This window comes from Physcomitrium patens, chromosome 21, assembly GCF_059467195.1.
Source record: "Physcomitrium patens ecotype Gransden chromosome 21, ASM5946719v1, whole genome shotgun sequence".
Lineage (NCBI taxonomy): Eukaryota > Viridiplantae > Streptophyta > Bryopsida > Funariales > Funariaceae > Physcomitrium > Physcomitrium patens.
In genome coordinates, this window is record NC_143430.1 from 2,260,248 (window position 1) to 2,332,336 (window position 72,089).

Genomic DNA, 72,089 nt, shown 5'->3' on the forward strand with positions numbered 1-72,089 from the left:
GAAGAAGGCCATAGAGTTGAAAACTATCCCAAGAAGCAGAATTGACGCATTGTCAGGACTAGAGGTACATTTATTCAAGAAAACGAGGATGCCCAGCCACAATAGGGACCGTGCGGCTAGACAATTCAATACCACAACAACAATCAAGTTCCTCTCTTTCCGCTCAATCTGCCCATTGTTTTACCATTCTTCTAACTTTTGGCCTTCAGAAACTAAAAATCTTAGTGTTATTAGATTCAAGAGCATCTGCTTGTTTTTTAAGCAAAGAATTTGCTAAGTGTCATGAGATTCCTCTAGTACAAAAACCTAAATCCGTTCATGTAGAAGTAATAGATGGACGACCTTTATTATTTGGTAGTGTCATCCATGAATCAGAACCTATGGAGGTGATGTTTAAAAACCATAGTAGTTATATTATTTATAATATTATTAGAATCCCGTCAAACCCTATTATTCTTGGTCTTTCTTGGTTAAAAATGCATAATCCATCCATAGATTGGAGGTTAGGAAGGATGACATTTCTTATAAAACATTCCGAGAGTAAGCCTGTTAGAAGATCGCAAATCAAAAAACCCTTATTTATTGAAACAAGAGCGTTTGTAACATCGTCCAAGGAAGGTACACCATTTATCATTTATGCGACTCTAACTAGCAGAGAGAAGATTTTGACAACAAATATATCAAAGCAATATAAGGATTTTGAAGACGTGTTTCAGAAGAAAAATACTGACATGCTACTGGAGCATTGACTATACAATTGTGCCATAGACTTGCAAGAAGGAGCACAACCACCTTTTGGCCTAATCTATGATTTGTCGCAGACAGAGTTAGCGGAGTTGCGGAAGTACATTGACAAAAATCTAGCCAAGAACTTCATTCGTCATTCAAAGTTACCAACAAGGACACCAATCTTATTTGTGAAGAAGAAAGATGGTTTGCTGCAGATGTGTGTGGATTATCGAGGTCTCAACAAGGTGACAAAGAAGAATTGTTATCCATTATCCTTGATATTAGGTCTTCTAGAGCAACTTGGACATGCAAGGATCTTTACAAAGATTAATTTAAGGGCAGCTTACAACCTCATACAAATCAAAGAAAGAGACGAATAGAAGACAACTTTCCATACAAGGTATGGCCATTTTGAATATAATATCATGCCTTTCAATCTTACCAATGCTTCGGCAGTCTTTCAACACATGATGAATGACATCTTTTGGGAGCACCTTGACAATTTTGTTGTCATCTATCTAGATGATATTTTGATATTTTCCAAGAATGTAGAAGAGTATGAGAAATATGTTCATCTGGTCCTTGAAAAACTCCACAAGCAAGGACTTTATGCCAAGTTGGAGAAGTGCTTATTTAACCAAACTGAGATGGAATTTTTGAGATTCATTGCAACTACAAAAGGCTTGAAGATAGACCCTAAGAAGGTGGAAGTAATTGTATCATGAGAAGTTCCAAAGTTGATTAGAGATGTACAATGCTTTCATGGCTTTGTTAACTTCTATTGGATCTTCATCAAGAATTATTTTCAAGTTGCTACTCCGCTCACTCAGTTGACATGTAAAGACAAGCTCAAATGGGGACCTCTAGTGGAAAAAAAATTTCAAGATCTTAAGACGACATTTATTATGGCTCCAATCTTAGTACATCCTGACTTTGCAAAGGCCTTTAATTTGGAGACCGATGCTTTAGATTTTGCTATGGGAGTTGTACTTTTGCAGATAGGCATAGACAAGAAGCTTCATCCGGTTGCGTTCTACTTTCGAAAGTTTTCTGCTGCCGAGATCAACTATGAGATCCACGATAAAGAATTTCTTGCGATAGTGGATTCTTTACAAAAGTGGCATTACTTTCTCGAAGGAACTATGCATCTGGTGACCGTATACTTGGATCACAAGAATTTGGAGTATTTCATGTCGGCTCAGGTTCTGAATTGTCATCAAGCTGAATGGAATATGTTGCTATCCAAGTTTGACTTTGTTATTACTTATCAGCTTGAGAAGCAACAAGGACTATCTGTCAAGGACAAAGACTCGATGAGGAAAAATATACACCAAAAGGCTATCTCGATATAATAAGTCAAAATATAAACAAGTAGGTATATTAAAAGGAAACTCGAATGGCTATTGCCACAAGACAAGAAACTAAAGACTCTTGAACCTGGAGTAGAAGCAAGAAAGGAGTTGACAAGAGTGAAGAAGCCTTCACTCTTGTCTCTATATATACTATCTAACTAGGGGCTACGTGGCGACGTTCTATAGGACCTCCAATATGTGTTGACTTTGTAGGACACATGCCTTGACTTACAAGGCAAGTTTTTCTACGTGTGGGCCACATAGTTAGCTTGATCTTCAAGCTAACAACATGTGTGGCACATGGCCAACTTGTTGACCACGTTTCTAATCCAAAAAGTCAATTAAAGATACCTATGAAGTCAAAGCAGCGTCTAGGAAGTTTCTAAGAAGCTTCTATATTAAATATTATACAATTAACTTACTTTTATCTACTTTTACTTACTTCTACCTATTTCTATATGTAATTATTAGCTTACATGATTATGGCCGTGACATTACCCCCCCTTCTAGAGACGAGTTCCACGAGGAGCGGTCATCATATGTTGAGGAAATCTATGATGCGACGAATTGTATTCGCCACATACTCTGATCTCTGTTCTCTTCGAAGATGATTGATAGGGCCTCTCAACCATCGGTAGTGTCCCATACCAGGGCGGGAAGACCACCCAGTTATTTGATCATTATTGAGGCCTTCATAACTTCCTTCGAATAGAATATTCGGAACACCATCAGGAGTTGTTCCTACCTCTAGCAAAGTCACCAAACATCGGGAGTCCCTTCCCAAATCGTGATACCAAACGCGTTGTATCTCACCATCTGTTCGAGGAAGAACATGTCGTTCTTGAAGATCTTCATCTCGATTGCGTCGTCTTAAAGGTTGTGACAATCGTAATGTCTCGTTCGGCAGGTCAGCAAACGAAGGTTCTTGAGTTGAATCTGCTGGTTGTTGGCTCTTCATCTAATTAGCGTCACAAATGCAAAGAAGTTACAAACAAGGATAGGAAATTGAATGTTGTCTTGCCTCAATCTTGTCTCTTTTATAAGAGAGATTTTCATCTTGGTTTTGATGGATGTCGTTGATGAAAAACTTTGACTTTAGTTGATGCATTTGCTAGATTCCTGGATGGCTCCCATGTGCGTTCACTAACATCATATCCGCGCCAATGAACAAGATATTCCAGCTTATTTCGGCGCCGCCTTGAGTCTAATATCTCTTCCACCTCAAATTCTTCATTATTATCTACTTCTATAGGAGGCGGTGGCATTTGTCTTCTTCCTTGTATATCCACTGTCTTATATGGTTCAAGAAGAGATACGTGGAATACAGGATGGATCTTCATTGACTCTGGTAGATGTAACCGATATGCAACTGGATTGATCTGTTCAGAAACAGAAAAGGGGCCAAGCCTACGATAGTCCAACTTGTCACAAGGTCGAGTAGTCTTGATATTGCGACGAAGTAGCCATACCTTATCACCGACGTTGATCTGTGGTTGTTCCTTACGATATAGATCTGCGTTTATCTTTTGCCGTTCTTGAGCTTCCTTCAATTGTGTCTTCATTATTGCATGTAACTCTGACAACCGATTTGCCATATCTTCTGCTGCAGGATTATCAACTTTTGAAAAATCAAAAGTATCAAGTCGTGGATGATAGCCATAATTGGCAAAGAAAGGTGTTTGTTGCGTGGAAGAATGTACTGTATTATTATAAGCAAACTCTGCCAATGGCAGAAGGGTTGTCCAATCATCTTGTTGGTAGTTGATAGTACACCTTAAATATTGCTCCAAGACTTGGTTTACGCGCTCTGTTTGTCCATCAGTTTGAGGATGAAAAGCCGAAGATAGCTTTATGTCCACTTTTAAAATCTTGAAAAGGGTCCTCCAAAATCTTGACACAAATTGAGTTCCCCTATCCGATATGATATCTTTAGGTAATCCATGATAGCGATAGATATTATCAATGAAAAGCTTAGCTCTTTCTTCACCTGTGATAGATTTTATACATGGCACAAAATGTGCCATCTTGGTGAAACGATCTACTATCACAAATATAGAATCATAAGATCTTGAGCTTGGAAGATCTGTGATGAAATCCATAGAAACAGAAGACCATGGTTGTTCTGGTATAGGTAATGGCTGAAGAAGTCCGTAAGGTCGATGTCGAGGAATTTTTGATCTTGAACAAATATCACATGATTGTACAAAGTCTTTGACTCACTTCCACATTTGTGGCCACCAAAAATCTCTTGATATGAGTTCCAAAGTCTTATTATATCCAAAGTGCCCTGCTGCTGGAAAGTCATGACGTGCTTGAAGAACACGTAAACGTGCTTCTCCTTCTGGAACATATAGGCGTCCTTCAAAATATAATAGATTATTCTTGAACTCAAACTTAGAAGGATCATGAGACTTGGAAGAATTATTCTCGATATCATAAACAAGAGGGTCTGAGGACATACTGGACTGGATTTGCTTGAGAAAAGTTGAATCAACAGTCAATGTTGATTTCATTGCTCGGAGATGAAATTGCTCCGGTTTCAAGAGGACCGTTCTTTGTTGCTCAAAAGCTGCATCTCCTTCTTTTGGTGCAAAATAAGAACGTCTAGATAGGGCATCGGATAAACCTTGTTGTTTTTCTGGCCGATAAGTGATAATGAACTCGAATCTTGACAAAGACATACTCCAATGAGCTTGACGACGATTCAACACGCGTGCTGACATGAAATACTCGAGGTTCTTGTGATCTGTATACACAGTGACTGGACTAGAAGCGCCTTCTAGATAATGACGCCATTCTTGAAAGGAATCCACGATCGCAAGAAGTTCTTTATCGTGGATCTCATAATTGATCTCGACTGCTGAGAATTTTCTTGAATGAAAAGCTATCGGATGGAGTTTGTCATCTGTTCCCATTTGTGATAAAACTGCACCCAAGGCAAAATCTGATGCATCTGTTTCCATAAAAAATGCCTTGGAAAAATCAACACGATATAAGACTGGTGCAGAGACAAACGATGTCTTCAAGGCTTCAAATGCTGCTTCCACTTCTTGATTCCATTGAAATTTATCTTTACTAGTCAAGCGTGTAAGTGGAGCTGCAACTCGTGAGAAATCTTTGATGAAGATCCGATAGTAATTGGCAAATCCCAAGAAACATTGAACATCTCTTACTGTCCTTGGAATCTTCCAATCCACGATTGTTTGGACTTTCTTAGAATCCATCATGAGACCATCATTTGAAATGATGTATCCTAAAAAGTCAACTTGAGTAGTGTGAAATACACACTTTTCCATCTTGGCGTACAATCCTGCATCTCTAAGTTTTTGTAATACTTGACGAACATGTATTTCATGTTCTTCGACGTTCTTGGAATAGATCAGGATATCGTCTAGATAGCAGACGACAAAATTGTCTAAGAATTCACGAAATACATCATTCATGAGATGTTGAAAAGCAGCTGGTGCATTCGTGAGTCCAAAGGGCATGACATTATATTCGAAATGTCCATACCTGGTTCGAAACGCAGTCTTCCATTCATCTCCTTCTTTGATCCGTACTAGATTATATACTCCTCTTAGATCTATTTTTGTATAGATCTTAGCTTGATTCAACTGGTCAAGGAGTCCTGATATCAAAGGTAATGGATACCTGTTCTTGATTGTGATCTTGTTGAGTCCTCGATAATCAACACACATTCGTAAAGATCCATCTTTTTTCTTTACGAATAGAATTGGAGCTCCTGCTGGAGATTTTGAATGGCATATGAAATTCTTCGCTAAATTCTCGTCAATATATGTCTTGAGTTCAGCCATCTCATCTTGCGATAAACTGTAAATTGGTCCAAATGGTGGCTGAGTTCCTTCCTTGAGGTCGATTGAACAATCATATGGACGATGCTCAGGAAGAATATCTGCATTCTTTTTCTCAAAAACGTCTTGATACTCCTGATATTGACTTGGAATGCCACTTAAAGTCTTTACGTTTTCAGAAATAGGTGCAGCATAAATAGCAAAAGTTGATCCTTCTTTTGCTGCGTGTATAAATGCTTTTGCACCTATCAGTATGGGTTTTACTGTACTAGACTTATAATTTTTTACTTGGTTCGTAGAACTATTAATAACGCTTTTGGAAAAGTCAAGTTTACGCGAATTCCAATCTATTCGAGGGTTATATTTTTCTAGCCAGGATAAACCTAAAATAACTGGATTGGACAGGGATTTAATTATGTTAAAAGCTATGTAGCTATCATGACCGTCTATTGTTACTTTTATAGGATGAGTTTCATGAGTGACATCTCCAGAAGACAAGGGATGACCATCTATGACTTCTACATGTACTGGTTTAGGTTTCTGTACATAGGGTATTTTACGACTTTTAACAAATTGTTCATCTAAAAAACATGCTGAGGCTCCCGAATCTAATAAAGCAGAGGCTTTGTAATTCTTAGGTCCTAAATATAAGTCTATTATAAAACAAGGAGAGGGTTCTGAGGAGAGGATAGGACCTTCATTAGGAATTGTACAAGGTTCCAGCTGCACGGTCCCTATTGTAGCTGGACGAATCCGTTTTCTGACATGTTGTCTTCTTTGACCGTCGTACCCCTCATTTTATAGTTGCGTCGTTTCTTTGGACAATGTTGAGCAGTGTGCTTAGGTTCTCCGCAATATAAACATAATCCTTCTTGACGATGACGAATCTTTTCTTGCTCAGTTAGAGGTTTAAAACGTACCGCGTCAATTTGCATGTCTTCTACTTCCGAATGTACGTTTGGCAAAGATGTTGATGTTGCCATTGAGTAATAACGTTGAGGTTCCCGTGAATGATTCTCAGATCGAAATTCAAAAAGTTGATTATCACATTTTACCGCAAAATCGATTGCTTGACTCAAAGTTTGAGGATCAGGTAAGTTGAGCATCAATTTCTTTACTTTGTATTGCAATCCATAAAGAAATTGACTGATGAGTGCAGCATCATCCCACTTGATGTCAATTACAAGTTGTCGAAATTGTGAAGCATATACTGTTACTGAGCGATTTTCTTGTCGCAGAATTCGGATCTTATTTGTTGCAACACGAGTTGCATCGTGTTCACCATACATAGATCGAAACTCTGCCAAAAAAGCTTCCAAATTGTCCAATATTGGATTTTGTTGTTCAAGAAAAGACGAAAACCACGATAATGCAGAACTAGAAAGTAGAGTGCCAATAAACCTGACTTATGATCCTGGAGTTGGATAGCTTTGCGGTTGAAGTTCAATTGCCAATTGTACTTGATTGATGAACCCTCGAAACTTTGATCTCGTACCATCAAATTTCTCAGGTAAGGCAATTCTTAGTTCTCTAGTGCTTATAGGGTGTTGTACAATTGGAGAAGGAACGTGATTTGTTGTAGATGTTGAAGCAGCTCCGATCATCTCTATATCTCCACTTTCTGCTATTCTTGTTCTTTCCTATGTCGGTGAATTGAGTTGATGCATCGCAAGCATTAACTCCCTCATTTGCTCTTGCATTTGTGCCATTGCACTCTTCATTTCAACAAGCTCTGCCATAATGACACTAAGAAGAAAAATTTGTTTGATATTGCTCAAGATAAAAGAAAAGAAAGACTTGATAACAAAGAAGATACTAAGAACAATATCAGTTTAGAAGTGGGTAATCCGCAAACTTCTAATACGCTTATGTCTTGTCAAGAGAAAGGGGTAATCCACTCTTACTCAAGAAAAAACAAAGCTCTGATAATGTAAGTGCACTCTTGTCAATCTGTCAAGGACAAAGACTCGATGAGGAAAAATATACACCAAAAGGCTATCTCGATATAATAAGTCAAAATATAAACAAGTAGGTATATTAAAAGGAAACTGAAATGGCTATTGCCACAAGACAAGAAACTAAAGACTCTTGAACCTGGACTAGAAGCAAGAAAAGAGTTGACAAGAGTGAAGAAGCCTTCACTCTTGTCTCTATATATACTATCTAACTAGGGGCTACGTGGCGACGTTCTATAGGACCTCCAATATGTGTTGACTTTGTAGGACACATGCCTTGACTTACAAGGCAAGTTTTTCTACGTGTGGGCCACATAGTTAGCTTGATCTTCAAGCTAACAACATGTGTGGCACATGGCCAACTTGTTGACCACGTTTCTAATCCAAAAAGTCAATTAAAGACACCTATGAAGTCAAAGCAGCGTCTAGGAAGTTTCTAGGAAGCTTCTATATTAAATATTATACAATTAACTTACTTTTATCTACTTTTACTTACTTCTACCTATTTCTATATGTAATTATTAGCTTACATGATTATGGCCGTGACACTATCCAATGCATTATCAAGGAGATCGTATCTAGCACCAAAGGCTAGAGAAGCAACATTTGATCAACAGTGTACAATATTGTTGAAGTCGAAATAATTCAGGCTTTGCTTCACTATAGTACCAATTGATGCTGACTTCCTCAACCAGGTACATACTATGACTATTGGGGATTTTGTAGCCCTCAATATCATACAATGTATCAGTGATGATAAGTTCAAGGTGGAAGGAGATCTTTTATACTTTGAGGAGCGGTTGTATATTCTAAAAGGACCAGCACTACTCCAATTCCCTAATCTTGATACAACTTTGCAACTGCGGAACATTTTGGATTCAATAAGACCTTAGAACTTATTTCTCAAGATTTTTGGTGGCTCCAAATGTGGATGGATGTCAAGGATTTTGTCCTCTCTTGTGACATTTGTTCAAGATCCAAGAATCCTCGACATCATCTTTATAGTCTTCTTCAGCCATTGCCTATTCTATATCGGCCATGATCTTCAGTTTCCATGGACTTCATTATAGACCTACCGCCATCAAATTCATTTGACATCATCTTTATTGTGGTAGATTGGCTTACAAAGATAGCACACTTTATCTTTTGCAAGAAAACATGGTCAAACAAAGACACAACAAGGCTCTTCCTTGATAGTACGTATCGATATCATGGTTTACTAGATGATATCATATCAGATCGAGGAATCCAATTTGTATAAAAGTTTTGGAGATCTTTGTTTGAGATATTAAAGGTGGATATCAAGCTTTCTTCGACTTTCGATCTTCAAACTGACGGCCAAATGGAATAGGTGAATCAAACTTTGGAGCAGTATTTATGATGCAGCATCAACTATCAACAAGATGATTGGACTACATATCTATCATTGGCCGAGTTTGCATATAACAACACCCTTCATGCGTCGACTCAACAAACACCATTCTTTTCTAACTATGGATATCATCCGAAGCTTGATTTGTTGAGTCCATCAACCAATAACAACTTGACAGTTGAAGGATTTGTGAAACAACTATCGGAGCTTCAAACTACGTTGAAGCTTCAATTACAAATCGCCCAAAAAGCTTACAAAGCGTCCGCAAATAAATTTCAAAATCAAGCACCTACTTTCAAAATTAGAGATAAAGTATGGCAGCTTTGACGGAATATCAAAACCAAGTGGCCATGTGATAAGTTGGACTACCGGAGATTGGGACTATTTATCATCGAGAAGCAAATCAATCCAATGGCGTACCATTTGGAGTTACCGGTTGCTATGAAGGTACATCCAATCTTTCATGTTTCTTTGTTGGAGCCTTATCGAGAGTCATCTTTTTCTAGAAGAGTGCAATGTCTGCCACCTAGTATTAAAATTGAGAACCACGAGAAATACGAGGTGGAAAAGGTACTAAATTTGTGACGTAAGTAAGGAAAATTGGAGTACTTAGTGCATTAGAGCGGCTATGATATCAATGAGCGCACATAGGAACTAGTAGAAAATCTTATCAATGCGTGGCAAAAGGTACAAGAGTTTCATCGATGCCATCCTCAAAAATCTAAGCCCCTTCGATGAAAGTTTTTTAGTGAAGTTCCTTCTCCTTGAAGCCTCTTAATCCTCGGCCTTACAAAGAAGAGAAAAAAGGAACCTCTAAAAGTCATAATTAGAGACTATAAATCTGTAACCTAAGCCCATTCTTTCATGTTTAGTGCTTATTTTTTCGGTCTGATATGGATAGCCAAGAGATAGATACTATACTAGTCATGTCTTCTCAACCAAGTATCTCACAAAGATGACCCCGAGATGAAGAACCGCTTGTACCATAAAGATGATGGAGGATACCTAATAACAGGTCGCTAGTGATTATGTTTGAGGTAGAACCTGCCTATGGTGATCTTCTCGAAGGAGTGTTTGCAGGGCATTTTCACAATGAAGACACAGAAGTTCATGCTTGGTCAGAAATCAAAGGCATAGGATACTATCGTTGGTTACAAGGACCAATGAACTACTTGTCATCCAAATAATAATTAGAATATATTACAAACACTGTATGACAAATTTTCAACTTCTTATGTTGATATTCACTTGCAATAGGAGTGCTTCTCGGAGACCTCGAAGCTAAAGAGGGGGATGATATCAAGGACATATACTAGGAAGTCATAGAAGATTCTAGAAGGTTTTAGAGAAGCTTTATAGTTTGTAGAAGCTACTTGAGAAGTTTTCAAGCTCGTGGAAGTTGCTTGAGAAGCTCCCCGCTTGTGGAAGCTGCTTGAGAAGCTTCCTAGCTTGTAGTATATATAGGAACCGAGATTGAGGGGATCCTCAGTCTCAATAACAGACCTCTTGGAGCTCGAGCTCACCTCTCTAGTATTGTTCTTGTACTCATCTAATTAATCTAGTTTTTGTTGATTCTTTTTAAGCTTCTTGTTTAGATTTTTAGCTAGTATTCTAAATTTGTGATACTTAGAAGTATTATGAAACTTTCAAGGAATTTTTTTAATATCATAAATAAAAAGAATAAAAGACATGCTTAATTGAACTTGCTTTATAAAAATTAAATCAACAATTAATGTTGATTTCATTGTTCAAAGATAAAGATGCTCTAGCTTCAAGAAAATTGTCCATTCTTAATTAAATGTAACATCTTTTTCTTTTGGTATAAGATAAAATCATCTAGAGAGTGCATTTGATAAACCTTGTTGTTTTCTTAGTTAATAAGTGATATTGGATTTGAATCTTGACAAAGTCATATTCTAATGGATTTGATAGCAATTTAAAATACGTATTGATATAAAATATTTAAAATTCTTGTCATTTTTATACATAATAATTAGAGTAAGAGAACTTTCTAGATAATGGTACCATTCTTAAAATAAATCCACAATTGTATAAAACTCTTTGTTGTAGATCTTGTAGTAGATCTCTACTCCTAAAAAGTTTTTGAAATGAAAAGTTACTAAGTGAAGTTTATCATTTGTTTTCATTTGTGACAATACAATATCAGAAAGAAAGTCTAATGCATTTGTTTCTATAAAAAAAAAAAGCTTAGAGAAGTCAATGCAATACAAGGTTGGTGCAAAAACAAAAGATATCTTCAAAGCTTCAAATGTTGCTTCTGTTTTTTGATTCTATTGAAGTTTGTCTTTATAAGTTAAATGTATAATTGGAGCTATAACTTGAAAAAAGTCCTTGATGAAGATCTAATAGTAGTAGACAAATTTTAAAAAGCATTTGATATCTCTTACTATTTTTGAGATCTTCCAATTCATAATAGTTTGAACTTTCTTAGGATCCATCATAAGTCTATCATTGAAAATGATATATTCCAAAAAGTCAACTTGAATAGTATGAAATATACATTTTTTTTTTTTTTTTTAATCTTAGTATAGAGTCTTGCATCTCTTTGTTTTTGTAACACATGACAAACATAAAGTTCATATTTTTTTGTATTCTTAGAATACATTAAGATATCGTCTAAATAACACAAAAATAAAATCATCCAAAAATTCTCAAAAGACATCATTTATTAGATGTTAAAAAGCTATTGGTGCATTTATAAGTCTAAAAGGTATGACATTATATTCAAAATATTTGTACTTGGTTCAAAATGTAGTCTTTTATTCTTTTCTTTCTTTGATGTATATGAGATTGTATGTCCTTTGTAGATCTATTTTTGTATAGATCTTAGCTTGATTTAACTAATCAAAAAGTCCAAAAATCAAAAGTAGTGGATATATGTTCTTGATGGTGATCTTGTTGAGTCATTGATAATTGACACACATCCGCAATGACCCATCTTTTTTCTTCACAAATAAAATTGAAGCTCATGTTAGAAATTTAGAATGGTGTATGAAGTTTTTAGTCAAATTTTCTTCGATATACTCCTTGAATTCAGCCAATTCATTTTATAATAAACTATAGATTGGTTCAAATTGTAATTGAGTTCCTTCTTCAAGGTCAATTGAACAATCAAAAGGACAATGGTCTAAAAGAGTATTTACATTCTTCTTCTCAAATACATCTTTAAAATCTTAATATTAACTAAGAATGCCATTTGAAGTCTTTTCTCTATTAAAAACAAGTATGGCATAAATAATATAAGGTGATCATTTTTTTGCAACATGCAAAAAATCTCTTATATCTACAAATATTCATTTGGTTGTACTAGACTTATAAATTTTTATTTAATTAACTACACTCTTAGTTATACTTTCAAAAAAATCAAGATTATAAGAATTTCAATCTATTCAAGTATTATACTTTTTTAACTATGATAAATCTAAAATGATTGGATTAGAAAGAAATCTAATGATATTAAATATCACAAAGCTATTATGACCATTAATTACTACTTTTAGAGGAAATATTTTATGAATAATTTTTTCTAAAGAACAACAAATGATTATCTATGACTTCTACATAAATAAGTTTTACTTTCTTTACTAAGAATATGTTATGTCTTTTAACAAACCCTTTATTAAAAAAAAGGATAAAAAGAGCTAAGGCTCTCAAATTTAGCAAGGCAGAGCCTTTGTGATATTTAGGTTTTAAACTAATATCTATTATAAAACAAAGAGAAGGTTTTGAGGGGAGAATAGGACCTTCATTAGGTATTTTATAAGGTTCTAATTGCACGGTCCCTATTATAGCTGAACAAACTCTTTTCTTAACATATTATCTTTTTTGATAATCATACTTCTCATGTTATCATTGTGTTGCTTCTTTGGACAATGTTGAGTAGTGTGCTTTGATTCTCTATAATATAAACATAATTCTTTTTAGTAATGACAAGTCTTTTTTTACTCAATAAGAGGTTTGAAATGTATTAAATCAATTTATATATCCTCTACTTTCAAAGGTATATGTTGAGAAGACATTGGTATTGCCATTGAATTATAATAATATTGTAGCTTATTTATGCAATTCTTAGATTGAAATTCAAAAAATTGATCATTACACTTTACAACAAAATCAATTGTTTGATTCAATGTTTGAGGATCAAATAAATTGAGCATCAATTTCTTTACTTCATATTATAATTTATAAAAAAAATTGGCTAAAAAATGCAGTATCATTTTACTTAATATTAATTATAAGTTATCAAAATTATAAAGCATATAATGATAAAAATTGATTTTCTTGTTGCAAAATATAGATCTTATTTGTTACAACATAAATTGTATCATATTCTTCATACATAGATTGAAACTTTGCCAAGAAATCTTCTAAATTATCTAATATTAGATCATGTTGTTTAAGAAAAGATAAAAACCATTACAAAAAAAAACTAAAAAGTAGTGTTTTAATAAACTTGACTTATGATCATGGAGTTAGATAGCTTTAGAGTTGAAGTTCAATTGTTAGTTGTACTTGATTAATGAATCCTCAAAACCTTGATCTTGTACCATCAAACTTCTCAAAGAAGGTAATTCTTGGTTCTCTAATACTTGAATAGTATTCCACCATAAGAAAAGAGACATGATTTGGTGTAGATGTTGAAGCAACTTCAATCATCTTTATATCTTCACTTTTTGCCATTTTTGTTCTTTTTTGTGGTGGTAAATTGAGTTGATGCATTGTAAGTATTAACTTCTTCAATTATTCTTGCATTTGTACTCTTGCACTCTTCATTTTGACAAGCTCCATTATAATAATACTTAGAGAAAAATAAATGTCTAATATCACTCAAGACAAGTAAAAGAAAGAATTTGAGAAGAAAGAAAATCTTAAAAAAATATCAATTTATAAGAGGATAATCCACAACTTTTAATATGCTTATATCTTATGAAGAAAAAAGAATAACTACTTTTAATCTAAAAAAGACAAAGCTTTGATATTGTAAGTATACTCTGATTAATTTGTCAAGTCAAAAACTTGATGAAAACAAATAAATAAGTGAGACTTTCTCAAAGAAATATGAAAAAAAAAAACATATATATATATATATATATATATATATGTTAAAAAATACTAAAATCAGTATTATTAAAAGATAAAAAAAAACTAAAAACTCTTGAAATTAAATCAAAAACAAGAAAAAAATTAATGAGAGTGAAAAAGACTTCACTCTTGTTTTTATATACACTATCCACCTATGAGCTACGTGGTAACGTTCTATAGAATCTCCAAAACCTATTGACTTTGTACAATATATATTTTAACTTGTAAGATAAGTTTTTCTATATGGGCACCACATAATTAGCTTGTTTTACAAGCTACAAATACATGTGGTACGTGGTTAATTTGTTGATTAAGTTTCTATCCTACCAATCAACTAAAAACACATGTAAAGTCAAAGTACCATCTATAAACCTTTTAAGAAACTTCTTTAGAAGATATTATGTAGTTAATCTAATTTTACTTACTTTTATATATTTATATTATTTATGTAATAATTCCAATAAATAGATGTTCATAATAATAAGTTAATGATATAATTTTTATTTATATAAATATATATATATATATATATATATATATAGATGTATTTTTTCATCAAAGTAGATTTTTTTGGATTCATAAGTATTTATGATTTGCTTTGTGATATGGCTCAAAGAATTTTTAGAATTATTTTTGATGGAATTCGGAGATGGAATGAAAGTGATTAATTATCAAATACAAATAGTATGATGCCAAAACCATTAAATTATCTAATGTTATTGTGTATATGTTACAATAGAATTCTATTCATACAAATTATGTTGGTAAAATATGCTAATATATATTTGCACAAATTTATTCATAAATAATAACAAATTGTGTATTTTGTGCTATAAGATGATTTTGACATAAAGAATCTTTATTTTACAAGTTGTAAAAATAATTGAAGCCATGTAATAATATAAAATTTAAGTTTAGAAATTTTTAAATTTTAAGTTTTACTAAATGATATGCTTATATATAAAATCTACTCATAAACTAAGGTAGCTAAGAATTCAATTTTTTGCAGCCAACACTATAACAATATTACATAAAAATATAAAACTAATTTCTAACATTACATGTTGTAAAAACATTCAAAATATTATTGTTCTATAACTAATTAATTTAATACTTTTAAACAAATTTTCTATTAACATGTCTAATATGATGTACCTAAAAATTTAAGCTTAAAATTTTTTACTATGCTAAAAAAATTAAATATTTATGGAGAATAAATATTTCATTAAAGATTTTTAAGCTTGAAGGTTACAAAATTTTAAAAGACATTACAAATCTACTTGCTAATACATAATCCTTAAAATAATTGTTTGTAAAAAATTGTACAAAATTAATAAATAGTAATAAAAATATATATATAATATATATATATATATATATATATATATATATATATATATCTCATGTCTTCAATAACAATAATAAACCTACAAGAATGTTGGAATTTAAATAAAATTCACAATGCTTGTCAAAACTTAAAATATCTTCATCTATCAAATTACAAAAAATATTAAAAAAATAAATGCTAACTTCATTGGCATGACAAATTTGAAGAAGTTATAGCTTAATGGATAAAAGAACTTTAAAGACACGTCTTTGGATTTGAAGATATTATCATCATTAGAGTATTTAGATTTGCAACATTATAAGAAAGTGAAGTTTGATAGTGATGCATTTAATGCATTCTTGTCTTTACAAATATTGCTCTTAGATAGTTGCTTGCACTTAGAGGAGGTGTCAAAAGGATATGGAAACCTCACATCTCTTCAACAACTTAGTTTTGCAAATTGTAAGAACTTGAAAACCATCCATGCTAGATTTAAAGGCATGACAAATTTGAAGAAGTTATGGCTTGATGGATGTGAGAACTTGAAAACATGCCTTTGGATTTAAAGACACTATCATCATGAAAGTATTTAAATTTGCAATATTATAAGAAAATGTAGTTTCATAATAATGCATTTTATGCATTCTTAACTATTCTTAAAATGTTACTAGATGGCTGCAAGCTCTAAGAAGAGATACCTAAAAGATTTTGCAATTTCACACCTATTCAAGAACTTGAAAGCTATCCATGCTAGGGTAGTAGACATGACAAAATTGATTATTTTTTTTTATTTTATATATTAAATTGATAAATATTTGTGTATGTGAAAGGGAAGAAGATATCCACACAATAAAAAGACTCCCATTTGATAGTTTTTTTCCTTAGAATTTTAAAATTTTACATTTGCCTTATATAATCTAGTCTTCTACTAATTTTATTCTAATATGTATAACTTCTTGATGAGTTGCACAATCAAATATTATTCATGTTATGCATTTCAACTTTTTATAACACTCTCTTAAAAATAAATAAATGCTACATTATAACAAGTCTTTAAATCTTCTAATACATCTTTAAATGTTACTTTGCTTTTTATACTTGTGTTCTTAAATTTATACTTACATGCACTTGATCAAATGGAGAGTTTGTTGGGCAATCCAAGGTATTGATGGATTACCAATTGGGGATAACAATTGTGAGATTTTGCAAAGAGAGAATGGAGGTTGAGAGGCTAGGATTAAGGATGGACCAGAGTTTGAAGAATTGTGAGAAAAGTGTGGTGTTTGAGGATGTAGGTGGAGGGAGGGGAGAAGAGCCGGTCGGTCGATTGTGATGGCAGAGAATTGTGGGTTCCAGAGGAGTGCAAATGCGTATGTGAGGAGCGGAAAAGTTGCGGGTGAGTGTGGGGGCTGTGGGGCGCTGGGGCATCGTGAGCCCGGACAGCAAGACAGTGGAATTACGAGTGAACCAACAAACCGACGTCCGGGGCGACGAGGCAGTGGTGTGTGATGGAGAGGGGACATGAAAAGATATGAGAAGCTGTGGGAAGCGAAAAATGAAAAAATGAAAATGCTGATGTCTGATCCCAGGTTCGAACTGGGGACCTCTAGTGTGTGAGACTAGCGTGATAACCGACTACACCAACCAGACCAAGTCGAAGAGGAAGCGCCTCACGTCACAGGCGCATCGCGCAGCCATACTCAATCGCCCCGCACCTCCACTCCCGCCCCTTCTCTTCTCTTCTCTTCTCTTCTCATCTCTCTGCAGCCCCCCGAATGCCGCACAGCCCCACCCTCCTCCACGCAACTCAAACCAGGCTGCTGTCCAAGGCAGCGGAGGGGAAGGCGGGCCGAGGCAAGCCACTGCACTGGTGGGGAGACAGGGGGGTCGCCGCCCCCTCCACCCTCAAACCCACTCACCCACTAACCGACGCACAAACAAACATACCAACAATCTTCTGGCTCTTCGTTGGTCAACCGATGCTTGGTCCCCTGCTGCCCTCCGCAGCGGAGCACCGCCGGCGCTGTGGTTGCGACGTGTACTCCAAATCGAAAACCAGGACCAGGCCCAGGACCGTCCTTGCTTGCTGCACCCACCTTGTCACTGCTCCCTGGGTGACCTCGGGGACGCTTCTCCGCGGAGAACCCCACAACACGGACTTGCCGACACCGCCACCACCGCCACCATCAGCCAATCGCCCCTGGAGCTCTCGATCTACTCACAACATGCACATTTCTGTGGAGGACATGTTTAGTCTCGACGTCCCCCTACATGCAGCACCACATGCCAAGTTGCTTGTCAATTGGCACACGTTCGACATAATCCTAACGTCAAGATCTGCTAAGACGTTGTCATTGCTCTCGAATTTAGACAATCCGGAGTCCTTTGCCACTCACTAAAATGGTAAAAGAATAGCTCATGTTGGTAATTTAAAACGATTATCAAGACCAGAGTTGCCGTTGCTGGCGTGAGGAACTATGAAAAGCCCAGCGCAGCTCAACAAGCCGCAATACAGAAGCACTCTTCATCACTTATGATGTACAAACAAGTGTCCCAATTCTAGTCATCAGGCTCAAGCAACGGTCTCTGAGTGAGAAATTACGCTGCAACCTTCTTCGATGTGATCGCGTTGCAGATTGTGACAAACTCAGGTCCCTTCAACGAAACCCCTCCAACAAATTTTAAACTAAAAAACTTAAAAGAATTTTAAAATAACCAAAAAAGAAACAAATACAAACAAAAACCGCCAACGTCGTCTTTCTTGGCGACATTGCATCACAGTCAGCTGCGTTCACAGAACCTGCATATGTGATGCGAGCGGCAGAGGCAAGCCTAGGACACAAGCTCGGCGGTGCTGTTGGATCCGCGCCCCTCGAGCTTTTCAGCTGCGACAAGAGCCCTCACAATCTCATCATCAGCTGCAAACAGAAGTGTGGCGTCCCTATGATTTTCTCCAACCATATAAATAAAACTATTTGCTTCTTTACATTATTTATATTTTTCTTGATACATGTAACTTAACAAAGAATTTTGCAAACTATCCAAAACCAACCTTCAATGTATATGTCATGGTCTTGTATTATGATTCCACAATACTCATTTGTTTTTCTATTCATTGTAATTGCCAATTCTAACATTGCATTAATTTGAGTATTTAGCAATTTCTCGTTGATTTGATTGAGTCACAATTTTTTTTTATTCTATATTTTCATATTTTTACATACACTTGCAATACCATGTCTTCCTATACATCAATAAATTTTTTGTTTAGCATCCTTTGCTTTGTATAGATTATATAAGAAACTCTTTGATTTTCTTGCAAAAAATTGTTCAATCATTTTGTATAATTGATCTAAAATAGATAATTTATCAATGATTCACAATCATCAATAATGATTGACAAAATAACACAAACATTCATGTACAACAACAACCAATAAAACATCATAAATAAATATGAAAAAGGTAGAATAAGTATTTGATATGATTTTATCTTTCAGCAGTTTGGTTGTGTTGAGGTGCACTTAGAAAAGAACTTTTCCTGAAAGACATAGCGCGAAGACACTGTCAACCTACATTTAGAATTTTTTTGACAACATTTAAAACTATATCATTGTTGAATTTGATAATACACCTATCGATTCACATCTCTATATTTTCTATAGCAATAGAATCTTCCAATGAAATGAGTGAAATTTGTGTGATCCATTAATCAAAAATTGCCATATATGACTTCATTATTTTATAAATAGTTGATATACACATGTTTCATCACCTTTATTGTTAGCCTTGATGAAACAAGATATCCTTCTTTCTAAGATCTAAAACCCCTTTAATCTATAGTAATATAAATCTTGTTACAACATAGGATAGAGAAAATTAGAATAAAATTGAACAAAACTAAACAAAATGGAACTTAAAAGGTAAAATAAAGCAAAATAAATAAATAAATAAATAAATAAAAATAGAAAAAATACAAATCAAAATCTATTGAGAGAAAGAAATCAAAGCCATACATGATTAAATATCCAAATGACCTCAACTAGTCCTATTTATACTTTATCTAATTATTTTGGAACTTTTTAGAATATTTCTAATAATAGACTCTATAAAAATAACTATTCTAAGTTCTTCTAGAATGTTCTATGGTAGATCCCACATAGACTACTAACTTAGCCTCCAATTCTAAAAACTTCTAGAAACTTTCCAAAAATAACTTCAACTACCTATTTCTATATGTCAATAATATGAATATCTTATCCATACCCTATTATGATTAATTCCACTCTACTAATATAGAATGTCTTTGTTTTGCTCCTGATAGTACCTCCAAATTATTTCTTGATAATAGATGAGATTTTGTATAGGTTCCCATATTGCATCATGGATGAAGTAACCTTTCTATAGGACTTAGTAATAAAGTTGCGAACATCTATTGCCATGGTGAAGGTAGCAATGCTCCAAAATGTTGTCTACTTCATATTCTTCCTAGTCATCAATCACAATCGATGGTGGTAGTGGTGATTGATGTCAATCTGATGTCAAGAGGGTAAGCCTCTTTAGAAGAACACAAGGTCTTTGATTCCAAGTAGGTTGTAAAAAATACAATATTATCCAAATAAAGTCAAATATAAAAGAATAGCTAAAGGCTAAGTATAAAATATAGACTATTTTTTTTTCTTATATCAAGATGTATCCAATCTCTAATTCAAATCTTAAATCTAAATTTTATCTTATTAAAATACCTATAATTTACTTATTACTAATCCAATCTAAGAAAAGCTTAGCTTGTTGAACTTAACTCAAGTTACAAACTTCAAATTATTAAAGTCCATAAATAAAATCTTGAGAAAATAAGAGCCAAATCAAGGAGAAAAAATTGGCCGCTTGTTACAGTTACTACCTTTAAAATCCCTATCTATAAATAAGCTTAGATCTCCCTTGTTACAGCTCTTTTTTTCATATCCTAAGACTTGTTGGAAAGCTAACAATGAGTTCTAGTTTCTTTCAAATTCTTAGAATAAAAAAAAAAAAAAAATCTAGTAAATGGCATAGAAATTATCAAACTAGTCTTGAATTTCATTGCCCAAAAATTCCAGTAATCCTCCTTCCACAAATTCATATGAATCTCCCGCATGACATCTCTTCTTCTTATGTGAAAATAAAATGATTTAGAATTTCAAAACAAAAGGATGATAATTGAGAAAATGCAATGGAAAGCATTGAATAAGCTTTGAATCTCACCACCCAAAAACTCTATCAACCCCTTTTTTAAAAAATTGCTTGGATTTTTTTCTTTTTAGCTCCATTTATTTTTTAATTTAGCTTTTTAGAAAGTAAAAAATTAGTTATAAATTTCAAAATAAATAAAAATAAATGCAAGAATTGGCATTAAATTTTTTAACTTATCTTGAATCATTGTCACAATCATACGCATATAAGCTAGTAATTATATGTATAAATATGTAAAAATAAGTAAAAGTAAGTTAATTCTATATTATTTGCTATGGAAGTTTCTTAGAAGCTTCTTAGACACTGGTTTGATTTTATAGGTGTCTTTATATGACTTTTTCGATTAGAAACATGGTCAACAAGTTGGCCATGTGCCACACATATTGTTAGCTTGAAGACCAAGCTAACTATGTGGCTCACACGTAGAAAAACTTGTCTTGTAAGTCAAAGCATGTATTCTACAAAGTCAACACATATTGGAGGTCCTATAGAACATCGCCACGTAGCCCCTAGTTAGATAGTATATATAGAGACAAGAGTGAAGCCTTCTTCACTCTTGTCAACTACTTTCTTACTTCTAGTCTAGTTTCAAGGGTCTCTAATTTTCTTGACTTTTGGCAATAGCCATTCCAATTTCTTTCTTAATATACATATCAAGTTATTTCTATTTTGTCATCTTTCTTTGAGAGAAGTCTCACTTGTTTATTTATTTTTATCATGATCTTTTTTTTGACAGATTGATAAGAGTGCACTTACAATATCAGAGATTTGTCTAATCTTAATTAAGAGTGGATTATATCTTTTTCTTGATAAGACACAAGCATATTAGAAGTTGCGGATTATCTTCTTCTGAATTGATATTGTCCTTAGTATTTTCTTTGTTCTCAAGTCCTCTATCTATTTGTCTTGAGTGGTATTAGACACCTTTTCTTTTCTAAGTGTTATCATGACAGAACTTCCTGAAATGAAGAGTGCAATGGCACAAATGCAAGCACAATTGAGAGAGTTAATGCTTGCAATGCATCAACTCTATTTACTACCACAAAGAGCAACAAGATTGGCAGGAAGTGAAGATATAAAAATGATTGGAGCTGCTTCAATATTTGCTCCAAATCATGTTCTTTCTTCTATAGTGGAATGCCCTTCCAGTTTTAGAGAACCAAGAATTACCCTACCCGAGAAGTTTGATGGCACCAGATCAAAGTTTGGAGGATTTATCAATCAATTACAAATTGTGATTGAACTTCAACCCCAAAGCTATCCAACTCTAGGATCGCAAGTTAGATTCATTGGTACGCTTCTTTCAAATTTAGTATTATCATAGTTTTTATCTTTTTTTGAACAATGAGATCCAATATTTAATAATCTAGATACTTTTTGACAAAGTTTCGATCCATGTATGGAGAACATGATGCAATTCGTGTTGCAACCAATGAAATCCGTACTTTGCGACAAGGTAATTGATTAGTAACGTTATATGCTTCACAATTTTGACAACTTGAAACTGATATCAAGTGGAATGATGTTACACTTATTAGCCAATTTCTCTACAGATTATAATATGAGGTAAAAAAATTAATGTTCAACTTACCTGATCCTCAAACATTGAGTCAAGCAATTGACTTTGCTATGAAGTACGACAATCGCCTTTTTGAATTCCGTTCTGAAAACTGTATAAGTGAACCACAACGTTACTATAATTCAATGGCAACACCAACATCTCTTTAATACATATATTTGGAAGTAGAGGATATGTAAATTGATGTGGTACATTTCAAATCTCTTACTGAGTAAGAAAAGACTCGTCATCGTCAGGAAGGATTGTGCTTATATTGTGGAGAATCTCAGCACACTGCTCAACATTGCCTAAAGAAGCGAGACAACCATAAAATGAGGAGTACAGTGATCAAAGAAGATAACATGTTGGAAAACGAATTTTTAGCTACAATAGGGATCGTGTGGCTGGAACCTTGTACAATGCCTAGTGAAGGTCCTATCCTCTTCTCAGAACCCTCTCCATGTTTTACGATAAATGTTATTTTAGGACCTAAACATCACAAAGTCTTTGCCTTGCTAGATTCAAAAACTTCAGCATGTTTTTTTGATGAAGAATTTGCTTAAAGACATAGCATAATTTTAGTAAAGAAAACTAAATCTGTTCATGTAGAAGTCATAGATGGTCGTCTGTTGTATTCAGGAGATATTTCTTATAAAATCCTTCCTATAGAAATAGCAATTAATAGTCATAGTAGCTTTGTAATATTTAATATCATTAGATTTCTCTCTAATCCAATCATTTTAGGTTTATCATGGCTAAAAAAATATAACCCTAAAATAGATTGCACTTCTCGTAGTCTTGATTTTTCTGAAAGTATAACTAAGAGCGTAGTTAATTAAGTAGAAAGTCACAAGTCTAGTATAATTAAACCTATATTTGTAGGTGCAAGAGCTTTCTTGTATGCTACAAAAGAAAGATCACCTCATGTCATTTATGCTAGACTTGTTTCTACTAGTAGAAAGACTTCAAGTGGCATTTCAAGCCAATATCAAGATTTTTAAGATGTATTTGAGAAGAAAAATGCAAATACTCTTCCGGAACATCGTTCCTATGATTGCTCAATTGACCTTCAAGAAGGAGCATAACCGCCATTTGGACCAATCTACAATTTATCTCGAAATGAATTGGCTGAATTCAAAGAGTGTATTAAAGAGAATTTGGCTAAGAACTTTATATGCCATTCCAAATCTCCAGCACGAGCTCCAATTTTATTTATGAAGAAAAAAGATGGATCATTGCAGATGTGTGTTGATTATTGAGGACTCAATAAAATCACTATCAAAAATAGGTACCTACTATCTTTGATATTTAGACTCAATCAGTTGAATCAAGCTAAGATCTATACAAAAATAGATCTACTAGGAGCATATAATCTAGTACGTATTAAAGAAGGAGATGAATGGAAGATTGGATTTCGAACAAGGTATGGACATTTTGAATACAACGTCATGCCTTTTGGACTTACAAATGCACCAACAACATTCCAACATCTAATGAATGATGTCTTTCGAGAGTTTATAGATGATTTTGTTGTCTATTATCTAGATGATATCTTAATCTATTCTAAGAATATAGAAGAACATGAACTTCATGTTCGTCATGTATTATAAAAATTAAGAGATGCGGGACTCTATGCCAAGATAGAAAAGTATGTATTTCACACTACTCAAGTTGATTTTTTAGGATACATCATTTCAAATGATGGACTTATAATGGATCCTAAGAAAGTTCAAACTATTATGGATTGGAAGATTCCAAAAATGGTAAGAGATGTCTAATGTTTTTTAAGATTTGCCAACTACTATTGGATCTTCATCAAAGACTTCCCTCAAGTTGCAACTCCACTTACATATTTGACTTATAAAGAGAAACTTCAATGGAATCCAGGTTCTGAAGTAGCATTTGAAGCTTTAAAGACAACCTTTGTTTCTGCACCAATCTTGTATCGCGTCAATTTTTCTAAGCCATTTTTTATGGAAATAGATGCATCAGACTTTGCTTTGGGTTTCGTATTGTCACAAATGGGAACAGATGATAAATTTCATCTAATAGCTTTTTATTCTAGAAAATTTTCAGGAGTCGAGATCAACTACAAGATCCATGACAAAGAACTTCTTGCAATCATAGATTCGTTCCAAGAATGGTGCCATTATCTAGAAGGTGCTTCTAACCTAGTCATAGTGTATACACTGTCGTGTTGTGCTTCAGCTACTATATGAAAATAATGTAATTATGTATTTAATATATAATTTATTAAGTAATATGGTGAGTGCCATGTTAGTATATTTTAGTTGGTTGTAGAATATAATTTGATTATTACCTTGAGAAGAAGTTGTTTAAAAAGATTACTATAGAATTTTTATAACTTTAATTTCTTACTGATAGTGGCTTTTAAGATTGGTTTTGGTTGATAGTAACTTCTAAATATTTAGAATCACCTTTGTTAGACATTGGTGACCTTTGAAAACTTATTTTGGTTCTTTTATTTAGTGTTTAGAGCATAGATTATGTACATCTTATAAGGAAAAGGATTGAAGAAGGATTTTGGTAGCAAAGGGAGTAATTAGAGCACCAATATAAATGAATGGAGATGAATAATGAAAATCTCCATTACTATTGGACAAAAATCATGACCAATGGGCTTTGAGGAGGCTGCCCGATGCTATATTAGGAATTAGGGTTATTTTTTCAAAGCCACTCGAGCTTTGAAGGCTAGGATCACTAAGTTTAGATTTTTAGCTATGATTTTGGTACAAGTTTTGTATGATTTGGAATTTATATGAAGGAGATATAGGTGCTCAAAGTTAAGGTGTTGATTTGAGAGCTATTGTCACTCTTTTTGGCATAACGCATGCATACAGAAAGCAATTGAGGATCGGCAACTGCAATTGGTGAGAAAACTTTTGCGGCTATACTTTTTGGATCCTGCTTATTGGATTTTAAGTCGAAGTGAAGGAGTTATTGGATTTTAAAGTTAGTAAGTGCAATCTAAAGGTAGTAAGTCACCCGATTTACTAGTTGAGATTTTCTTGAGCTATATCTTGAGCAATTTGACAAGGTTTTGGCTCAAAATTTCAAAAAATTTGAAATTTTATGTTAGTAAATTTTGTACATAAGTTTTATGAAATTTGAGTATTGAATTCTTAAGATATCAAGAAAATAGTGCTCAAGTGCTTGTAAATTAGGGTTTAGAGTATCTTCTATGGTTTCTTAGATTTCAAAAGATCGGAAGTGAATTTGCAATCAATTATTTTTGTAACAAAAGTTTAGGGTGAATTCTACCTATCCTATAAATTTGAGACAAATTAAAAGGTTAGATCAAGATTTATGAATTTCTAAAGTTCAAGACAAGAAAATCCTTCGTGAGAAAAATATGTTTTGAAGGGATTTTGTTATATTTTGAGTTTTATGCAAAATAAAAGAGTTTTGGAAGGCTAAGACAAGATTCATTTAAAGATTTAAGCTACACTCTCTACAGCTAGATACCCAGTGTATTCCAAGATAGCAAATCATACCATATGACAATGGATCTCAAGAACCTTGAATATTTTATGTCAGTACGTGTTTTGAATTGTCACCAAGCCCGTTGTTGTGTTGTAATACGACTATATGGTAAAAATATAAATGAAAAAGATATTATTAATATTTAGTCATCATGGATGTTAAAAACAATGACTAATTCCAGTGCTAATATTCAAGGTCAGTTAATATCACCCCATCGACGTCATCAAACCAAATACCCTCCGTACCAATGGGACAATCTGGATCATTTTTGAACCTTATATGGAACAAGCCTAGTATGTATATACTGGTAGAGATACCCAATATGCATGATGGGAGTATAGAAAGACCACTTTGTCATTTTTATTGTAGATAGGTTGGTCATTATGCCAATGAATGTTCCAATTCCAAAGCCAGTGATGATTACGCACTAGTGTGTAAGAATTGCAAGCAGTAGGGGCATACTTATTAGCAATATTATGCTCCATCCAATTTCAATAAATGAGATCAGCACATCCAAAGCCAAAGAAAAATTGATGAGATAAATCAAGGACCTCAAGATTCTCTAATAAATGGGTGGGACGTGTCCAAGCCATTCTTATTAAGAGTGAGAAAAAATAGAAAGGACCAATTCAACAATTGGATGAGCCTGATGCGAAGGACCAATTTGACCCAATTACGGGACATTCAATCCAGGTCCTGTTATGAGCCTCTTATCCGGTATGGGACATGACTCGGTTGGGCACCCCAATGAAGTCTCGAATACAGGGGCTTCGATTCTATTTCAAGCTATTCCATTCTCTATGCCGTTTCAGAGAAACGTCCTTTCTGTGAAAAGATCCTCTTAGAGGCGGGAATTCCATGGAGGTGGGTCTGCTATTCCAATTCGAAATCAAAGGCAGAAGAATAAGGGACCTCACGCAGCTAAAAGAGAGAAGAGGAAAAGGAAGGGGGCATTCGGAGATCAAGATTTTGGGATCGAAGAGCTAGCTTCAAGCTCCTTCGAAAGGTGTAGGACTGGGTTTCATAGGATTTGGGAGGACTTTATAATCGTTGCTCAAAGTCAGTGTTTGTATTGGTGAATTGGATTTTTGCAATAAAGTTAAGGTTGGTAATCTTGACTGTTTTGTGAAATTGGAGAAACTTCTACAGTTGAAATTTAGAGGTGTCTAGAGGGTTGAATATGCCAAGTGCATGCAAAAGTTTGTATTAATCTGACAGAACAGATAGAGGATATTTGACCATTAGTGTAAAGAGGTATTGAAAGTTAGCAGATTGGAGTTGTTTAGGGTTTCTATAATATCTGGAGATCTATGGGCTAGAATAAGGTGACTTTTGGTATAGTAAGTCGAGGACTTCTAGGCGGCAATCAAGATACATCAGTGTGGATTTACGGCATTTTCTTGCAATCTATAAGTTAGATTGGATTGAAACTTCTTGAGCATTTAGAAGGTTTATAAAGTCACTAGTGGTAGAAGTTTACAACAATCGGACAGTCAGATTGAGAATTACAGCTTGCCAAAGTTCGTTGTCTAGGATTAGGATTTAAAAATAAATAAATAAATAAATAAATAAAAATAATAAATAATAAAATATTTTGTGCTTATAATATCTTAAAATTATTAAAAATAGTATTTTTAAGCACTTTGTATTGGGATTAAGCTTTTACATTGAAATTCGAAATAGTTTGTATTTAGATGGTTGAAATCTATTAGCCTACATGCATACTCGAAAAACATTGTTTTATCTTCCACAATCAGATGCCCGATGCATTTTTAAGCAAGATAGCACGTAATACGATATCGTTGAAATATGTCTTTGTCAAGATTTGAATTCAAGATCACTTATCGACCAAGAAAACAACAAGGTTTGTCAAATGTATTCTCTAGACCATCTTATCTTGCACCAAAGAAAAGAGATGCTACTTTCGATCATCAACGGACAATTCTCTTGAAGCTAGAGCATCTTCATCTTCGAGTAATGAAATCAACACTAACTATTGATTCAACTTTCATTAAGCAAGTTCAGTCAAGTATGTCTTCTAATCTTCTTATTCATGATATTAAGAGAAATCCTTCAAAGTCTCATGATACTTTCAATTTTGAATTCAAGAAAAATCTATTATATTTTGAGAGATGCCTATATGTTCCAGAAGATGAAGCTCGATTACATATTTTTCAAGCTCGTCATGACTTTCCAGCAGCAGGACATTTTGGATACAATAAAACTTTAGAACTAATATCCAGGGATTTTTGGTGGCTCCAAATATAGAAAGCAATCAAAGATTTTGTACAATCTTGTGATGTTTGCTCAAGATCAAAAACTCCTCGTCATTGACCTTGTGAACTTCTTTAGCCATTATCCATTCCAAAACAACCATGGTCTTTTGTTTCTATGGATTTCATCATGGATCTTCTAATCTCAGGTTCTTATGACTCTATATTCGTGATAGTAGATTGTTTTACCAAGATGGCACATTTTTTACTATGTACAAAATCCATCACAAGTGAAGAAATAGCTAAGCTCTTTCTTCACAATATCTATCACTATCATGGATTACCCAAGGATATTATATCAGATATGGAAACTCAGTTTGTATCAAGATTTTGTCAAACTCTTTTCAAGATTCTAAAAGTGGATATAAAACTATCTTCGACATTCCATCCTCAAACTGATGGACAAACGGAGCGTATTAATCAAATTTTGGAGCAGTATTTAAGATGTACCATTAACTACCAACAAGATGATTGGACAACTCTTTTGCCATTGGCAGAGTTTGCTTACAATAAAACGGTACATTCTTCTATAAAATAAATATCTTTCTTTACCAATTATGGTTATCATCCACGACTTGATACTTTTGACTTTTCAAAAGTTGATAATCCTGTTGCAAAAGATTTGGTATTTCATTTGTCAGAGCTACATGCAATGATGAAGGCGTAATTAAAAGAAGCTCAAGAACAACAAAAGGTCAATACGGATGTCTATTGAAAGGAACAACCACCATTCCACATGGATGATAAGGTATGGTTACTTCATCGCAATATCAAGACCACTCATCCTTGTAACAAGTTGGACTATTGAAGGCTTAGACCATTTTTTATTTCTGTACAAATCAATCCAGTTGCATATCTTTTACACCTACTGGAGTGAATGAAAATCCATTCAGTATTCCAAGTGTCTCTTCTTGAACCATATAAGATAGTGGACATACCAAGAAGAAGAGAAGCTCCACCTCTTTTTATAGAAGTGGACAATAATGAAGAATTTGAAGTAGAAGAAGTCTTAGATTCAAGGTAGCGTCAAAATAAATTAAAATATCTTGTCCATTGGCGCAGATATGATATTAGTGAAAGCACATAGGAGCTAGTAAAGAATCTTGCAAATACAGCATAGGTGATGGAGGCTTTTCATCGATGACATCCATCAAAATCAAGATAAAAACCTTCCTTATAAAAGAAACAAGATCTAAGCAAGATAACATTCTACTTTCAATCCTTGTTTGTAGCTTCTTTGTAGTTGTGATATTGAAGAGATGGAGAATCAACAATCAGCGGATTCGACTCAAGAGCCTTTGTTTGCTGACCTATTGGATGAGACATTATAATTGTCACAACCTTCAAGATGACACAATCGAGATGAAGATCTTCAAGAATGACATATTCTTCCTCGAATAGATGGCGAGATACAACGCATTTGATATCACAACCTTGGAAGGGACTCCCAATATTTGGTGATTTTACTAGAGGTAGAAACAACTCCTGATGGTGTTTCAATTATTTTATTCAAATGAAGTTATGAAGGCCTCAACAACAATCAAATAACTAGGTGGTCTTTCCATCCTAGTATGGTATACTACCGATGGTTGAGAGGCCCTATCAATCATCTTTAAAGAGAACAAAGATTAGAGTATGTGGCGAATATAATTTTTTATATCATAGATTTCTTCAACATATAATGATCGCTCCTTGTAGAACTCGTCCTTAGAATGGAAGATAATGTCACAGACATACCATGTAAGCTAGTAATTATATATATAAATAGATAGAAGTAAGTAAAAGTAGGTAAAAGTAAATTAATTCTATAATATTTGCTATGGAAGCTTTTTAGAAGCTCCATAGATGCTGCTTTGACTTTATAGGTATCTTTAATTGGTTTTTTTGGATTAGAAATGTGATCAACAAGTTGGCCATGTGCCACACATGTTGTTAGCTTGAAGACCAAGCTAACTATGTGGCCCACACGTAGAAAAACTTGCCTTGTAAGTTAAAGCATGTGTCCTACAAAGTCAACATATATTGGAGATCCTATAGAACATTGCCACATAGTTCCTAGTTAGATAGTATATATAGAGATAAGAGTGAAGCCTTCTTCACTTTTATCAACTACTTTCTTGCTTCCAGTCTAGTTTCAAGGGTCTCTAGTTTTCTTGGCTTTTGGCAATAGCCATTCCAATTTTTTTCTTAATATACATATCAAGTTATTTCTATTTTGTCATCTTTTTTTGAGAGGAATTTCACTTGTTTATTTGTTTTTATCATGTTCTTGTCCTTGACAATCTCACTGCCTAAAAATTCTAGCAAATCCTCTCCTACAAATTTACTTGGGTCTTCTTCTTCACAGCTCCATTTCTTCGATGCTATAGATTGTTGGAAAACTAACAATGTAATTTAACTTCCTTCAAAATTTTAGAATAAAAAAATGAAAATTTCATAAGTGGTCCTAAAAATCCGGAACTAGGCTTGAATCTTGGTCCTCCGCAAAATTTCCACTATCCCTATTTTTTCTTTCTTTTGGCTCTTAGCTCCTTCTTTCTACCCCTCTAAAAAAAATTAAAATCCTTTATGCCAAAAATTCCTATTCCTAATCTTCTTCCAATATCCATCTTGAACCACTATAAAGTTGGATATCTATCTTATAAAATAATACCATCAAGCTCAAACAATCCATTCAAGACAACAATTTCATATTCTAAACTCTATTCAAATTTATAAATATATTGATATTATATTCTTTTAATCCCTCCCTCCCTCTATAAGTAAAATTAATTATCCTCTAAATATCTTTCATGCATTTAAATTAAGAGCATCATGATATTGAAAAGCACCTTGATTCAAGATAAAATTCCTTGAGCTGTAAAACATGGAAGACCAAATGGATCCAAATATATGGCAGAAGCTCAAAGTAATATGCAACATCAGAAATGACTATAGAAATGTAAAAAAATTCAAGTCATTTAGTTAGCAACTTATGAACTTAGATTGATGTAATAAGTGGAAAGTTAGCATTGGAAAGTAATATCTAGTCACCATTTTAGAAGGTCTTGTATTGTCAATAGTTATCTGCATATTACTTCTATCATTTTTGTATTGTATAAAGGCAAAGCCATGTGTCTTACAAGGTCGTTATAAGCCATTGTATAAACTCCTCTATTGCTAAGTTCTTGGTATCGATGGAATAATAGAGAGTTGCTAGCATAATCAAATACTGAGTAATGTTAAGAAAGAATGGTGAATGATCGATACTTGCTTGAATACTATCATTATCAGTAAACTCTAAGGATGTCAAATATTTATTCCAGTCATTATAGTGAACCACCATGAATGCTTATAGCATATCCTACAAGGTCCAATTTTTATACTTCATTTGTCTATTTGTTTGAAGATGAAAGGCCAAAGATATGACAAGTCATGTATATAGTAGCTTGAATAAGATCTGCCAAAAACTCCATATGAAGAGCAAATCTCAATTTGAAATGATGACACAAGGTAATTCATGGTGAAAAAAGATAATGTTGAAGAAGATCCATGCAAGTGTTATAGCATCAATATTTGACTATATTGTAGTAAAGTGAAGTTGTTTTAAGAATTGATCCACAATGGCAACAACCATGATATAATTGTGATGTGTTTGCTGCAAATATGTAATGAGATCTATGGTCATTAACTTCCAACTTGCCATAGATAGTGGAATTGGCTGTAATAGCCTAAGAAATGGTGCATTGCATGCTTTATTATATTAGCATAAGTCACAAGAGTGTACAAAAGCTTGAATATCACAATCCAAATCTGTCCAAAATCATATCCTTGAAATTTATTCTAGAGTCTTTTCATGCATTAAATGTCCAAATATTGGAATATCATATCTTTCTTGAAGTATGTGATCCCAAGTATAGTATCATCAAGTACATAAATTTTCTTCTTGAAATAGAACAAGCCATCACTGAGTTGATACTTATAATATTACACATTGTCTACTTTTAGTTGATTAGTAACCATCTTGAAATAAACATCTTGATATATAGCTTCTTTCTATTCCATTCCTCTAATTAGGTTTAAAATGATACTACTAATGATAATGACTTTTATCTTGTTCTCTAATTTGAGCTTCTAGTCTAGTTTGCACAATAGATGTCTGACACAATGTATTGTTGTCTTTCTTTGTATTCAAGCTGAATGTTGAAGAATTGTAATTCTTCTTTTAAATAATGAAATTATGATTTCTTATTTTTTAGATGCAAATTATACAGTAAAGGCCAATGGTTAATTCAAATAGTCATTGGCTTCTCTAATAGATAGTATTGCCACATCTTTATGGCATATATAATTATTAATTATTTTTAATAATATACAAAATAATTGCACTCTATTCTTCTAAGCTTATGTGATTCATATGCCACAAGTTGAAGGTCCCTAATAAAGTTTTATTGAAGAACTACGCCAATAACAAAGTCAAAAGCATCAATATCAAGTATATAAAAAAAGTTGGAATTATATGGTTGCAGTACTAGAGCAATAATGAGTGCATTCTTCAACTTATTGAAGGCCCTTTTTTGCACTAGTTTCCATTCAAATAGTGCACCTTTTTTCAATAGGCTTGTTAGTCAAGCAGCAATATATACAAATTACCAAATAAAATTGCAATAATATCTAATAAGGCCTAAAAATAAGCAAATTTTAAAAGCATCTTTGAAGATTGGCCAATCTTCTATTGCTTTATCTTATTATGCTCTATGCACATGCCTTCAAAGGATACTACATGTCTCAAAAAGGTGACCTTTGACTTCCAAAATTCACTCTTTGATTGCTTATAATAAAAGCAATTAACTTGTGGCAAGTGAAATACTTTTCATAGATGTTATTCATCCTCTTTAAGGATTTTATTATAGAATATGATATCATTGATGAAATGAACTACATACTTGTCTAAAGGTCCTGAAACAATCTATTTATGTGATCCATGAAAGAGGTTGGAGCATTAAAGAACCCAAAAAGTAAAATAAGCCATTCAAAATGTCCATAGTGCAAATAAAATGCCATCTATTCTATATCCTCTTTTGCAATAATTATCTACTAATAGCCACTTTAAAGATCTAATTTGCTAAAGATGATTATGCCTTGAAGTTGATCAAAAAGATCATCCACGCATAGAAGTGGATATGTATTCTTGATAGTTTGTTCATTGAAGCCTTGATAATCAATGCAAAGTCAAAGTCCACCATCCTTTTTAAATTCAAAGAATATATATACTTTCCATGGTGATGTATATTTTTGAATAAAGTCTTTCTCTAAGAATTCATCTAATATCTTTTGCAGCTCTTTAAGTTCATTTGATGCAAGGCAATAAATTGACCAATTTATCAATTTGGCTCCAAGCAATAGTTTTACTTGGAAGGAGGCATGTCAATCAGATAACATGCTACTAGATAAGTCAACTGGAAAGATATTCTAATATTCATGTATAAATTATTCTACTTGTTCTACTGCTTTAGTTGACTTTTCAACCATTGAAGTAAGATTTGGAACCACTACATTTACTAGTTGCTTATATTCTATTTGCTTCTTCATAAAAGTCATTCCTACAAATAAATCTTGTAGTTGCATATTATTTTGTTATCTCACTTGATGTAGAGTTATAAAGAGTCACCTTGCATCCATTGTCTTTGAAAGAGATTATTTTTACAAGCAAATTAATTTGCTTATTTTGTACTTTTAACTATGGCATATAAAAGATAATGTTATATTTGAACTTTGTTACTATGATCCTCTAGCTTAAGACATAGGTGTTATTCAACTTCCAGGTTTTTTTTTCATATATTTCATTCAATATGTTCTTAAGATCATTTATTAGATATACACTTTCTCTTTTGATTACCTTAGTTTTAATTCCAAATCGGTTAGAAATCCCAATAGAAATGCAATTTTTTGTAGAGTTGTAATCTATAAGTACTTGATATGGCTATCTTTTTAGTAGATCTATTTGATATATTAGTCAATTCTTCTAATAGTTTTTTGAAGCCATGCCATTTATCTTTAAAAGATAGTAGCTATTCTTAGTACTATCCTTCAATGTCTTTATTAAAAAGTTTTATTTTCCTATTTCACTTCTTTATTCACTTGATGAACCTCAAGATTGTGAATCCACCTTGATTTATTGGTACCTAAATTTTGACGTTTTGATGTTGCTACCAACAAACTTTCATACCTCTCAAAAAGTTGGCTACATGTAAAAAATAATTGGTGGTAATTGCCTCAAATATATGTAAGTATTGTCACATGCTAAAAAGTCAATAGCACATATCTTCTTCCTTTAAAGTTTTAAACTATTTATCAAATTTGTTAAATTTCAACTCGATAGATATCAATTAGCTTATTCTAAAGGCATCCATTTTTCTTTACAAAGTAGCTAATTTATATAAGAAGAAGAGTTGAGATAAGAAAAATTCATATGAATTTATGAGAGGAGGATTGTTGGAATTTTTGGGCAATGAAATTCAAGACTAGTTTGGTAATTTCTATGCCATTTACTAGATTTTTTTTTTTTTTTTATTCTAAGAATTTGAAAGAAACTAGAACTCATTGTTAGCTTTCCAACAAGTCTTAGGATATGAAAAATAGAGCTGTAACAAGGGAGATCTAAGCTTATTTATAGATAGGGATTTTAAAGGTAGTAACTGTAACAAGCGGCCAATTTTTTCTCCTTGATTTGGCTCTTATTTTCTCAAGATTTTATTTATGGACTTTAATAATTTGAAGTTTGTAACTTGAGTTAAGTTCAACAAGCTAAGCTTTTCTTAGATTGGATTAGTAATAAGTAAATTATAGGTATTTTAATAAGATAAAATTTAGATTTAAGATTTGAATTAGAGATTGGATACATCTTGATATAAGAAAAAAAAATAGTCTATATTTTATACTTAGCCTTTAGCTATTCTTTTATATTTGACTTTATTTGGATAATATTGTATTTTTTACAACCTACTTGGAATCAAAGACCTTGTGTTCTTCTAAAGAGGCTTACCCTCTTGACATCAGATTGACATCAATCACCACTACCACCATCGATTGTGATTGATGACTAGGAAGAATATGAAGTAGACAACATTTTGGAGCATTGCTACCTTCACCATGGCAATAGATGTTCGCAACTTTATTACTAAGTCCTATAGAAAGGTTACTTCATCCATGATGCAATATGGGAACCTATACAAAATCTCATCTATTATCAAGAAATAATTTGGAGGTACTATCAGGAGCAAAACAAAGACATTCTATATTAGTAGAGTGGAATTAATCATAATAGGGTATGGATAAGATATTCATATTATTGACATATAGAAATAGGTAGTTGAAGTTATTTTTGGAAAGTTTCTAGAAGTTTTTAGAATTGGAGGCTAAGTTAGTAGTCTATGTGGGATCTACCATAGAACATTCTAGAAGAACTTAGAATAGTTATTTTTATAGAGTCTATTATTAGAAATATTCTAAAAAGTTCCAAAATAATTAGATAAAGTATAAATAGGACTAGTTGAGGTCATTTGGATATTTAATCATGTATGGCTTTGATTTCTTTCTCTCAATAGATTTTGATTTGTATTTTTTCTATTTTTATTTATTTATTTATTTATTTATTTTGCTTTATTTTACCTTTTAAGTTCCATTTTGTTTAGTTTTGTTCAATTTTATTCTAATTTTCTCTATCCTATGTTGTAACAAGATTTATATTACTATAGATTAAAGGGGTTTTAGATCTTAGAAAGAAGGATATCTTGTTTCATCAAGGCTAACAATAAAGGTGATGAAACATGTGTATATCAACTATTTATAAAATAATGAAGTCATATATGGCAATTTTTGATTAATGGATCACACAAATTTCACTCATTTCATTGGAAGATTCTATTGCTATAGAAAATATAGAGATGTGAATCGATAGGTGTATTATCAAATTCAACAATGATATAGTTTTAAATGTTGTCAAAAAAATTCTAAATGTAGGTTGACAGTGTCTTCGCGCTATGTCTTTCAGGAAAAGTTCTTTTCTAAGTGCACCTCAACACAACCAAACTGCTGAAAGATAAAATCATATCAAATACTTATTCTACCTTTTTCATATTTATTTATGATGTTTTATTGGTTGTTGTTGTACATGAATGTTTGTGTTATTTTGTCAATCATTATTGATGATTGTGAATCATTGATAAATTATCTATTTTAGATCAATTATACAAAATGATTGAACAATTTTTTGCAAGAAAATCAAAGAGTTTCTTATATAATCTATACAAAGCAAAGGATGCTAAACAAAAAATTTATTGATGTATAGGAAGACATGGTATTGCAAGTGTATGTAAAAATATGAAAATATAGAATAAAAAAAAATTGTGACTCAATCAAATCAACGAGAAATTGCTAAATACTCAAATTAATGCAATGTTAGAATTGGCAATTACAATGAATAGAAAAACAAATGAGTATTGTGGAATCATAATACAAGACCATGACATATACATTGAAGGTTGGTTTTGGATAGTTTGCAAAATTCTTTGTTAAGTTACATGTATCAAGAAAAATATAAATAATGTAAAGAAGCAAATAGTTTTATTTATATGGTTGGAGAAAATCATAGGGACGCCACACTTCTGTTTGCAGCTGATGATGAGATTGTGAGGGCTCTTGTCGCAGCTGAAAAGCTCGAGGGGCGCGGATCCAACAGCACCGCCGAGCTTGTGTCCTAGGCTTGCCTCTGCCGCTCGCATCACATATGCAGGTTCTGTGAACGCAGCTGACTGTGATGCAATGTCGCCAAGAAAGACGACGTTGGCGGTTTTTGTTTGTATTTGTTTCTTTTTTGGTTATTTTAAAATTCTTTTAAGTTTTTTAGTTTAAAATTTGTTGGAGGGGTTTCGTTGAAGGGACCTGAGTTTGTCACAATCTGCAACGCGATCACATCGAAGAAGGTTGCAGCGTAATTTCTCACTCAGAGACCGTTGCTTGAGCCTGATGACTAGAATTGGGACACTTGTTTGTACATCATAAGTGATGAAGAGTGCTTCTGTATTGCGGCTTGTTGAGCTGCGCTGGGCTTTTCATAGTTCCTCACGCCAGCAACGGCAACTCTGGTCTTGATAATCGTTTTAAATTACCAACATGAGCTATTCTTTTACCATTTTAGTGAGTGGCAAAGGACTCCGGATTGTCTAAATTCGAGAGCAATGACAACGTCTTAGCAGATCTTGACGTTAGGATTATGTCGAACGTGTGCCAATTGACAAGCAACTTGGCATGTGGTGCTGCATGTAGGGGGACGTCGAGACTAAACATGTCCTCCACAGAAATGTGCATGTTGTGAGTAGATCGAGAGCTCCAGGGGCGATTGGCTGATGGTGGCGGTGGTGGCGGTGTCGGCAAGTCCGTGTTGTGGGGTTCTCCGCGGAGAAGCGTCCCCGAGGTCACCCAGGGAGCAGTGACAAGGTGGGTGCAGCAAGCAAGGACGGTCCTGGGCCTGGTCCTGGTTTTCGATTTGGAGTACACGTCGCAACCACAGCGCCGGCGGTGCTCCGCTGCGGAGGGCAGCAGGGGACCAAGCATCGGTTGACCAACGAAGAGCCAGAAGATTGTTGGTATGTTTGTTTGTGCGTCGGTTAGTGGGTGAGTGGGTTTGAGGGTGGAGGGGGCGGCGACCCCCCTGTCTCCCCACCAGTGCAGTGGCTTGCCTCGGCCCGCCTTCCCCTCCGCTGCCTTGGACAGCAGCCTGGTTTGAGTTGCGTGGAGGAGGGTGGGGCTGTGCGGCATTCGGGGGGCTGCAGAGAGATGAGAAGAGAAGAGAAGAGAAGAGAAGGGGCGGGAGTGGAGGTGCGGGGCGATTGACTATGGCTGCGCGATGCGCCTGTGACGTGAGGCGCTTCCTCTTCGACTTGGTCTGGTTGGTGTAGTCGGTTATCACGCTAGTCTCACACACTAGAGGTCCCCAGTTCGAACCTGGGATCAGACATCAGCATTTTCATTTTTTCATTTTTCGCTTCCCACAGCTTCTCATATCTTTTCATGTCCCCTCTCCATCACACACCACTGCCTCGTCGCCCCGGACGTCGGTTTGTTGGTTCACTCGTAATTCCACTGTCTTGCTGTCCGGGCTCACGATGCCCCAGCGCCCCACAGCCCCCACACTCACCCGCAACTTTTCCGCTCCTCACATACGCATTTGCACTCCTCTGGAACCCACAATTCTCTGCCATCACAATCGACCGACCGGCTCTTCTCCCCTCCCTCCACCTACATCCTCAAACACCACACTTTTCTCACAATTCTTCAAACTCTGGTCCATCCTTAATCCTAGCCTCTCAACCTCCATTCTCTCTTTGCAAAATCTCACAATTGTTATCCCCAATTGGTAATCCATCAATACCTTGGATTGCCCAACAAACTCTCCATTTGATCAAGTGCATGTAAGTATAAATTTAAGAACACAAGTATAAAAAGCAAAGTAACATTTAAAGATGTATTAGAAGATTTAAAGACTTGTTATAATGTAGCATTTATTTATTTTTAAGAGAGTGTTATAAAAAGTTGAAATGCATAACATGAATAATATTTGATTGTGCAACTCATCAAGAAGTTATACATATTAGAATAAAATTAGTAGAAGACTAGATTATATAAGGCAAATGTAAAATTTTAAAATTCTAAGGAAAAAAACTATCAAATGGGAGTCTTTTTATTGTGTGGATATCTTCTTCCCTTTCACATACACAAATATTTATCAATTTAATATATAAAATAAAAAAAAATAATCAATTTTGTCATGTCTACTACCCTAGCATGGATAGCTTTCAAGTTCTTGAATAGGTGTGAAATTGCAAAATCTTTTAGGTATCTCTTCTTAGAGCTTGCAGCCATCTAGTAACATTTTAAGAATAGTTAAGAATGCATAAAATGCATTATTATGAAACTACATTTTCTTATAATATTGCAAATTTAAATACTTTCATGATGATAGTGTCTTTAAATCCAAAGGCATGTTTTCAAGTTCTCACATCCATCAAGCCATAACTTCTTCAAATTTGTCATGCCTTTAAATCTAGCATGGATGGTTTTCAAGTTCTTACAATTTGCAAAACTAAGTTGTTGAAGAGATGTGAGGTTTCCATATCCTTTTGACACCTCCTCTAAGTGCAAGCAACTATCTAAGAGCAATATTTGTAAAGACAAGAATGCATTAAATGCATCACTATCAAACTTCACTTTCTTACAATGTTGCAAATCTAAATACTCTAATGATGATAATATCTTCAAATCCAAAGACGTGTCTTTAAAGTTCTTTTATCCATTAAGCTATAACTTCTTCAAATTTGTCATGCCAATGAAGTTAGCATTTATTTTTTTAATATTTTTTGTAATTTGATAGATGAAGATATTTTAAGTTTTGACAAGCATTGTGAATTTTATTTAAATTCCAACATTCTTGTAGGTTTATTATTGTTATTGAAGACATGAGATATATATATATATATATATATATATATTTATATATATATTTTTATTACTATTTATTAATTTTGTACAATTTTTTACAAACAATTATTTTAAGGATTATGTATTAGCAAGTAGATTTGTAATGTCTTTTAAAATTTTGTAACCTTCAAGCTTAAAAATCTTTAATGAAATATTTATTCTCCATAAATATTTAATTTTTTTAGCATAGTAAAAAATTTTAAGCTTAAATTTTTAGGTACATCATATTAGACATGTTAATAGAAAATTTGTTTAAAAGTATTAAATTAATTAGTTATAGAACAATAATATTTTGAATGTTTTTACAACATGTAATGTTAGAAATTAGTTTTATATTTTTATGTAATATTGTTATAGTGTTGGCTGCAAAAAATTGAATTCTTAGCTACCTTAGTTTATGAGTAGATTTTATATATAAGCATATCATTTAGTAAAACTTAAAATTTAAAAATTTCTAAACTTAAATTTTATATTATTACATGGCTTCAATTATTTTTACAACTTGTAAAATAAAGATTCTTTATGTCAAAATCATCTTATAGCACAAAATACACAATTTGTTATTATTTATGAATAAATTTGTGCAAATATATATTAGCATATTTTACCAACATAATTTGTATGAATAGAATTCTATTGTAACATATACACAATAACATTAGATAATTTAATGGTTTTGGCATCATACTATTTGTATTTGATAATTAATCACTTTCATTCCATCTCCGAATTCCATCAAAAATAATTCTAAAAATTCTTTGAGCCATATCACAAAGCAAATCATAAATACTTATGAATCCAAAAAAATCTACTTTGATGAATAACTTATCTTCCAAAATTGTAATAATTTCTTTAGCATTCTTTAATTTATATTCAAAAAATTGAATAATCATATCTTACTTGGTATTTTCAAGCCATATATCTTTATAATAAAAACGTGACATATCTAAAAATACAGTCTTTTTTTTCTTATTAAGATCATTATAAATGGACACTAATCTTGTTCAAATGTTACTTAAGCGAGAAAATTTTGTAGCTCTTTTAAATCTTTGAATAATTAGCTTTTATACACAAATATTTTTTTTAATTGTATAATGATATATTATACAATTTATAACATCAAAAGATATTCAACATAAGCTTTAATAACTTTTTTGGATATTTTGGATAATTGAGACATATAGAGATGTACATCTTTAAAGGCATACTTAGAAAATATCTCTATAATTTTATTTTTTTAAAATAATACTAATTATATTTCATATCTTTTATTTATAATATTTTTTAAAACCTCCCATGTTTGCTTAGTAGCTATTAACTTGCTACTTTTTGTACCAAACATTGTAATATCTACTAATGGATATAAATTTTTTTGACTTAAAACATCATCTAAGATCAAAATAATTATTTTGAAGAATATTTGCCAAAAATATTTTTTTCTTCTCTAAGATTTTAAAAATCTATTTTATTTCATTATTTTTTTAAAAAATAATCCAACCACTATAATCATGATTTTTGTAAGAAGTATCTATTTTATTTCTAAAATTTTAAATTTTAAATTTTATTTTTTAAAAACAATTGAAAAATAATTATCAATCAAAAGTACAAACAATATTACAAAAAATTATCTCTTTGCTTGAGGGTGTTGGCATTTTAGAAGTTGCGGATTATCTTCCTCTAAACTGATATTTTTTCTATTATAATATTAGAGTCTTATCTTTCTTAGAAAGAGTAGATTACCTCTCTTCTTGAAGGTTTTAAGGCGTTTTAGAGGTTGCAGAGTACCTTCTTCTAAACCAATACTACCTTTACATAGAGTCATTTCTTTCCTTCTCTTAGAATAGCCGGAGGTCAAGATATTAGTATGATTGAAAGTTCAGAGTCCAAGTTGGATGCCATTATGAATGTTCTTGCTACATTATCACAGAGAATTGTAGAGATTGAAGGAATCATTGCAAGACTTCATAATAATGGAGCATTCGGGATGGCACAATCGAGGATTCACCAGCCTCAAGTTTCAACACCAAGAGAAGCAACTTTGCCTCTAGTTCAACAAGGACTATTGATCTTACAATGAAAAGAGCCTCGAATTAGCCTTCCAGATAAGTTTGATGGTATGCATTTCAAGTTTTGAGATTTTGTCAATCATATTAGATTGATAACAACTTTACAACTCAAACGCCATTCGACGGAGGAGTCACATGTTGGACTGGTTGGAACTTTGATCACAAGGCAAGCTCTATCATGGTTTGCTCCTTTGTTTGAGAAAAGATCGTCAATTTTGAACAACTTCAAAACTTTTTTGGAGGCGTTTGTGGAAGCATTTGGCAAACATGACAAGGCATAATGGGCTACAACAAAGATCCAGTTGCTACGATAAGGAGCACGCTCTACATTAGTCTATACATCAAATTTTAGTCAATTAGCATGTGACATCAACTGGGATGAGGAAGCATTGATGAATCAATTTTATTGGAGCTTGAGGAATGATGTGAAGGATTTGTTATTATCTCTTCTCGATCTACAAATGCTCTGCAAAGCCATTAGGCAAGCTATGAAGTGCGATAACCGCCTGTTCTAACGTCACCAAGATCAACGCTCAAGATAACATACGGCTCACCACGCTCCAATTATATTAGCAAGCAGCCTAAATTCACATTCAGAGGTGGAAGACATACAAATTGATGCGGTACGTGTCAAATTCCTAACTCTAGAAAAAAAAAAAAAACGGTGTATGGAGGAAGGACTATGCTTGTATTGTGGTGAAGAAGGCCACAGAGTTGAAAACTACCCCAAGAAGCAAAATCGACGCATTGTCAGGACTAGAGGTACATTTATTCAAAAAAACGAGGATGCCCAGCCACAATAGGGACCGTGCGGCTGGTCAATTCAATACCACAACAACAATCAAGTTCCTCTCTTTCCGCTCAATCTGCCCATTGTTTTACCATTCTTCTAACTTTTGGCCTTCAGAAACTAAAAATCTTAGTGTTATTAGATTCAAGAGCATCTGCTTGTTTTTTAAGCAAAGAATTTGCTAAGTGTCATGAGATTCCTCTAGTACAAAAACCTAAATCCGTTCATGTAGAAGTAATAGATGGACGACCTTTATTATTTGGTAGTGTCATCCATGAATCAGAACCTATGGAGGTGATGTTTAAAAACCATAGTAGTTATATTATTTATAATATTATTAGAATCCCGTCAAACCCTATTATTCTTGGTCTTTCTTGGTTAAAAATGCATAATCCATCCATAGATTGGAGATTAGGAAGGATGACATTTCTTATAAAACATTCCGAGAGTAAGCCTGTTAGAAGATCCCAAATCAAAAAACCCTTATTTATTGAAACAAGAGCGTTTGTAACATCGTCCAAGGAAGGTACACCATTTATCATTTATGTGACTCCAACTAGTAGAGAGAAGATTTTGACAACAAATATATCAAAGCAATATAAGGATTTTGAAGACGTGTTTCAGAAGAAAAATGCTGACATGCTACTAGAGCATTGACTTTACGATTGTGCCATAGACTTGCAAGAAGGAGTACAACCATCTTTTGGCCTAATCTATGATTTGTCGCAGACAGAGTTAGTGGAGTTGCGGAAGTACATTGACAAAAATCTAGCCAAGAACTTCATTCGTCATTCAAAGTTACCAACAAGGACACCAATCTTATTTGTGAAGAAGAAAGATGGTTTGCTGCAGATGTGCGTGGATTATCGAGGTCTCAACAAGGTGACAAAGAAGAATTGTTATCCATTATCCTTGATATTAGGTCTTCTAGAGTAACTTGGACATGCAAGGATCTTTACAAAGATTAATTTAAGGGCAGCTTACAACCTCGTACAAATCAAAGAAAGAGACGAATAGAAGACAACTTTCCGTACAAGGTATGGCCATTTTGAATATAATATCATGCCTTTCAATCTTACCAATGCTTCGGCAGTCTTTCAATACATGATGAATGACATCTTTTGGGAGCACCTTGACAATTTTGTTGTCATCTATCTAGATGATATTTTGATATTTTCCAAGAACGTAAAAAAGTATGAGAAATATGTTCATCTGGTCCTTGAAAAACTCCACAAGCAAGGACTTTATGCCAAGTTGGAGAAGTGCTTATTTAACCAAACTGAGATGGAATTTTTGAGATTCATTGCAACTACAAAAGGCTTGAAGATAGATCCTAAGAAGGTGGAAGTAATTGTATCATGAGAAGTTCCAAAGTTGATTAGAGATGTACAATGCTTTCATGGCTTTGTTAACTTCTATTGGATCTTCATGAAGAATTATTTTCAAGTTGCTACTCCGCTCACTCGGTTGACATGTAAAGACAAGCTCAAATGGAGACCTCTAGTGGAAAAAAAATTTCAAGATCTTAAGACGACATTTATTATGGCTCCAATCTTAGTACATCCTGACTTTGCAAAGGCCTTTAATTTGGAGACCGATGCTTTAGATTTTGCTATGGGAGTTGTACTTTTGCAGATAGGCATAGACAAGAAGCTTCATCCGGTTGCGTTCTACTTTCGAAAGTTTTCTGCTGCCGAGATCAACTATGAGATCCATGATAAAGAATTTCTTGCGATAGTGGATTCTTTACAAAAGTGGCATTACTTTCTCGAAGGAACTATGCATCTGGTGACCGTATACTTGGATCACAAGAATTTGGAGTATTTCATGTCGGCTCAGGTTCTGAATTGTCATCAAGCTGAATGGAATATGTTGCTAAGCAAGTTTGACTTTGTTATTACTTATCAGCTTGAGAAGCAACAAGGACTATCCAATGCATTATCAAGGAGATCGTATCTAGCACCAAAGGCTAGAGAAGCAACATTTGATCAACAGTGTACAATATTGTTGAAGTCGAAATAATTCAGGCTTTGCTTCGCTATAGTACCAATTGATGCTGACTTCCTCAACCAGGTACATACTATGACTATTGGGGATTTTGTAGCCCTCAATATCATACAATGTATCAGTGATGATAAGTTCAAGGTGGAAGGAGATCTTTTATACTTTGAGGAGCGGTTGTATATTCTTAAAGGACCAGCACTACTCCAATTCCCTAATCTTGATACAACTTTGCAACTGCGGAACATTTTGGATTCAATAAGACCTTAGAACTTATTTCTCAAGATTTTTGGTGGCTCCAAATGTGGATGGATGTCAAGGATTTTGTCCTCTCTTGTGACATTTGTTCAAGATCCAAGAATCCTCGACATCATCCTTATAGTCTTCTTCAGCCATTGCCTATTCTATATCGGCCATGATCTTCAGTTTCCATGGACTTCATTATAGACCTACCGCCATCAAATTCATTTGACATCATCTTTATTGTGGTAGATTGGCTTACAAAGATAGCACACTTTATCTTTTGCAAGAAAACATGGTCAAACAAAGACACAACAAGGCTCTTCCTTGATAGTACGTATCGATATCATGGTTTACTAGATGATATCATATCAGATCGAGGAATCCAATTTGTATAAAATTTTTGGAGATCTCTGTTTGAGATATTAAAGGTGGATATCAAGCTTTCTTTGGCTTTCGATCTTCAAACTGACGGCCAAATGGAATAGGTGAATCAAACTTTGGAGCAGTATTTATGATGCAGCATCAACTATCAACAAGATGATTGGACTACATATCTATCATTGGCCGAGTTTGCATATAACAACACCCTTCATGCGTCGACTCAACAAACACCATTCTTTTCTAACTATGGATATCATCCGAAGCTTGATTTGTTGAGTCCATCAACCAATAACAACTTGACAGTTGAAGGATTTGTGAAACAACTATCGGAGCTTCAAACTACGTTGAAGCTTCAATTACAAATCGCCCAAAAAGCTTACAAAGCGTCCGCAAATAAATTTCAAAATCAAGCACCTACTTTCAAAATTAGAGATAAAGTATGGCAGCTTTGACGGAATATCAAAACCAAGTGGCCATGTGATAAGTTGGACTACCGGAGATTGGGACTATTTATCATCGAGAAGCAAATCAATCCAATGGCGTACCATTTGGAGTTACCGGTTGCTATGAAGGTACATCCAATCTTTCATGTTTCTTTGTTGGAGCCTTATCGAGAGTCATCTTTTTCTAGAAGAGTGCAATGTCTGCCACCTAGTATTAAAATTGAGAACCACGAGAAATACGAGGTGGAAAAGGTACTAAATTTGTGACGTAAGTAAGGAAAATTGGAGTACTTAGTGCATTAGAGCGGCTATGATATCAATGAGCGCACATAGGAACTAGTAGAAAATCTTATCAATGCGTGGCAAAAGGTACAAGAGTTTCATCGATGCCATCCTCAAAAATCTAAGCCCCTTCGATGAAAGTTTTTTAGTGAAGTTCCTTCTCCTTGAAGCCTCTTAATCCTCGGCCTTACAAAGAAGAGAAAAAAGGAACCTCTAAAAGTCATAATTAGAGACTATAAATCTGTAACCTAAGCCCATTCTTTCATGTTTAGTGCTTATTTTTTCGGTCTGATATGGATAGCCAAGAGATAGATACTATACTAGTCATGTCTTCTCAACCAAGTATCTCACAAAGATGACCCCGAGATGAAGAACCGCTTGTACCATAAAGATGATGGAGGATACCTAATAACAGGTCGCTAGTGATTATGTTTGAGGTAGAACCTGCCTATGGTGATCTTCTCGAAGGAGTGTTTGCAGGGCATTTTCACAATGAAGACACAGAAGTTCATGCTTGGTCAGAAATCAAAGGCATAGGATACTATCGTTGGTTACAAGGACCAATGAACTACTTGTCATCCAAATAATAATTAGAATATATTACAAACACTGTATGACAAATTTTCAACTTCTTATGTTGATATTCACTTGCAATAGGAGTGCTTCTCGGAGACCTCGAAGCTAAAGAGGGGGATGATATCAAGGACATATACTAGGAAGTCATAGAAGATTCTAGAAGGTTTTAGAGAAGCTTTATAGTTTGTAGAAGCTACTTGAGAAGTTTTCAAGCTCGTGGAAGTTGCTTGAGAAGCTCCCCGCTTGTGGAAGCTGCTTGAGAAGCTTCCTAGCTTGTAGTATATATAGGAACCGAGATTGAGGGGATCCTCAGTCTCAATAACAGACCTCTTGGAGCTCGAGCTCACCTCTCTAGTATTGTTCTTGTACTCATCTAATTAATCTAGTTTTTGTTGATTCTTTTTAAGCTTCTTGTTTAGATTTTTAGCTAGTATTCTAAATTTGTGATACTTAGAAGTATTATGAAACTTTCAAGGAATTTTTTTAATATCATAAATAAAAAGAATAAAAGACATGCTTAATTGAACTTGCTTTATAAAAATTAAATCAACAATTAATGTTGATTTCATTGTTCAAAGATAAAGATGCTCTAGCTTCAAGAAAATTGTCCATTCTTAATTAAATGTAACATCTTTTTCTTTTGGTATAAGATAAAATCATCTAGAGAGTGCATTTGATAAACCTTGTTGTTTTCTTAGTTAATAAGTGATATTGGATTTGAATCTTGACAAAGACATATTCTAATGGATTTGATAGCAATTTAAAATACGTATTGATATAAAATATTTAAAATTCTTGTCATTTTTATACATAATAATTAGAGTAAGAGAACTTTCTAGATAATGGTACCATTCTTAAAATAAATCCACAATTGTATAAAACTCTTTGTTGTAGATCTTGTAGTAGATCTCTACTCCTAAAAAGTTTTTGAAATGAAAAGTTACTAAGTGAAGTTTATCATTTGTTTTCATTTGTGACAATACAATATCAGAAAGAAAGTCTAATGCATTTGTTTCTATAAAAAAAAAAAGCTTAGAGAAGTCAATGCAATACAAGGTTGGTGCAAAAACAAAAGATATCTTCAAAGCTTCAAATGTTGCTTCTGTTTTTTGATTCTATTGAAGTTTGTCTTTATAAGTTAAATGTATAATTGGAGCTATAACTTGAAAAAAGTCCTTGATGAAGATCTAATAGTAGTAGACAAATTTTAAAAAGCATTTGATATCTCTTACTATTTTTGAGATCTTCCAATTCATAATAGTTTGAACTTTCTTAGGATCCATCATAAGTCTATCATTGAAAATGATATATTCCAAAAAGTCAACTTGAATAGTATGAAATATACATTTTTTTTTTTTTTTTTAATCTTAGTATAGAGTCTTGCATCTCTTTGTTTTTGTAACACATGACAAACATAAAGTTCATATTTTTTTGTATTCTTAGAATACATTAAGATATCGTCTAAATAACACAAAAATAAAATCATCCAAAAATTCTCAAAAGACATCATTTATTAGATGTTAAAAAGCTATTGGTGCATTTATAAGTCTAAAAGGTATGACATTATATTCAAAATATTTGTACTTGGTTCAAAATGTAGTCTTTTATTCTTTTCTTTCTTTGATGTATATGAGATTGTATGTCCTTTGTAGATCTATTTTTGTATAGATCTTAGCTTGATTTAACTAATCAAAAAGTCCAAAAATCAAAAGTAGTGGATATATGTTCTTGATGGTGATCTTGTTGAGTCATTGATAATTGACACACATCCGCAATGACCCATCTTTTTTCTTCACAAATAAAATTGAAGCTCATGTTAGAAATTTAGAATGGTGTATGAAGTTTTTAGTCAAATTTTCTTCGATATACTCCTTGAATTCAGCCAATTCATTTTATAATAAACTATAGATTGGTTCAAATTGTAATTGAGTTCCTTCTTCAAGGTCAATTGAACAATCATAAGGACAATGGTCTAAAAGAGTATTTACATTCTTCTTCTCAAATACATCTTTAAAATCTTAATATTAACTAAGAATGCCATTTGAAGTCTTTTCTCTATTAAAAACAAGTATGGCATAAATAATATAAGGTGATCATTTTTTTGCAACATGCAAAAAATCTCTTATATCTACAAATATTCATTTGGTTGTACTAGACTTATAAATTTTTATTTAATTAACTACACTCTTAGTTATACTTTCAAAAAAATCAAGATTATAAGAATTTCAATCTATTCAAGTATTATACTTTTTTAACTATGATAAATCTAAAATGATTGGATTAGAAAGAAATCTAATGATATTAAATATCACAAAGCTATTATGACCATTAATTACTACTTTTAGAGGAAATATTTTATGAATAATTTTTTCTAAAGAACAACAAATGATTATCTATGACTTCTACATAAATAAGTTTTACTTTCTTTACTAAGAATATGTTATGTCTTTTAACAAACTCTTTATTAAAAAAAAGGATAAAAAGAGCTAAGGCTCTCAAATTTAGCAAGGCAGAGCCTTTGTGATATTTAGGTTTTAAACTAATATCTATTATAAAACAAAGAGAAGGTTTTGAGGGGAGAATAGGACCTTCATTAGGTATTTTATAAGGTTCTAATTGCACGGTCCCTATTATAGCTGAACAAACTCTTTTCTTAACATATTATCTTTTTTGATAATCATACTTCTCATGTTATCATTGTGTTGCTTCTTTGGACAATGTTGAGTAGTGTGCTTTGATTCTCTATAATATAAACATAATTCTTTTTAGTAATGACAAGTCTTTTTTTACTCAATAAGAGGTTTGAAATGTATTAAATCAATTTATATATCCTCTACTTTCAAAGGTATATGTTGAGAAGACATTGGTATTGCCATTGAATTATAATAATATTGTAGCTTATTTATGCAATTCTTAGATTGAAATTCAAAAAATTGATCATTACACTTTACAACAAAATCAATTGTTTGATTCAATGTTTGAGGATCAAATAAATTGAGCATCAATTTCTTTACTTCATATTATAATTTATAAAAAAAATTGGCTAAAAAATGCAGTATCATTTTACTTAATATTAATTATAAGTTATCAAAATTATAAAGCATATAATGATAAAAATTGATTTTCTTGTTGCAAAATATAGATCTTATTTTTTACAACATAAATTGCATCATATTCTTCATACATAGATTGAAACTTTGCCAAGAAATCTTCTAAATTATCTAATATTAGATCATGTTGTTTAAGAAAAGATAAAAACCATTACAAAAAAAAACTAAAAAGTAGTGTTTTAATAAACTTGACTTATGATCATGGAGTTAGATAGCTTTAGAGTTGAAGTTCAATTGTTAGTTGTACTTGATTAATGAATCCTCAAAACCTTGATCTTGTACCATCAAACTTCTCAAAGAAGGTAATTCTTGGTTCTCTAATACTTGAATAGTATTCCACCATAAGAAAAGAGACATGATTTGGTGTAGATGTTGAAGCAACTTCAATCATCTTTATATCTTCACTTTTTGCCATTTTTGTTCTTTTTTGTGGTGGTAAATTGAGTTGATGCATTGTAAGTATTAACTTCTTCAATTATTCTTGCATTTGTACTCTTGCACTCTTCATTTTGACAAGCTCCATTATAATAATACTTAGAGAAAAATAAATGTCTAATATCACTCAAGACAAGTAAAAGAAAGAATTTGAGAAGAAAGAAAATCTTAAAAAAATATCAATTTATAAGAGGATAATCCACAACTTTTAATATGCTTATATCTTATGAAGAAAAAAGAATAACTACTTTTAATCTAAAAAAGACAAAGCTTTGATATTGTAAGTATACTCTGATTAATTTGTCAAGTCAAAAACTTGATGAAAACAAATAAATAAGTGAGACTTTCTCAAAGAAATATGAAAAAAAAAAACATATATATATATATATATATATATATATATGTTAAAAAATACTAAAATCAGTATTATTAAAAGATAAAAAAAAACTAAAAACTCTTGAAATTAAATCAAAAACAAGAAAAAAATTAATGAGAGTGAAAAAGACTTCACTCTTGTTTTTATATACACTATCCACCTATGAGCTACGTGGTAACGTTCTATAGAATCTCCAAAACCTATTGACTTTGTACAATATATATTTTAACTTGTAAGATAAGTTTTTCTATATGGGCACCACATAATTAGCTTGTTTTACAAGCTACAAATACATGTGGTACGTGGTTAATTTGTTGATTAAGTTTCTATCCTACCAATCAACTAAAAACACATGTAAAGTCAAAGTACCATCTATAAACCTTTTAAGAAACTTCTTTAGAAGATATTATGTAGTTAATCTAATTTTACTTACTTTTATATATTTATATTATTTATGTAATAATTCCAATAAATAGATGTTCATAATAATAAGTTAATGATATAATTTTTATTTATATAAAATATATATATATATATATATATATATATAGATGTATTTTTTCATCAAAGTAGATTTTTTTGGATTCATAAGTATTTATGATTTGCTTTGTGATATGGCTCAAAGAATTTTTAGAATTATTTTTGATGGAATTCGGAGATGGAATGAAAGTGATTAATTATCAAATACAAATAGTATGATGCCAAAACCATTAAATTATCTAATGTTATTGTGTATATGTTACAATAGAATTCTATTCATAAAAATTATGTTGGTAAAATATGCTAATATATATTTGCACAAATTTATTCATAAATAATAACAAATTGTGTATTTTGTGCTATAAGATGATTTTGACATAAAGAATCTTTATTTTACAAGTTGTAAAAATAATTGAAGCCATGTAATAATATAAAATTTAAGTTTAGAAATTTTTAAATTTTAAGTTTTACTAAATGATATGCTTATATATAAAATCTACTCATAAACTAAGGTAGCTAAGAATTCAATTTTTTGCAGCCAACACTATAACAATATTACATAAAAATATAAAACTAATTTCTAACATTACATGTTGTAAAAACATTCAAAATATTATTGTTCTATAACTAATTAATTTAATACTTTTAAACAAATTTTCTATTAACATGTCTAATATGATGTACCTAAAAATTTAAGCTTAAAATTTTTTACTATGCTAAAAAAATTAAATATTTATGGAGAATAAATATTTCATTAAAGATTTTTAAGCTTGAAGGTTACAAAATTTTAAAAGACATTACAAATCTACTTGCTAATACATAATCCTTAAAATAATTGTTTGTAAAAAATTGTACAAAATTAATAAATAGTAATAAAAATATATATATAAATATATATATATATATATATATATATATATATCTCATGTCTTCAATAACAATAATAAACCTACAAGAATGTTGGAATTTAAATAAAATTCACAATGCTTGTCAAAACTTAAAATATCTTCATCTATCAAATTACAAAAAATATTAAAAAAATAAATGCTAACTTCATTGGCATGACAAATTTGAAGAAGTTATAGCTTAATGGATAAAAGAACTTTAAAGACACGTCTTTGGATTTGAAGATATTATCATCATTAGAGTATTTAGATTTGCAACATTGTAAGAAAGTGAAGTTTGATAGTGATGCATTTAATGCATTCTTGTCTTTACAAATATTGCTCTTAGATAGTTGCTTGCACTTAGAGGAGGTGTCAAAAGGATATGGAAACCTCACATCTCTTCAACAACTTAGTTTTGCAAATTGTAAGAACTTGAAAACCATCCATGCTAGATTTAAAGGCATGACAAATTTGAAGAAGTTATGGCTTGATGGATGTGAGAACTTGAAAACATGCCTTTGGATTTAAAGACACTATCATCATGAAAGTATTTAAATTTGCAATATTATAAGAAAATGTAGTTTCATAATAATGCATTTTATGCATTCTTAACTATTCTTAAAATGTTACTAGATGGCTGCAAGCTCTAAGAAGAGATACCTAAAAGATTTTGCAATTTCACACCTATTCAAGAACTTGAAAGCTATCCATGCTAGGGTAGTAGACATGACAAAATTGATTATTTTTTTTTATTTTATATATTAAATTGATAAATATTTGTGTATGTGAAAGGGAAGAAGATATCCACACAATAAAAAGACTCCCATTTGATAGTTTTTTTCCTTAGAATTTTAAAATTTTACATTTGCCTTATATAATCTAGTCTTCTACTAATTTTATTCTAATATGTATAACTTCTTGATGAGTTGCACAATCAAATATTATTCATGTTATGCATTTCAACTTTTTATAACACTCTCTTAAAAATAAATAAATGCTACATTATAACAAGTCTTTAAATCTTCTAATACATCTTTAAATGTTACTTTGCTTTTTATACTTGTGTTCTTAAATTTATACTTACATGCACTTGATCAAATGGAGAGTTTGTTGGGCAATCCAAGGTATTGATGGATTACCAATTGGGGATAACAATTGTGAGATTTTGCAAAGAGAGAATGGAGGTTGAGAGGCTAGGATTAAGGATGGACCAGAGTTTGAAGAATTGTGAGAAAAGTGTGGTGTTTGAGGATGTAGGTGGAGGGAGGGGAGAAGAGCCGGTCGGTCGATTGTGATGGCAGAGAATTGTGGGTTCCAGAGGAGTGCAAATGCGTATGTGAGGAGCGGAAAAGTTGCGGGTGAGTGTGGGGGCTGTGGGGCGCTGGGGCATCGTGAGCCCGGACAGCAAGACAGTGGAATTACGAGTGAACCAACAAACCGACGTCCGGGGCGACGAGGCAGTGGTGTGTGATGGAGAGGGGACATGAAAAGATATGAGAAGCTGTGGGAAGCGAAAAATGAAAAAATGAAAATGCTGATGTCTGATCCCAGGTTCGAACTGGGGACCTCTAGTGTGTGAGACTAGCGTGATAACCGACTACACCAACCAGACCAAGTCGAAGAGGAAGCGCCTCACGTCACAGGCGCATCGCGCAGCCATAGTCAATCGCCCCGCACCTCCACTCCCGCCCCTTCTCTTCTCTTCTCTTCTCTTCTCATCTCTCTGCAGCCCCCCGAATGCCGCACAGCCCCACCCTCCTCCACGCAACTCAAACCAGGCTGCTGTCCAAGGCAGCGGAGGGGAAGGCGGGCCGAGGCAAGCCACTGCACTGGTGGGGAGACAGGGGGGTCGCCGCCCCCTCCACCCTCAAACCCACTCACCCACTAACCGACGCACAAACAAACATACCAACAATCTTCTGGCTCTTCGTTGGTCAACCGATGCTTGGTCCCCTGCTGCCCTCCGCAGCGGAGCACCGCCGGCGCTGTGGTTGCGACGTGTACTCCAAATCGAAAACCAGGACCAGGCCCAGGACCGTCCTTGCTTGCTGCACCCACCTTGTCACTGCTCCCTGGGTGACCTCGGGGACGCTTCTCCGCGGAGAACCCCACAACACGGACTTGCCGACACCGCCACCACCGCCACCATCAGCCAATCGCCCCTGGAGCTCTCGATCTACTCACAACATGCACATTTCTGTGGAGGACATGTTTAGTCTCGACGTCCCCCTACATGCAGCACCACATGCCAAGTTGCTTGTCAATTGGCACACGTTCGACATAATCCTAACGTCAAGATCTGCTAAGACGTTGTCATTGCTCTCGAATTTAGACAATCCGGAGTCCTTTGCCACTCACTAAAATGGTAAAAGAATAGCTCATGTTGGTAATTTAAAACGATTATCAAGACCAGAGTTGCCGTTGCTGGCGTGAGGAACTATGAAAAGCCCAGCGCAGCTCAACAAGCCGCAATACAGAAGCACTCTTCATCACTTATGATGTACAAACAAGTGTCCCAATTCTAGTCATCAGGCTCAAGCAACGGTCTCTGAGTGAGAAATTACGCTGCAACCTTCTTCGATGTGATCGCGTTGCAGATTGTGACAAACTCAGGTCCCTTCAACGAAACCCCTCCAACAAATTTTAAACTAAAAAACTTAAAAGAATTTTAAAATAACCAAAAAAGAAACAAATACAAACAAAAACCGCCAACGTCGTCTTTCTTGGCGACATTGCATCACAGTCAGCTGCGTTCACAGAACCTGCATATGTGATGCGAGCGGCAGAGGCAAGCCTAGGACACAAGCTCGGCGGTGCTGTTGGATCCGCGCCCCTCGAGCTTTTCAGCTGCGACAAGAGCCCTCACAATCTCATCATCAGCTGCAAACAGAAGTGTGGCGTCCCTATGATTTTCTCCAACCATATAAATAAAACTATTTGCTTCTTTACATTATTTATATTTTTCTTGATACATGTAACTTAACAAAGAATTTTGCAAACTATCCAAAACCAACCTTCAATGTATATGTCATGGTCTTGTATTATGATTCCACAATACTCATTTGTTTTTCTATTCATTGTAATTGCCAATTCTAACATTGCATTAATTTGAGTATTTAGCAATTTCTCGTTGATTTGATTGAGTCACAATTTTTTTTTATTCTATATTTTCATATTTTTACATACACTTGCAATACCATGTCTTCCTATACATCAATAAATTTTTTGTTTAGCATCCTTTGCTTTGTATAGATTATATAAGAAACTCTTTGATTTTCTTGCAAAAAATTGTTCAATCATTTTGTATAATTGATCTAAAATAGATAATTTATCAATGATTCACAATCATCAATAATGATTGACAAAATAACACAAACATTCATGTACAACAACAACCAATAAAACATCATAAATAAATATGAAAAAGGTAGAATAAGTATTTGATATGATTTTATCTTTCAGCAGTTTGGTTGTGTTGAGGTGCACTTAGAAAAGAACTTTTCCTGAAAGACATAGCGCGAAGACACTGTCAACCTACATTTAGAATTTTTTTGACAACATTTAAAACTATATCATTGTTGAATTTGATAATACACCTATCGATTCACATCTCTATATTTTCTATAGCAATAGAATCTTCCAATGAAATGAGTGAAATTTGTGTGATCCATTAATCAAAAATTGCCATATATGACTTCATTATTTTATAAATAGTTGATATACACATGTTTCATCACCTTTATTGTTAGCCTTGATGAAACAAGATATCCTTCTTTCTAAGATCTAAAACCCCTTTAATCTATAGTAATATAAATCTTGTTACAACATAGGATAGAGAAAATTAGAATAAAATTGAACAAAACTAAACAAAATGGAACTTAAAAGGTAAAATAAAGCAAAATAAATAAATAAATAAATAAATAAAAATAGAAAAAATACAAATCAAAATCTATTGAGAGAAAGAAATCAAAGCCATACATGATTAAATATCCAAATGACCTCAACTAGTCCTATTTATACTTTATCTAATTATTTTGGAACTTTTTAGAATATTTCTAATAATAGACTCTATAAAAATAACTATTCTAAGTTCTTCTAGAATGTTCTATGGTAGATCCCACATAGACTACTAACTTAGCCTCCAATTCTAAAAACTTCTAGAAACTTTCCAAAAATAACTTCAACTACCTATTTCTATATGTCAATAATATGAATATCTTATCCATACCCTATTATGATTAATTCCACTCTACTAATATAGAATGTCTTTGTTTTGCTCCTGATAGTACCTCCAAATTATTTCTTGATAATAGATGAGATTTTGTATAGGTTCCCATATTGCATCATGGATGAAGTAACCTTTCTATAGGACTTAGTAATAAAGTTGCGAACATCTATTGCCATGGTGAAGGTAGCAATGCTCCAAAATGTTGTCTACTTCATATTCTTCCTAGTCATCAATCACAATCGATGGTGGTAGTGGTGATTGATGTCAATCTGATGTCAAGAGGGTAAGCCTCTTTAGAAGAACACAAGGTCTTTGATTCCAAGTAGGTTGTAAAAAATACAATATTATCCAAATAAAGTCAAATATAAAAGAATAGCTAAAGGCTAAGTATAAAATATAGACTATTTTTTTTTCTTATATCAAGATGTATCCAATCTCTAATTCAAATCTTAAATCTAAATTTTATCTTATTAAAATACCTATAATTTACTTATTACTAATCCAATCTAAGAAAAGCTTAGCTTGTTGAACTTAACTCAAGTTACAAACTTCAAATTATTAAAGTCCATAAATAAAATCTTGAGAAAATAAGAGCCAAATCAAGGAGAAAAAATTGGCCGCTTGTTACAGTTACTACCTTTAAAATCCCTATCTATAAATAAGCTTAGATCTCCCTTGTTACAGCTCTTTTTTTCATATCCTAAGACTTGTTGGAAAGCTAACAATGAGTTCTAGTTTCTTTCAAATTCTTAGAATAAAAAAAAAAAAAAAATCTAGTAAATGGCATAGAAATTATCAAACTAGTCTTGAATTTCATTGCCCAAAAATTCCAGTAATCCTCCTTCCACAAATTCATATGAATCTCCCGCATGACATCTCTTCTTCTTATGTGAAAATAAAATGATTTAGAATTTCAAAACAAAAGGATGATAATTGAGAAAATGCAATGGAAAGCATTGAATAAGCTTTGAATCTCACCACCCAAAAACTCTATCAACCCCTTTTTTAAAAAATTGCTTGGATTTTTTTCTTTTTAGCTCCATTTATTTTTTAATTTAGCTTTTTAGAAAGTAAAAAATTAGTTATAAATTTCAAAATAAATAAAAATAAATGCAAGAATTGGCATTAAATTTTTTAACTTATCTTGAATCATTGTCACAATCATACGCATATAAGCTAGTAATTATATGTATAAATATGTAAAAATAAGTAAAAGTAAGTTAATTCTATATTATTTGCTATGGAAGTTTCTTAGAAGCTTCTTAGACACTGGTTTGATTTTATAGGTGTCTTTATATGACTTTTTCGATTAGAAACATGGTCAACAAGTTGGCCATGTGCCACACATATTGTTAGCTTGAAGACCAAGCTAACTATGTGGCTCACACGTAGAAAAACTTGTCTTGTAAGTCAAAGCATGTATTCTACAAAGTCAACACATATTGGAGGTCCTATAGAACATCGCCACGTAGCCCCTAGTTAGATAGTATATATAGAGACAAGAGTGAAGCCTTCTTCACTCTTGTCAACTACTTTCTTACTTCTAGTCTAGTTTCAAGGGTCTCTAATTTTCTTGACTTTTGGCAATAGCCATTCCAATTTCTTTCTTAATATACATATCAAGTTATTTCTATTTTGTCATCTTTCTTTGAGAGAAGTCTCACTTGTTTATTTATTTTTATCATGATCTTTTTTTTGACAGATTGATAAGAGTGCACTTATAATATCAGAGATTTGTCTAATCTTAATTAAGAGTGGATTATATCTTTTTCTTGATAAGACACAAGCATATTAGAAGTTGCGGATTATCTTCTTCTGAATTGATATTGTCCTTAGTATTTTCTTTGTTCTCAAGTCCTCTATCTATTTGTCTTGAGTGGTATTAGACACCTTTTCTTTTCTAAGTGTTATCATGACAGAACTTCCTGAAATGAAGAGTGCAATGGCACAAATGCAAGCACAATTGAGAGAGTTAATGCTTGCAATGCATCAACTCTATTTACTACCACAAAGAGCAACAAGATTGGCAGGAAGTGAAGATATAAAAATGATTGGAGCTGCTTCAATATTTGCTCCAAATCATGTTCTTTCTTCTATAGTGGAATGCCCTTCCAGTTTTAGAGAACCAAGAATTACCCTACCCGAGAAGTTTGATGGCACCAGATCAAAGTTTGGAGGATTTATCAATCAATTACAAATTGTGATTGAACTTCAACCCCAAAGCTATCCAACTCTAGGATCGCAAGTTAGATTCATTGGTACGCTTCTTTCAAATTTAGTATTATCATAGTTTTTATCTTTTTTTGAACAATGAGATCCAATATTTAATAATCTAGATACTTTTTGACAAAGTTTCGATCCATGTATGGAGAACATGATGCAATTCGTGTTGCAACCAATGAAATCCGTACTTTGCGACAAGGTAATTGATTAGTAACGTTATATGCTTCACAATTTTGACAACTTGAAACTGATATCAAGTGGAATGATGTTACACTTATTAGCCAATTTCTCTACAGATTATAATATGAGGTAAAAAAATTAATGTTCAACTTACCTGATCCTCAAACATTGAGTCAAGCAATTGACTTTGCTATGAAGTACGACAATCGCCTTTTTGAATTCCGTTCTGAAAACTGTATAAGTGAACCACAACGTTACTATAATTCAATGGCAACACCAACATCTCTTTAATACATATATTTGGAAGTAGAGGATATGTAAATTGATGTGGTACATTTCAAATCTCTTACTGAGTAAGAAAAGACTCGTCATCGTCAGGAAGGATTGTGCTTATATTGTGGAGAATCTCAGCACACTGCTCAACATTGCCTAAAGAAGCGAGACAACCATAAAATGAGGAGTACAGTGATCAAAGAAGATAACATGTTGGAAAACGAATTTTTAGCTACAATAGGGATCGTGTGGCTGGAACCTTGTACAATGCCTAGTGAAGGTCCTATCCTCTTCTCAGAACCCTCTCCATGTTTTACGATAAATGTTATTTTAGGACCTAAACATCACAAAGTCTTTGCCTTGCTAGATTCAAAAACTTCAGCATGTTTTTTTGATGAAGAATTTGCTTAAAGACATAGCATAATTTTAGTAAAGAAAACTAAATCTGTTCATGTAGAAGTCATAGATGGTCGTCTGTTGTATTCAGGAGATATTTCTTATAAAATCCTTCCTATAGAAATAGCAATTAATAGTCATAGTAGCTTTGTAATATTTAATATCATTAGATTTCTCTCTAATCCAATCATTTTAGGTTTATCATGGCTAAAAAAATATAACCCTAAAATAGATTGCACTTCTCGTAGTCTTGATTTTTCTGAAAGTATAACTAAGAGCGTAGTTAATTAAGTAGAAAGTCACAAGTCTAGTATAATTAAACCTATATTTGTAGGTGCAAGAGCTTTCTTGTATGCTACAAAAGAAAGATCACCTCATGTCATTTATGCTAGACTTGTTTCTACTAGTAGAAAGACTTCAAGTGGCATTTCAAGCCAATATCAAGATTTTTAAGATGTATTTGAGAAGAAAAATGCAAATACTCTTCCGGAACATCGTTCCTATGATTGCTCAATTGACCTTCAAGAAGGAGCATAACCGCCATTTGGACCAATCTACAATTTATCTCGAAATGAATTGGCTGAATTCAAAGAGTGTATTAAAGAGAATTTGGCTAAGAACTTTATATGCCATTCCAAATCTCCAGCACGAGCTCCAATTTTATTTATGAAGAAAAAAGATGGATCATTGCAGATGTGTGTTGATTATTGAGACTCAATAAAATCACTATCAAAAATAGGTACCTACTATCTTTGATATTTAGACTCAATCGATTGAATCAAGCTAAGATCTATACAAAAATAGATCTACTAGGAGCATATAATCTAGTACGTATTAAAGAAGGAGATGAATGGAAGATTGGATTTCGAACAAGGTATGGACATTTTGAATACAACGTCATGCCTTTTGGACTTACAAATGCACCAACAACATTCCAACATCTAATGAATGATGTCTTTCGAGAGTTTATAGATGATTTTGTTGTCTATTATCTAGATGATATCTTAATCTATTCTAAGAATATAGAAGAACATGAACTTCATGTTCGTCATGTATTATAAAAATTAAGAGATGCGGGACTCTATGCCAAGATAGAAAAGTATGTATTTCACACTACTCAAGTTGATTTTTTAGGATACATCATTTCAAATGATGGACTTATAATGGATCCTAAGAAAGTTCAAACTATTATGGATTGGAAGATTCCAAAAATGGTAAGAGATGTCTAATGTTTTTTAAGATTTGCCAACTACTATTGGATCTTCATCAAAGACTTCCCTCAAGTTGCAACTCCACTTACATATTTGACTTATAAAGAGAAACTTCAATGGAATCCAGGTTCTGAAGTAGCATTTGAAGCTTTAAAGACAACCTTTGTTTCGCACCAATCTTGTATCGCGTCAATTTTTCTAAGCCATTTTTTATGGAAATAGATGCATCAGACTTTGCTTTGGGTTTCGTATTGTCACAAATGGGAACAGATGATAAATTTCATCTAATAGCTTTTTATTCTAGAAAATTTTCAGGAGTCGAGATCAACTACAAGATCCATGACAAAGAACTTCTTGCAATCATAGATTCGTTCCAAGAATGGTGCCATTATCTAGAAGGTGCTTCTAACCTAGTCATAGTGTATACACTGTCGTGTTGTGCTTCAGCTACTATATGAAAATAATGTAATTATGTATTTAATATATAATTTATTAAGTAATATGGTGAGTGCCATGTTAGTATATTTTAGTTGGTTGTAGAATATAATTTGATTATTACCTTGAGAAGAAGTTGTTTAAAAAGATTACTATAGAATTTTTATAACTTTAATTTCTTACTGATAGTGGCTTTTAAGATTGGTTTTGGTTGATAGTAACTTCTAAATATTTAGAATCACCTTTGTTAGACATTGGTGACCTTTGAAAACTTATTTTGGTTCTTTTATTTAGTGTTTAGAGCATAGATTATGTACATCTTATAAGGAAAAGGATTGAAGAAGGATTTTGGTAGCAAAGGGAGTAATTAGAGCACCAATATAAATGAATGGAGATGAATAATGAAAATCTCCATTACTATTGGACAAAAATCATGACCAATGGGCTTTGAGGAGGCTGCCCGATGCTATATTAGGAATTAGGGTTATTTTTTCAAAGCCACTCGAGCTTTGAAGGCTAGGATCACTAAGTTTAGATTTTTAGCTATGATTTTGGTACAAGTTTTGTATGATTTGGAATTTATATGAAGGAGATATAGGTGCTCAAAGTTAAGGTGTTGATTTGAGAGCTATTGTCACTCTTTTTGGCATAACGCATGCATACAGAAAGCAATTGAGGATCGGCAACTGCAATTGGTGAGAAAACTTTTGCGGCTATACTTTTTGGATCCTGCTTATTGGATTTTAAGTCGAAGTGAAGGAGTTATTGGATTTTAAAGTTAGTAAGTGCAATCTAAAGGTAGTAAGTCACCCGATTTACTAGTTGAGATTTTCTTGAGCTATATCTTGAGCAATTTGACAAGGTTTTGGCTCAAAATTTCAAAAAATTTGAAATTTTATGTTAGTAAATTTTGTACATAAGTTTTATGAAATTTGAGTATTGAATTCTTAAGATATCAAGAAAATAGTGCTCAAGTGCTTGTAAATTAGGGTTTAGAGTATCTTCTATGGTTTCTTAGATTTCAAAAGATCGGAAGTGAATTTGCAATCAATTATTTTTGTAACAAAAGTTTAGGGTGAATTCTACCTATCCTATAAATTTGAGACAAATTAAAAGGTTAGATCAAGATTTATGAATTTCTAAAGTTCAAGACAAGAAAATCCTTCGTGAGAAAAATATGTTTTGAAGGGATTTTGTTATATTTTGAGTTTTATGCAAAATAAAAGAGTTTTGGAAGGCTAAGACAAGATTCATTTAAAGATTTAAGCTACACTCTCTACAGCTAGATACCCAGTGTATTCCAAGATAGCAAATCATACCATATGACAATGGATCTCAAGAACCTTGAATATTTTATGTCAGTACGTGTTTTGAATTGTCACCAAGCCCGTTGTTGTGTTGTAATACGACTATATGGTAAAAATATAAATGAAAAAGATATTATTAATATTTAGTCATCATGGATGTTAAAAACAATGACTAATTCCAGTGCTAATATTCAAGGTCAGTTAATATCACCCCATCGACGTCATCAAACCAAATACCCTCCGTACCAATGGGACAATCTGGATCATTTTTGAACCTTATATGGAACAAGCCTAGTATGTATATACTGGTAGAGATACCCAATATGCATGATGGGAGTATAGAAAGACCACTTTGTCATTTTTATTGTAGATAGGTTGGTCATTATGCCAATGAATGTTCCAATTCCAAAGCCAGTGATGATTACGCACTAGTGTGTAAGAATTGCAAGCAGTAGGGGCATACTTATTAGCAATATTATGCTCCATCCAATTTCAATAAATGAGATCAGCACATCCAAAGCCAAAGAAAAATTGATGAGATAAATCAAGGACCTCAAGATTCTCTAATAAATGGGTGGGACGTGTCCAAGCCATTCTTATTAAGAGTGAGAAAAAATAGAAAGGACCAATTCAACAATTGGATGAGCCTGATGCGAAGGACCAATTTGACCCAATTACGGGACATTCAATCCAGGTCCTGTTATGAGCCTCTTATCCGGTATGGGACATGACTCGGTTGGGCACCCCAATGAAGTCTCGAATACAGGGGCTTCGATTCTATTTCAAGCTATTCCATTCTCTATGCCGTTTCAGAGAAACGTCCTTTCTGTGAAAAGATCCTCTTAGAGGCGGGAATTCCATGGAGGTGGGTCTGCTATTCCAATTCGAAATCAAAGGCAGAAGAATAAGGGACCTCACGCAGCTAAAAGAGAGAAGAGGAAAAGGAAGGGGGCATTCGGAGATCAAGATTTTGGGATCGAAGAGCTAGCTTCAAGCTCCTTCGAAAGGTGTAGGACTGGGTTTCATAGGATTTGGGAGGACTTTATAATCGTTGCTCAAAGTCAGTGTTTGTATTGGTGAATTGGATTTTTGCAATAAAGTTAAGGTTGGTAATCTTGACTGTTTTGTGAAATTGGAGAAACTTCTACAGTTGAAATTTAGAGGTGTCTAGAGGGTTGAATATGCCAAGTGCATGCAAAAGTTTGTATTAATCTGACAGAACAGATAGAGGATATTTGACCATTAGTGTAAAGAGGTATTGAAAGTTAGCAGATTGGAGTTGTTTAGGGTTTCTATAATATCTGGAGATCTATGGGCTAGAATAAGGTGACTTTTGGTATAGTAAGTCGAGGACTTCTAGGCGGCAATCAAGATACATCAGTGTGGATTTACGGCATTTTCTTGCAATCTATAAGTTAGATTGGATTGAAACTTCTTGAGCATTTAGAAGGTTATAAAGTCACTAGTGGTAGAAGTTTACAACAATCGGACAGTCAGATTGAGAATTACAGCTTGCCAAAGTTCGTTGTCTAGGATTAGGATTTAAAAATAAATAAATAAATAAATAAATAAAAATAATAAATAATAAAATATTTTGTGCTTATAATATCTTAAAATTATTAAAAATAGTATTTTTAAGCACTTTGTATTGGATTAAGCTTTTACATTGAAATTCGAAATAGTTTGTATTTAGATGGTTGAAATCTATTAGCCTACATGCATACTCGAAAAACATTGTTTTATCTTCCACAATCAGATGCCCGATGCATTTTTAAGCAAGATAGCACGTAATACGATATCGTTGAAATATGTCTTTGTCAAGATTTGAATTCAAGATCACTTATCGACCAAGAAAACAACAAGGTTTGTCAAATGTATTCTCTAGACCATCTTATCTTGCACCAAAGAAAAGAGATGCTACTTTCGATCATCAACGGACAATTCTCTTGAAAGCTAGAGCATCTTCATCTTCGAGTAATGAAATCAACACTAACTATTGATTCAACTTTCATTAAGCAAGTTCAGTCAAGTATGTCTTCTAATCTTCTTATTCATGATATTAAGAGAAATCCTTCAAAGTCTCATGATACTTTCAATTTTGAATTCAAGAAAAATCTATTATATTTTGAGAGATGCCTATATGTTCCAGAAGATGAAGCTCGATTACATATTTTTCAAGCTCGTCATGACTTTCCAGCAGCAGGACATTTTGGATACAATAAAACTTTAGAACTAATATCCAGGGATTTTTGGTGGCTCCAAATATAGAAAGCAATCAAAGATTTTGTACAATCTTGTGATGTTTGCTCAAGATCAAAAACTCCTCGTCATTGACCTTGTGAACTTCTTTAGCCATTATCCATTCCAAAACAACCATGGTCTTTTGTTTCTATGGATTTCATCATGGATCTTCTAATCTCAGGTTCTTATGACTCTATATTCGTGATAGTAGATTGTTTTACCAAGATGGCACATTTTTTACTATGTACAAAATCCATCACAAGTGAAGAAATAGCTAAGCTCTTTCTTCACAATATCTATCACTATCATGGATTACCCAAGGATATTATATCAGATATGGAAACTCAGTTTGTATCAAGATTTTGTCAAACTCTTTTCAAGATTCTAAAAGTGGATATAAAACTATCTTCGACATTCCATCCTCAAACTGATGGACAAACGGAGCGTATTAATCAAATTTTGGAGCAGTATTTAAGATGTACCATTAACTACCAACAAGATGATTGGACAACTCTTTTGCCATTGGCAGAGTTTGCTTACAATAAAACGGTACATTCTTCTATAAAATAAATATCTTTCTTTACCAATTATGGTTATCATCCACGACTTGATACTTTTGACTTTTCAAAAGTTGATAATCCTGTTGCAAAAGATTTGGTATTTCATTTGTCAGAGCTACATGCAATGATGAAGGCGTAATTAAAAGAAGCTCAAGAACAACAAAAGGTCAATACGGATGTCTATTGAAAGGAACAACCACCATTCCACATGGATGATAAGGTATGGTTACTTCATCGCAATATCAAGACCACTCATCCTTGTAACAAGTTGGACTATTGAAGGCTTAGACCATTTTTTATTTCTGTACAAATCAATCCAGTTGCATATCTTTTACACCTACTGGAGTGAATGAAAATCCATTCAGTATTCCAAGTGTCTCTTCTTGAACCATATAAGATAGTGGACATACCAAGAAGAAGAGAAGCTCCACCTCTTTTTATAGAAGTGGACAATAATGAAGAATTTGAAGTAGAAGAAGTCTTAGATTCAAGGTAGCGTCAAAATAAATTAAAATATCTTGTCCATTGGCGCAGATATGATATTAGTGAAAGCACATAGGAGCTAGTAAAGAATCTTGCAAATACAGCATAGGTGATGGAGGCTTTTCATCGATGACATCCATCAAAATCAAGATAAAAACCTTCCTTATAAAAGAAACAAGATCTAAGCAAGATAACATTCTACTTTCAATCCTTGTTTGTAGCTTCTTTGTAGTTGTGATATTGAAGAGATGGAGAATCAACAATCAGCGGATTCGACTCAAGAGCCTTTGTTTGCTGACCTATTGGATGAGACATTATAATTGTCACAACCTTCAAGATGACACAATCGAGATGAAGATCTTCAAGAATGACATATTCTTCCTCGAATAGATGGCGAGATACAACGCATTTGATATCACAACCTTGGAAGGGACTCCCAATATTTGGTGATTTTACTAGAGGTAGAAACAACTCCTGATGGTGTTTCAATTATTTTATTCAAATGAAGTTATGAAGGCCTCAACAACAATCAAATAACTAGGTGGTCTTTCCATCCTAGTATGGTATACTACCGATGGTTGAGAGGCCCTATCAATCATCTTTAAAGAGAACAAAGATTAGAGTATGTGGCGAATATAATTTTTTATATCATAGATTTCTTCAACATATAATGATCGCTCCTTGTAGAACTCGTCCTTAGAATGGAAGATAATGTCACAGACATACCATGTAAGCTAGTAATTATATATATAAATAGATAGAAGTAAGTAAAAGTAGGTAAAAGTAAATTAATTCTATAATATTTGCTATGGAAGCTTTTTAGAAGCTCCATAGATGCTGCTTTGACTTTATAGGTATCTTTAATTGGTTTTTTTGGATTAGAAATGTGATCAACAAGTTGGCCATGTGCCACACATGTTGTTAGCTTGAAGACCAAGCTAACTATGTGGCCCACACGTAGAAAAACTTGCCTTGTAAGTTAAAGCATGTGTCCTACAAAGTCAACATATATTGGAGATCCTATAGAACATTGCCACATAGTTCCTAGTTAGATAGTATATATAGAGATAAGAGTGAAGCCTTCTTCACTTTTATCAACTACTTTCTTGCTTCCAGTCTAGTTTCAAGGGTCTCTAGTTTTCTTGGCTTTTGGCAATAGCCATTCCAATTTTTTTCTTAATATACATATCAAGTTATTTCTATTTTGTCATCTTTTTTTGAGAGGAATTTCACTTGTTTATTTGTTTTTATCATGTTCTTGTCCTTGACAATCTCACTGCCTAAAAATTCTAGCAAATCCTCTCCTACAAATTTACTTGGGTCTTCTTCTTCACAGCTCCATTTCTTCGATGCTATAGATTGTTGGAAAACTAACAATGTAATTTAACTTCCTTCAAAATTTTAGAATAAAAAAATGAAAATTTCATAAGTGGTCCTAAAAATCCGGAACTAGGCTTGAATCTTGGTCCTCCGCAAAATTTCCACTATCCCTATTTTTTCTTTCTTTTGGCTCTTAGCTCCTTCTTTCTACCCCTCTAAAAAAAATTAAAATCCTTTATGCCAAAAATTCCTATTCCTAATCTTCTTCCAATATCCATCTTGAACCACTATAAAGTTGGATATCTATCTTATAAAATAATACCATCAAGCTCAAACAATCCATTCAAGACAACAATTTCATATTCTAAACTCTATTCAAATTTATAAATATATTGATATTATATTCTTTTAATCCCTCCCTCCCTCTATAAGTAAAATTAATTATCCTCTAAATATCTTTCATGCATTTAAATTAAGAGCATCATGATATTGAAAAGCACCTTGATTCAAGATAAAATTCCTTGAGCTGTAAAACATGGAAGACCAAATGGATCCAAATATATGGCAGAAGCTCAAAGTAATATGCAACATCAGAAATGACTATAGAAATGTAAAAAAATTCAAGTCATTTAGTTAGCAACTTATGAACTTAGATTGATGTAATAAGTGGAAAGTTAGCATTGGAAAGTAATATCTAGTCACCATTTTAGAAGGTCTTGTATTGTCAATAGTTATCTGCATATTACTTCTATCATTTTTGTATTGTATAAAGGCAAAGCCATGTGTCTTACAAGGTCGTTATAAGCCATTGTATAAACTCCTCTATTGCTAAGTTCTTGGTATCGATGGAATAATAGAGAGTTGCTAGCATAATCAAATACTGAGTAATGTTAAGAAAGAATGGTGAATGATCGATACTTGCTTGAATACTATCATTATCAGTAAACTCTAAGGATGTCAAATATTTATTCCAGTCATTATAGTGAACCACCATGAATGCTTATAGCATATCCTACAAGGTCCAATTTTTATACTTCATTTGTCTATTTGTTTGAAGATGAAAGGCCAAAGATATGACAAGTCATGTATATAGTAGCTTGAATAAGATCTGCCAAAAACTCCATATGAAGAGCAAATCTCAATTTGAAATGATGACACAAGGTAATTCATGGTGAAAAAAGATAATGTTGAAGAAGATCCATGCAAGTGTTATAGCATCAATATTTGACTATATTGTAGTAAAGTGAAGTTGTTTTAAGAATTGATCCACAATGGCAACAACCATGATATAATTGTGATGTGTTTGCTGCAAATATGTAATGAGATCTATGGTCATTAACTTCCAACTTGCCATAGATAGTGGAATTGGCTGTAATAGCCTAAGAAATGGTGCATTGCATGCTTTATTATATTAGCATAAGTCACAAGAGTGTACAAAAGCTTGAATATCACAATCCAAATCTGTCCAAAATCATATCCTTGAAATTTATTCTAGAGTCTTTTCATGCATTAAATGTCCAAATATTGGAATATCATATCTTTCTTGAAGTATGTGATCCCAAGTATAGTATCATCAAGTACATAAATTTTCTTCTTGAAATAGAACAAGCCATCACTGAGTTGATACTTATAATATTACACATTGTCTACTTTTAGTTGATTAGTAACCATCTTGAAATAAACATCTTGATATATAGCTTCTTTCTATTCCATTCCTCTAATTAGGTTTAAAATGATACTACTAATGATAATGACTTTTATCTTGTTCTCTAATTTGAGCTTCTAGTCTAGTTTGCACAATAGATGTCTGACACAATGTATTGTTGTCTTTCTTTGTATTCAAGCTGAATGTTGAAGAATTGTAATTCTTCTTTTAAATAATGAAATTATGATTTCTTATTTTTTAGATGCAAATTATACAGTAAAGGCCAATGGTTAATTCAAATAGTCATTGGCTTCTCTAATAGATAGTATTGCCACATCTTTATGGCATATATAATTATTAATTATTTTTAATAATATACAAAATAATTGCACTCTATTCTTCTAAGCTTATGTGATTCATATGCCACAAGTTGAAGGTCCCTAATAAAGTTTTATTGAAGAACTACGCCAATAACAAAGTCAAAAGCATCAATATCAAGTATATAAAAAAAGTTGGAATTATATGGTTGCAGTACTAGAGCAATAATGAGTGCATTCTTCAACTTATTGAAGGCCCTTTTTTGCACTAGTTTCCATTCAAATAGTGCACCTTTTTTCAATAGGCTTGTTAGTCAAGCAGCAATATATACAAATTACCAAATAAAATTGCAATAATATCTAATAAGGCCTAAAAATAAGCAAATTTTAAAAGCATCTTTGAAGATTGGCCAATCTTCTATTGCTTTATCTTATTATGCTCTATGCACATGCCTTCAAAGGATACTACATGTCTCAAAAAGGTGACCTTTGACTTCCAAAATTCACTCTTTGATTGCTTGTAATAAAAGCAATTAACTTGTGGCAAGTGAAATACTTTTCATAGATGTTATTCATCCTCTTTAAGGATTTTATTATAGAATATGATATCATTGATGAAATGAACTACATACTTGTCTAAAGGTCCTGAAACAATCTATTTATGTGATCCATGAAAGAGGTTGGAGCATTAAAGAACCCAAAAAGTAAAATAAGCCATTCAAAATGTCCATAGTGCAAATAAAATGCCATCTATTCTATATCCTCTTTTGCAATAATTATCTACTAATAGCCACTTTAAAGATCTAATTTGCTAAAGATGATTATGCCTTGAAGTTGATCAAAAAGATCATCCACGCATAGAAGTGGATATGTATTCTTGATAGTTTGTTCATTGAAGCCTTGATAATCAATGCAAAGTCAAAGTCCACCATCCTTTTTAAATTCAAAGAATATATATACTTTCCATGGTGATGTATATTTTTGAATAAAGTCTTTCTCTAAGAATTCATCTAATATCTTTTGCAGCTCTTTAAGTTCATTTGATGCAAGGCAATAAATTGACCAATTTATCAATTTGGCTCCAAGCAATAGTTTTACTTGGAAGGAGGCATGTCAATCAGATAACATGCTACTAGATAAGTCAACTGGAAAGATATTCTAATATTCATGTATAAATTATTCTACTTGTTCTACTGCTTTAGTTGACTTTTCAACCATTGAAGTAAGATTTGGAACCACTACATTTACTAGTTGCTTATATTCTATTTGCTTCTTCATAAAAGTCATTCCTACAAATAAATCTTGTAGTTGCATATTATTTTGTTATCTCACTTGATGTAGAGTTATAAAGAGTCACCTTGCATCCATTGTCTTTGAAAGAGATTATTTTTACAAGCAAATTAATTTGCTTATTTTGTACTTTTAACTATGGCATATAAAAGATAATGTTATATTTGAACTTTGTTACTATGATCCTCTAGCTTAAGACATAGGTGTTATTCAACTTCCAGGTTTTTTTTTCATATATTTCATTCAATATGTTCTTAAGATCATTTATTAGATATACACTTTCTCTTTTGATTACCTTAGTTTTAATTCCAAATCGGTTAGAAATCCCAATAGAAATGCAATTTTTTGTAGAGTTGTAATCTATAAGTACTTGATATGGCTATCTTTTTAGTAGATCTATTTGATATATTAGTCAATTCTTCTAATAGTTTTTTGAAGCCATGCCATTTATCTTTAAAAGATAGTAGCTATTCTTAGTACTATCCTTCAATGTCTTTATTAAAAAGTTTTATTTTCCTATTTCACTTCTTTATTCACTTGATGAACCTCAAGATTGTGAATCCACCTTGATTTATTGGTACCTAAATTTTGACGTTTTGATGTTGCTACCAACAAACTTTCATACCTCTCAAAAATTTGGCTACATGTAAAAAATAATTGGTGGTAATTGCCTCAAATATATGGAAGTATTGTCACATGCTAAAAAGTCAATAGCACATATCTTCTTCCTTTAAAGTTTTAAACTATTTATCAAATTTGTTAAATTTCAACTCGATAGATATCAATTAGCTTATTCTAAAGGCATCCATTTTTCTTTACAAAGTAGCTAATTTATATAAGAAGAAGAGTTGAGATAAGAAAAATTCATATGAATTTATGAGAGGAGGATTGTTGGAATTTTTGGGCAATGAAATTCAAGACTAGTTTGGTAATTTCTATGCCATTTACTAGATTTTTTTTTTTTTTTATTCTAAGAATTTGAAAGAAACTAGAACTCATTGTTAGCTTTCCAACAAGTCTTAGGATATGAAAAATAGAGCTGTAACAAGGGAGATCTAAGCTTATTTATAGATAGGGATTTTAAAGGTAGTAACTGTAACAAGCGGCCAATTTTTTCTCCTTGATTTGGCTCTTATTTTCTCAAGATTTTATTTATGGACTTTAATAATTTGAAGTTTGTAACTTGAGTTAAGTTCAACAAGCTAAGCTTTTCTTAGATTGGATTAGTAATAAGTAAATTATAGGTATTTTAATAAGATAAAATTTAGATTTAAGATTTGAATTAGAGATTGGATACATCTTGATATAAGAAAAAAAAATAGTCTATATTTTATACTTAGCCTTTAGCTATTCTTTTATATTTGACTTTATTTGGATAATATTGTATTTTTTACAACCTACTTGGAATCAAAGACCTTGTGTTCTTCTAAAGAGGCTTACCCTCTTGACATCAGATTGACATCAATCACCACTACCACCATCGATTGTGATTGATGACTAGGAAGAATATGAAGTAGACAACATTTTGGAGCATTGCTACCTTCACCATGGCAATAGATGTTCGCAACTTTATTACTAAGTCCTATAGAAAGGTTACTTCATCCATGATGCAATATGGGAACCTATACAAAATCTCATCTATTATCAAGAAATAATTTGGAGGTACTATCAGGAGCAAAACAAAGACATTCTATATTAGTAGAGTGGAATTAATCATAATAGGGTATGGATAAGATATTCATATTATTGACATATAGAAATAGGTAGTTGAAGTTATTTTTGGAAAGTTTCTAGAAGTTTTTAGAATTGGAGGCTAAGTTAGTAGTCTATGTGGGATCTACCATAGAACATTCTAGAAGAACTTAGAATAGTTATTTTTATAGAGTCTATTATTAGAAATATTCTAAAAAGTTCCAAAATAATTAGATAAAGTATAAATAGGACTAGTTGAGGTCATTTGGATATTTAATCATGTATGGCTTTGATTTCTTTCTCTCAATAGATTTTGATTTGTATTTTTTCTATTTTTATTTATTTATTTATTTATTTATTTTGCTTTATTTTACCTTTTAAGTTCCATTTTGTTTAGTTTTGTTCAATTTTATTCTAATTTTCTCTATCCTATGTTGTAATAAGATTTATATTACTATAGATTAAAGGGGTTTTAGATCTTAGA

General features: G+C 32.7%; 3 non-coding genes across 3 annotated transcripts; 1 reads left to right on the forward strand and 2 right to left on the reverse strand.

Annotated features, from left to right (window-relative positions):
• Positions 1-17,226: 17,226 nt before the first annotated feature.
• Positions 17,227-17,300, reverse strand: TRNAV-CAC (transfer RNA valine (anticodon CAC)). The gene has a single exon. It is a non-coding gene; the product is annotated as a tRNA-Val (tRNA).
• Positions 17,301-38,140: 20,840 nt separating this feature from the next.
• Positions 38,141-38,214, forward strand: TRNAV-CAC (transfer RNA valine (anticodon CAC)). Its single transcript has one exon. It is a non-coding gene; the product is annotated as a tRNA-Val (tRNA).
• Positions 38,215-53,342: 15,128 nt separating this feature from the next.
• On the reverse strand, positions 53,343-53,416 carry TRNAV-CAC (transfer RNA valine (anticodon CAC)). The gene has a single exon. It is a non-coding gene; the product is annotated as a tRNA-Val (tRNA).
• Between the last annotated feature and the right edge of the window lie 18,673 nt (positions 53,417-72,089).